Here is a 62,890-nt window from a genome sequence, read left to right as displayed (position 1 = left end):
ATTTTTGTTGATATTCTTTTAGAGTATGTATAATTATATTAAAATGTATAAGACTTTTAGTCTGTAAGAATATGCATGAATTTGTATTTAAGTTCGGATGTATAAGAATATATTAGAATGTTGTTATTTTCAACCTTGGATTCAAAATGTTGTTATTCTTTAATAATATTCTAATAGAATAAAATTGTGAAAGAAAATCATTCTAACAAAAAATATTCCGACAAAATAAAGTCGGTTATGTTTACAAATTACGTTAGAATTAAAATTGAAATAATTAACAAAATTCATATGTTTTAAAATTAGGATAATTAATTATCCCTAAAAATTCGAAAATTTCCTTTTATAAATGTAGTTAATTGTCCAAAATACCCTTTTGCTAAAATTTGTATAAGTATATGATACATGTTATCCCATTGTAATATCATACACTTTCAAATCATGTCTATTGATTAATTTCATCCATTGGTCCAGATCTATGCATTCTGGTACACAATAGTTAGTAAAAACAAAATAACCTAAGCATATATATATATATATATATATATATATATATATATATATATATATATATATATATAGGCTTAGGTTACTTTGCAATAGAATCAAAGATCATGATCTGAGGGTCTATGATATTAAAATAAGGTAACATGTACTATATAATCACACAAATTTCAGCATAAGGGCATTTTAGTCAATAAAAACAATTTTAAAAAAGGTAAAATCGAGATTTATGGGATAATTAATTATTTTGATTTAAAAATCTAATTTTTTTTCAAATTAATTTAATTTCAAACGTAATTAATAAATATAAACCGATTTTATTCTATCATAATGTTGTTTTGTTAGAATGATATTCTTTAATTCTGTCAGAATGGTATACAACTGTGAACATAATATTATAAACACATATTATCAAGACCAATAATTTTTAATGAATACAAATTTTATATAAGACGAAGTTTAATAATTTAGAATAAGTAATTACATTCATTCTTAAAGAATTTAACTATGAACATAAACTATATTTATTCTTGAAATCTTTTGCAAATATATATATATATATATATATATATATATATATATATATATATATATATATATATACATATACATATATCGGTATTCTTGAAAGAATCTTCATTCACTTGTTTTGTTTCTAGATGTTTTGTGTATGTTTGACCTCTAAGCCACTTCAAAATATGTTAGCATTGTATGAGATTGATATTTTGTGAGATTGGTATTCTGTCAGAATTGTATTGCATGAGAATACTTTTATACAATGAACCTTTCCCATTAGGTCTTCAAGCCATTCTATCACAAATTAACTACTGTTTTATCATAATACAAAGTATTCTTACATAATAACCTATTCTTGCACAATGGTTTTGAATACTCTTAAAGAATTTGTATTATCAAAAATATATCCAACGAACAAAACATTTGAAATATAAATGTAGTAAAAGATCATGTTAACACAAAGATATATCTTGAATTAATAACTACAAAGATGTATTTTATATCAAATGTACCTTCAAAGCTCATGTAGTTTCATTTTGGGCATTTACAAAAGATTTGGGTACCACAAATAAGATGAACACCCAAATAGGAACTACAACAAAAAAATACTTGTAAGATGCATTTGCATTTGTATCACCATTTTATGTAAGAGATTTGGGTAAAAAAATACGCTAAGAACACATATTTGTTCTCAAAAGACCAAATTTTGTTAAAATGTATTCTTTGGCATTACATCAAACACTTAAACACTTGTAGGACATAATGAAAAATCTATAAACATACGTGAACCAAAAACCTCAAATTAGAAAACCAAAAACATATTGCAAACCAACAACCAAAAACCTCAATTCGAGGGCATGTATATTGGGATCTTTTTTGGCATATGTAATTAAATACAACAAAATCATCTAAAATTCATCAAATTTAGTATACCGTATGAAATTCAATTAGAAATGTTTGCCATACATACATATGACATATAAACAACAACTAAAAATTGAAGTGATAGAATAATTATATTCTTTTTGGGAAATCTAATCTTTAAATAAAATAATTGAGTATATATACTGTTTTTGGAGTAAGCTTTTGGTCTGCATTACAAACCATAATTGCAACTTGCTTGCATATTAGAAAATTACGAAATTAAAAAAAAATAATAATAAATAAATAAATAAATAAATAAAACAAATATACACAATTCATAACTCTTCTCGATTTCCTATACAAAACAAGAAGTTGCAATTTACTTTTTGATTATCCTAACAATCAGTTTCATCAACCAAGCCAATAATGAAACTCATACAAAATAGAAATGTGTTTTACCTATGCAATGTAATTCTGCCATCGATGAATTGGTATCAATCTGTGCACAAACCTAATTTCATATTACGAAGATGTGTAGTGTTATTAAGAGGCAACGAAATAAAAAAGGAAAAGAATGGAGCTTTGTAGAAAATAAATTAAGGCTTGTTCTCACGATGGTTGAATGTCGCTGCCTCCCAAATGCCTCAATACGAACTTTTGCAATCAATTACCGGATATTTTTCAAGATAATCACAAACAGTATCCAACCGACGTTTAAAATTTGGCTTGGGAAATATATCAAAATGGAAAATTGACTGGCTGAAGACCTTGGCGGCGATGCTCTTGAGTTTGATGGCGAGGAACCTCCTATCGATGACAAATGACGGTGACCGATGGTGGAGAGGCCCTCGACACCTTGATTCCAATTCAAATCGTGGACATCGTCAATAAGAAAATGTGAGGTGGCAGAAATAGAATACATATGATACGAGAGTCTAGGATTAAATAAATTTTTATGGTAATTTCCATGAATTAAGGGATTTTATTTTAATTAGCATGCTAAAATTACATAATTACCCTTATTAGAATTTTTAATTATTTAATTATTCCTAAATTCCTATTGGTGCATTCATGCACACAATAATTGCTAGAGACATTTGAAATATATATATATATATATATATATATATATATATATATATATATATATATATATATATATATATATATATATATATATATATATATATACACACACACATTTTTAATAGTTTATTAAACACTAAAAAAAAATCTCATGCATCATATATAATAATATATATAAAATCTCTTACATATAAATCACAATTGAAGTGCATAATGACGAATTGAAGATAACTCAAAATTTGATGGCATGTAGGTATTGTTCACGAGAAGATATGGATTAGGATAAAGTCATGAAGCTCTTACCTAAAACGTGACAAGCATAAAGAGCATTAACAAACATTTGGGAAGAAATTATAGAGAGTGAGAGAGGTGAATTTCGAGATTGTTACTTCTCATAAGAATGATAGATAAAGAGAAGCTACTTGATAAAGTTTTCTGATTAGTTTTCATTAATGATGCAATACATGAATTTATAATGCAAGCTACTAACAACTATTAACAAGAATCATGGGAACATGATAACAAAACATGGTGCACTAATTTCGAGAAAATGAGGAAACGTGATCTAGGGCGGTAGGGCCAAAATGCATGCATAATGGAAAAAAAATAATGGAATTATCGAACATGTGTTACCCCCGGTGCCCGACAATATATGTTTTCCTGCATTGAACATATGTTGCGACCTCTGCACCAAACATAACTTGAAGAAGGTTACAACCCTATATAGTTGTTTCAAAAACCAAACATATATTATCGGTGAACGACTTTTCACACCTAACATATATTTCATGAGGCGGAGTTACAAATGGTGAAGTACAACCATTGATGTAATTAGTTCCCTACATCATTTAATGAATATTAATGCTTCCCATGTTGTTTGCTCACATTTATTTTGTATAAACTTTATTGTTCTTTGAAAATTTAAGCTTATTTAAGATTAAGACATATAATCCTTTGAAGAATATCCGTAAACACAAAAAAACATAAGATGATATTAAGTATTAGTTGGTCTGATTATAAATAATAGAAAGAATATAAACTACTTTTTTTTTAAACGACTATTATTAAAAGGTCGACGATTAGCAAGTAACTAAATCGCAGCAGAAAAACAATACAAGGAAAAAAAGACGATAATAAAAGCAAAACAAATTACAATGATAAATGAGTAAAAGGTGAAAAAATTCATTTAGCCCAGTCGCCACAACCTTTTTTTTTTTTTTTTTTTTTTTGTATTTACACCATGAGTATGAATTACGAGGAAAAAAAGACGATAATAAAAGCAAAACATCTGTAACCTTTGTTGAAGATACTCGAATATTTTTAAAAATCCAATTGTTCCTGGCAACCCAAATGCTTCAAAGTGTGCAATATACGACCATATCACCAATCAGTGTCTGTATCTGACAGTTATGTCACCCATTACATGAGTTAAGAAATTTTGAGATATTTTAGCACCTTCTAGTCCCCAATCCAAGCCATTTGAAGATCCAAGAGTGTACATTTTGGGCAAACTCACAATGGAGGAACATGTGGTTTACTGATTCTAAGTCATTGTTGCAAAATGGACACATCTGATTAGTAACATTTAATCCCCTTGCTAATAAAGTATCCGCCACTGGAATCCTGCCCATTGAAGTCCGCCGGACAAAACACCTAACTTTTAACGGGATTATTTTTTACCAACAGATTCTAGGACCTGTGGAGAGGATCTACTTTGAATCGATGAGTTGTCTCATTTCTTTTACCTTGTAGTCTCCATCAACTGTTATACTGAATCAAAAACCATATGTGGAAGGTGTGCCACTGAAGTTCAAATCACATATATTCATGTATAACTGTAGCAACTCGTGTAATTCCACTGAATTGGATGGCTCGTGCTTCCAACACCAATAGAAGCCGTTTGATGACAGACGATCCCTCAATGAACAATTTTTAATAGATTCGATCTTGTAGAGATGAAGGTATTTTTCTTGAAATGTTTTTGTTCCACGGCAAATGTCTTTCCAAAATAGAATTTGAATATCAGATCCAGGAATAAGGCTGAATATCTGATGAATATCAATACCAATACCCCCATAGCTTTGACTGCTTTATGTATATTACACCAAACCTAGGTGGAGGTCTTCCTAACAATATAGTGACCCCATAGCTTTGACTGCTTTATGTATATTACACCAAACCTAGGTGGAGGTCTTCCTAACAATATAGTGAGCAGGTTTTAACACCAGATTGTGTAAACTGATAACAACTGTTTTCCATAGGCTTCCATTTTCATTCATTAGGCTCCACCACCATTTGATCAATAGTGCTAAATTTTGTGATTTTAGTGAAGAGACCCCTAGACCACCTTTTTAGATAGAAGCTATTAAATGAACTTTGTGTTTTAATTCCCCCTCCCCCCGCCATTGATACCCTAATAAGCAACATATAATTTAAAAGTATAATTAAACAACTTATTTCTAATATCAAAATCTTTGAGCCCGTGCTTACATAGGTCTATCCCCTAGATTTATCATAACATTTTTTTACATGTTTATTCTTAGAGTTTTTCACTAAAACAATTATTTTAATGTAACGTCCGTAGATCCGGGCTAGTCAATTTAGAGGCAATAGGGGTCGAAAAATGACTTTTCGACAAAAGATTATTAATAATAAATAATCTCAACCAAGTTTTAGTATATGTTACAAGGTTTCAGTACATATAAATAGCATCGAAATCCAAGTTATAATGAAGAAGTTATGACCCGTCGAAGTTTCGCGACGGAACCGACACGATACCGGGAGGCATAAATAGTGAATTTACGATAGAGCGAGATTTAGCCTTAGCGATTTAAATGAAAGTCGTAGTATATGTTAAACCGATAGTGTGAATAAAAAGAACATCCAAATCTGACTTCATATGAGGAAGTTATGATTTTTCTAAGATTTAGCATAACAGTGCACAGCCCGAAATCTGAATTTTAGATCGGTCGATTTTTAGTCAAAATAATCTAAACAATAAATGAGATATCGTTAATAGGAGTTAAACGATAAAAAGACAGTCAAAAACGAAGCTCGTATGTGAAAGTTATGGACGAAGCTTAGTCCCTACTTTTCGAGCGCAGCGAATTCGATACAATTTTGTAAATCCGAGATAGAATGAGAATTAGCCAACGAGGTCTAAATGAGAGTTGAAGATCTCATTAATAGGAACTCAACGGTAAAAAGACAGGCAAAAACGGAGCTCGTATGCGAAAGTTATGGACGAAGCTTAGTCTCTACTTTTCTAGCGCGACGAATTCGATACAGTTTTGTAAATCCGAGATAGAATGAGAATTAGCCAACGAGGTCTAAATTAAAGTTGAAGATCTCATTAATAGGAACTCAACAGTAAAAAGACAAACAAAAATGAAGCTCGTATGCAAAAGTTACGGACGAAGCTTGGAGACTACTTTACTATACAATTCATATAAATAAGAGATGAACTCTTCATAATTTCCTCACACCTTCAAACCTTTCTTTCTCTCTCTAACCTCCCTAAACCCCTCCCAAGTCTAGGGAACCTCCCTATCACGAGAAGAAAGCCCCGGAGCACCTGACAGCTCCGAGAAGAAAAGCTTTCGGCTCAGAAACGTTGCTCCAGCGAAGCCCGATTTTTAATAAAAATCCACTGTAAGTGAGTTACGCCTATACTATATTTAATATAGCTTTTATTTAATTATAGTAAAATTATTAGGACCTTAAAATAATTATTTGGGCTATTATTATGAGTTATATTGAGTGTTATTTAACGCTTATATAATAGTATAATTAGACTATTAATTAGTCGCGATTAACGTTAAAACTAAACTCTAGTGGTATTAATACTAGGTTTTGGTCACGGAAAAATTGTTTTAAGAAGTAACGAAGTGTTGTCCGAGTGCCGAGTCACCACCTTACCAGGTGAGTGCATAGTTACTCTCAACTTACACATAGATATGAAGTATTTTATATAAATTACGTGCTATGTGTGCATATTACCTGAATACTTGCTATCTATGCTTGATGAACATTTTTATACATGTTTTCAATGATTTAAAATGTATATGTATTTTATATCTACGAAAATGTTGGGGTAAAACATGGGTAGATGTATTAGTTGCTGTGTGATAAAATGAAATAATGAGAGGCCTCGTTATAGATGTTATTGATGATCCAATCATCTAGCGGAGTATAGATGACAACCACAGACTATTCTAGACAGTGCAGTGGAACACTAGCAGGCTCGCAACCTGTAGGTGTTTATTTGAACTGTGTGTGCTCACCAGATGTACTCCATCCCCCACATGGTTGCCTTAAGGCCATTTATTGCTGAGGAATCCCCTTAGCAGTAGTGTCCATCCCGATGGTAGTCCTTAGACTAGGTCTCTTGTGTTAGATGTTTTAGGACGTAAAGTGATGATAACGGGAACAGGTAATCGGGTTTGTTTGGTTTGATAAAGCTAATAACTTATTTATTGTGGGTTGAAAACCCTATGTGCTCACCAGACTCTCAAGCCTGACCCACTCAGTTTCTTGTATTACAGGTAGTGGCGCATGAGCATAGATGTGATGTCTTGGGATGAGAGATTAATGGATTTTAGGCCTGTAAATACGGAATAATGTAGTAAGGCCTATGTTGTATTTTTTATGCTTACGATCTGTATCGAACATGACATCCCGAATCTTTTTAAATGAAATACATTTCCACGGAAATGCTTTTGATAAATCTTTATCATATTTTGTTTTAGGACAAATTCCGCAACACTTTTATTTAAAATATTACTCTGCTTTTTAAACAAAGCATAAACAAAATCGGTCTTTTCTGATCGTAAAAATGGGGATGTCACATTTAATGTTTTATATCACCAACAAACCAAATTTTAAAAAAAATAAAAATAAAGCAAATGTCTATCAAACATGCGAATCTCCATCGTGAATTGGTGGCAAGAAATATCCTTTATTCGAAAAATATGACTCATGAGTTATGTATATGCTACATGTGTTACATGTGTTTAACAATTTCTTTATAATTCTTCTCTTTCTCTATTTAAAAAGTTTTCATTTCAAGTGTTGTTTCTTGTAAAATTATATGTTACGCCATCCAAGATGGCCAATTAATAGAAATGGTTTGCAAGCTTTATCAATACTATTATAGGCGATCATTGTTGTGAAGACGCAAAATGTTATTGTTTAGTTCTTAGTCATTTCCCTGATGGCAACCCAAATCATTCACACTTCTATTATGATGGGTCATTTCAACCCAAGATGTCCAATTCTATTTTTCAAAGCCACGAACGATGTTGAAGAAGACCAATATATATATATATATATATATATATATATATATATATATATATATATATATATATATATATATATATATATATATATATATCTTTACTATATTATTAAACATATTGCCTGTTTCTTGAAAATTAAGAGGTACAATACCTATTACTTGATGTACAATAATACTAAGCTCATAATCACATATGATATACGTATACACGATATTACCTTCTATGTTACCCTAATCTTCTCTACGCATAACACTAGACACAACAGCCGCCATCAGAAAGAAATCGAACCCTCTTGTTTGTGTCTCCTTCCTAATCACTTCAGAATCTATTAGGAAGGAGAAACGTAAGTTTTTTATATTTAGTCGAATAAACTTTTTCCTTCTTTTTTTTGATGATCGAGATCTAAATTCTAGATTTGGTTTTGACATTTAACAATTTGACAGACTTACAGAGCGTTGAACACTATAAGTTGGGGAGTAATGATGCAAATGGGAGCCATGGCTGCGAGATATCTGAAAGTCTTCAAGTCGGCTAACCCATCCGGGTTCTACATCCACGTCACCTGCCAGGCTTCCGCCTATGTCGTCGGAGTAGCCGAATGGGCCACCGGAGTGAAACTTGTCAGCGACTCCATCGGAATCGAATACAACACTCACTGCAACATCGGAATCGCACTTTTTTCCCTAGGAACCATTTAGGTATGCAAAAATCGATCACATTTTTCATAATTTATTTTCAATCTTGTGTAGAATTGAAACTGATGTTAACAATTTTTCAGGCATTTGCTCTGCTTTTGAGGCCAAAACCAGAGAACAAATACAGATTTTACTGGAACATCTACCACCACGCCACCGTTATTGGTCTTCACTACAACCTATTAGCGGGTCACCGTCCACCATTTCGTTCGATTCTTAGCAAAGTACAACGATCAGATGGGATCAACAAAAAGTTTGCTTCTCCTCAAATTACAACATCAAACAATCTCCTCTGCAATGTGTATCTTTTTATTCCCTATTCATGCCGTAATTTATGTCCTAAAACCCTAATTTTTTCTAAATCGTTAGTCAGACAAGGGTTATTCTACTTCCAAATGTTAATTTTGTGTAAATCGCCCTTTTGGGTGTTGATGAGTTGTTGCTTGAGTTTATTGCTAAGTTTTGCAGGTTGGTACTTTTTAATCACCGGTTGCTATCAATACTGAATCTGTTAAGTGCTGAGTTGATGTGTAAAGTAAGTAAAGTTTAGTGTTTGCTATCTTATTTTCATCATACTTGTTTGTTTATTTCCTTGCAGATGGATGGCTTTGTGTTGCCACCTACCGAGTCAACTGAAATCTTGAAAAGATAATGAACTTTTCTGATAGTTAAAATTTTTAGTTTTATATTAACCATCCTCCAGTAAATATTTAATCATATGATTAACAACTATGGATTACTTTTTGTTATTTTTAGTATAAAAAAGAATTGACGGGGCAACACCTAATGCGGAAAATTTGCTTGATGAAGTGGAAGCTAATGAAGAACAGTCGCAAGATGAAGAACCAGTTTCTAAGAAAAGAAAAACATCCATTAAACTTCAAAACTCGAAGTAAACCTTATATCTTGTGTACCTTTTTTCACATTTGTGAGCAGGTTTATATTCTATTTTCGTTCTTCAACTGCTAATCCATCAACATTATATTTTCTTATTAGGAATATTATCATTCTCTCGATTGGATTCATGTTATATTTTCATTTTGCAGTCAAGATTGTAGTTGGTGGCTTAGTACACAAGATTTCCATTAATACCCCTACTAAAGATTTTATTTGTGTGCCAACTAAGCTTGAGAAAAGAACACGTTCGTGGTAATCGTCGCACAAACAACATTATGCTTGACAGCATTATGCTTGATCTTGCCAAGTCAATTGGAAAAGGAAAGATACCCATGTAGGTCAGGTTACTAAAATTCTAAAATAGGGTAAAACAAAAGCGGTATTTTTGACTTTTTGTCAAAATATATAGTTTTTATAAAACATTTTACAGGTGCTTAAAGATGTTGGTCAGTTGATTAATCTTACACTTACCCATGCTAAAAATCATCAACCTTTATCCGGATCCACAACATTTAACCGAATTGAGCTTCCAACAAATAAAGATCCATTAAATGGTATCCATTTTATTTTATTCATTATCTTATTTGATAATTTATCTTACTAAATTATAAATACTTTTTAGCATTGTACGTTGGTTCACATGGGCATTACACTTCAGAACTGATTCAATTAAGGCGTAAATTTGGTCGGTGGAAACTATTGGCCGCTCAACGCTTTGCAAAAAAAATTTAATTGCCTCTAGAAACTAATTTATGAAAAAATCTATTTGCATCCGTCGCTTGGCGCGGGTAAACGGCTAGTATATATATATATATATATATATATATATATATATATATATATATATATATATATATATATATATATATATATATATATATATATATATATATATATATATATATATATAGAAAGAGAGAGAGAGAGAGAAACGACTTGGGTAATTAATGAATGTAAATATGTTTTTGTGTTAGATATAAAAAAAGTGTATTATTGATTTCAAGAAATAAATAAAAGTTATGGAAAAATGGATTTTTGATGTCAATATAAACAACTTTAAACTTATCAATAGACTTGTCTTGTAAATAATATTAAAATTAGACAAGGGTTTAACATTGTATTTGTTATAATTTCCAGAACTATGGAATATAAATATAATATCATTATACTAATAAAAAAATAGTTTTAATTTTATTTTGTCATGTGTTACTCTAATACACATTCTAATTAATAATATGTCATGTGTTGATTCTCAAATTTAAATTTGCGCTTAATAAATCAATAAAAAACGTGGCTTAAGAAATCAGGATATAATCTCATAAAATTAATATTTCATTTTCAAATTGTTATAAATAAACAACTATAAAAAACCTAATAAAGTTAGATATTTGAAGGTGGTGTTTGTTTTTTGTCTGCAAATCTTATTGGCATCTTCTGTCTACGCCATTCAGATATTAGCCTTCGCAGACTGATTGTTTTTTAGAAAACTGTATACCTAAAAATGTATGTGCATCCTTTTCTTTGCACAATTATGAATCAGAGTCTTCTAACATCTTCAAACATCTTCTAGCCTAAAAAACATATATATATATATATATATATATATATATATATATATATATATATATATATTTTAAATTTATATTTATTCCAACTTTATTAATGATAAAGAATTTGAAAAAAAAAAGTTACAATACTTCAATAAAAATGTTCGACGATACAAACATGACGTTTTTGATAAATTTATAAATAAAGATTTATTATAGCAATGATCGTTGCAGCTGTTTACATAAATATGAAAAAATCATAATATATTTTTATATTTTTTGTGCCAAATTTTATAAAACATTATTAATATAATATTGTCAATTTCTTGAGACAACATTTATGATGTGCTTTAATTTTGATTTAATTTAAAAAAAAAAAATCAAAAGTTTATTTCCACCCGTTTATATATTAAATTCATTGATTCCTAATTACAATGTTTACTTTAACTTTGTGATCAAAATTATCAGTTTTTATCAAATATATACGTTAATTCGTATCATTTTTATTTTTTATTTTTATACAATAATACATAAAATTGATATAGATTTGTTAGTTATTTATAACAAAGTCATAAAAATATTAAAAATCACTTTTAAGTTAAAAAAAAAATCAGTTTATTTAGATTTTAGTTTATTTTAGTAGTCTGCAGATATTAAAAAAAAAAAAATTTGTTTTTCAAACTGTAGACGTATGATCCATTTTTTCTACTGTAGGGTCTACAGATGTTGTCCGCAGACTGCAAATATTTTGCTTCAGAAAAAACAAACAACACATAAATAATTAAATAATTAAGAGGTACAAATTAAGTAAAAAAAATATTTATTTGCATGATTAATGATTGTTATCCTTATGGTCTGTATATTATTTTATTAATTACAACAAATTGTATAGTACATTCGATATCACCAAATTATTTTATTGTTTACTGTTAATTATTACATCATCTATTACAATTTACAAAATCAAAATGGGGTGAGAGGTGCCTAGAAAATAGCAGTGAGTCGCTTACAATTCTCCAATATGTGGCCGTTATCATCCGATGTAAAATATTAAAATATTAATTTTTTTGCCACTATTTAGCTTCTTTAAAAATATACAAAAAAGATACAGTTAATGATAGAAATTATCCAAACTTTACCCAATAATTTATTAACTTTAAATAGTATTTGAAATAGCTTCCAAAGGTTCTGAATCTTCGTTACATCATTTTGAATCATGATAATACAAATATTTAAATATAAAAGAGCTTTAGTCCAACAGTATCATAATGTTGTCTTTTTTCCATAAGATTGAAAGTTCAAGTTTTATTAGAAACATATATGAATTTAATAGTAATTTAAAAATATATTTGATTTACCATTCCAAGTTTGATGTCAAATGGATGGATTGGTTATCTAATTATTATTACATTTAGATTATTATAGTTAAATAAAAAACAATACTTTTCCAGTATTGATGTAAATGTAAATGAAATTACTTGATTTCATTTATTTCATTCATCACTTATACCGAAGTTGTTATTTTTCAACAATTTAAAGAATTTTGGATACATGATTTTTAATTTAGGTTAAATAAGAAAATTGTTAGATATAATTTTTACCTTTAATACCCTACTCTGATTGTCATAGGGTGGAACCAACGGTACATAGATTAAATTCAGAAACAAATCAATTTATTATTTAATGCCTTTTTAAGTGATGATGACAGCTCACACTCGTTAAACATCGAACAGCTTCGTCATCCCCACCTCATATTCCACAAACGCCTCTCCCCCGTCTTTCCTCCGGTCACCCTGGCCCACTATTTACCACAACCTGTTCGACCTTTATTCAAACCTAACTCCGAACCAAAACCCAAACCTATTTTACTTAATTTTACATTAACCCCGATCCTGGTTTTCGCTTTCCGAACCTCCCCCGTCAGGTTTCGTCGTTCTTGGGATTTTAATGTTCTTGACATTTTCTTTCTTCTCTCCTCACGTCACGTGGATGTTCTGTTGTTTTAGTTCATATTAATTAGAAGCGAAAATTTCAGTTTGCGATTTCTTTGATTTGAGGTTAAATTTAGGAACTGGATCTTGATCATTCGGCGTGTTCTCAATTTCGGTTGAGTACAGTCAAGGAGTCCCGATTTAAGTGAATTTCGAGTTCAATTGCTTTCAGAAGTCAAAGTCGGTCTTAGCCGGTGAAAGGGAATTGAGTTGAATACAGAGGTTGTCATCTCAACTCTGAAGCTTTTAGTATTGTTTATATTGAACTTTTGATTTAGTATTGTGTTTGTATTATAATTTTACTACCAGCAATTCATTTATGTTGAATTCCGCTAATTCTGATTGGTAATTATGAATCAAGATTTTGAATCGCGCGTGCGGATCTTTTTGTTCTGAATTTTTGTTGATTACAAGTACCGATTAAAATTAAATTTCGCTTCAATTGCGTTCCGAACTCAGGCGTGTCCGATAAGGTTTGGAGAAAATTGATTGAAAATAGAAGCTGCTATCGCTTATCTGAAGTCTTAACTACGGTCAGTTCGTTTTTAGTTTCGAATTTTACTACCAGAAATTCGTTTTGAATTCGACTAATATTTATTTTTGTTCTTACTTATGAATCAAGGTTTTGAGTTAAATTGGATTCGTTTTCGCTCGATCGAAATGCTGGATTTAATCTGATGGCCTTCTGGTATGACGCATTTAGTGAATTTATTGTTATGACTATTCGATTTTGTTATTCAATATTCCTTAATTGACTTTTTAACCTTTGGTTTTCTTTTTCTAACGTGTAGAAGAGATTGCAGAGAAGAATTATTATTGACCTTAGTTTCAATCGGTGGTTCTGAACAAGATGGCGCAAAGTAGTTGGGAAGCTGATAAAATGTAAGCACCGTTCATCTTTTTTGTTCCGGCTGTTTTTCATGTACAGAGTATTGTCACACACGCTGGAAGTTTTAACTGTGAATTGATCTATGTTGATAAAATTTCAAACTGATTTGCTTGATGAGGCCATTTTTTTTCTTCTTTTCGCAAGAACATTATCTGTTCATGTAATTGATCAAAAGGTTGCACTAAATTTGAAACGGATGGATATTAGTTTTTGTTCATTTGTAAAGTTGTGGTCATTCTATGGATGATTTTATTCTAATTTTGGAATTGCCCTTTTTTGCTAGGTTGGATGTTTACATCCATGACTATTTGTTGAAACGGAAGTTGCATGCATCTGCAAAAGCTTTCATGAATGAAGGGAAGGTTGCTACAGATCCTGTAGGTATGTTGTCATGGGTTCCCATATTGTTGATAAATTGATGACAGGAGCTCCAAATTTGATTCCCTGTTTGTTAATATTGGAATATGAGTCAGTTGGAGAGTTAGTTTTATGTACGTGATTAAAGGGATTCATAAATCATAATCAATCCATAGATGATCCATGCAGTTAACATAGTATATTAATTTGATTAAGGGCAAATTGTGAAGATTAACAACATAATTTACTCTTGTTATTTCCGATTGATTTGCAGCTATTGATGCTCCGGGTGGATTTCTCTTTGAATGGTGGTCTGTCTTCTGGGACATTTTTATTGCAAGGACTAATGAAAAACATTCTGAGGCAGCTGTAGCTTACATTGAGGTCCTTTTCTATATATTTATTTATTTTTACAGTTGTTGATGTTTCCTTTTTTTGTAATGCTTTCCCCTTTGTTTTATGTTTTTCATTCCTTTTTTTTTTTTTGTTTTTATAAACAAATACCAGACACAGCAAATGAAAGCAAAGGAACACCAGCAACAACTTCAAATGCAACAAATGCATTTTTTACAACAACGAAATGCTCAAATGCAAAGGAGGGACCCTAATCATCCTCCCCTTGGTGCTCATGTTAATGCCATGAACAATGATGGAATGATGGGTAAGCCATCACCCAGTACACTCGGTGGTATGAAAATCTATGAGGAATCCATGAAGCCTTCTCATTCTATGGATTCAGAAACCTCTCCAGCTCTTCTTGATGCTAGCAGAATGGCCCTTCTCAAATCAGCCACTAATCATCAAGGGTATGCATATCAGTTAGTTCTCTACTCTGTTATTTCCCCTTTTGTTTTCTTCCCTTGTATTATCATCTTACCATGTTCTTTTGGTCTTTGTTCATCCAGACAACTGATGCAAGGAAACTCTGCAAATATGTCTGCAAGTTTGCAGCAAATTCAAGGAAGATCTCAGATGAATACGGTATATTCCTATAAAATTATCTTTTTACATTTCTTTCTTTTGTTCGTGCTTGGACTCATGAATTTTTTATAAAATCTTAGGAAATTAAACAAGAAGTCAACATGGGTAATACACAGAAATCGTTGCCCACAGATCCTTCATCGATTTATGGGCAAGCCATTTTGCAGTCAAAGTCTGGTATGGGCAATACAGGTAATCTTCTAACAATGTGGATGCTCAAAATCATATATTTCAAAATTAGATTTTGCTTTATTTATTTTTTTAAAATCTTTTTAGGGTTTAATCAAGGTGTAACTGGTCTTCCATTGAAGGGTTGGCCTCTAACTGTAAGTTTCCTATAGAAGTTTCTTTCAGTAATATATAAAATTTCATAGTTGACATTTGGTGTTGACTGTTGACATATAAATACAATGCAGGGAATTGACCAACTACGCCCTGGTATAGGTCTTCAAGTCCATAAACCCAATTTACAGAACCCAAATCAGTTTTATTTGGCATCACAACAACAACAACAACAGCAACAGCAGCAGCAACAACAACAACAACAACAACAACAGGTATTAGCACATGCTCAGGCACAAGGCAACCTGGGTGCATCACCAAATTATGGATTTTCTGGATTATCACGAGGCAATATAATCATGAAAGATGGTCAACCCACAAGAAACGAAGGATCTATAGGCTCCCCTGGACAAATGAATTCACCCAAGGTTGTTAAACTCATATTCATTTGCAATTTAAAGATTTAAAAAAATAAAATTAATATATATTTTAACAGATGAAGATGCCTCAAATGCAACAATCGTCTTCACAACAACAGGATCAGTTACAGCAACACCAGCTGCAACAACAACAGGTAGTGTTTTAACTGTTTATGGATGGATGATTATCATGAGGGTTAGGTAATTATTAAAGTCTTGGGTTCATTTAATTTATTCTTATTACTTTGTTTTTTTTTTTTTTTTTTTTTTTTTTGTGTTTGTTTAAATTTTGGAGCAGAACAATAGAAAAAGAAAGCAACATTCTTCGTCTGGACCAGCTAACAGTTCAGGTACAGGGAATACAGCGGGCCCTTCACCAAGCTCTCCAGCATCAACTCATACACCTGGTGATGGGGCTAGCAGTCTTCAGCATGTGAACAATGTGCAAAAAGGCATGATGATGTATGGTGGAGATGGCACAGGTGGGCTTGCTTCATCAACAACTCAGCTGGTAAGTCTGTTTCTTACATATATATATATATATATATATATATATATATATATATATATATATATATTATAGCATCCGACTTTCATTTCTTCCCATTAGAGTATTGTCTTATATAGCAGTGAAAAGTGCTCAACCTTTTTATACATAGTGCAGGATGATCTGGATCAGTTTGGGGATGTTGGTGCTCTGGATGATAACGTGGAATCATTTCTACAACATGATGCAGGAGATTATAACACCCTAAAGCAGACAGTTACAGAGCACAAGAGTGGGTCCTCCTCCTCCAATTCCAAAGGTACTCTCAACTCTCAACTCTCAACTCAATCAATGATGATATAAGAGTTTGTGTAAAAGTTAAAAAGAGTCTTGTCATAATTAAACTCTGTTTCCATCCCCACACACAGGTTTTTCATTTGGGGAAGTTGGATGTATACGGACAAGAAATAAGGTGACATGCTGTCACTTCTCTTCAGATGGGAAGTTGCTAGCTAGTGCTGGACATGACAAAAAGGTGAGACCACTACTGCACTGTTATGATTATGATTATTTTTTATTATCATCGTTACAAAGCAATACAGATACCTTTTGTAGTGCTTCATGGTTTTTGTTTTGGAGAATGTGTCATAATCCATTAAGTGGAAGTATGTAATAATTTTATTTTATTTTTTCAGGCGGTTTTGTGGAACATGGATACCTTAAAAACTGAGAGCACCCCTGAAGAACATCAGTACTTAATTACTGATATTCGGTTTAGACCAAATTCAACTCAGTTTGCAACTGCTTCTTTTGATAAGTCTGTACGACTATGGGATGCAGCCAATGTAAGATTTCTTTTCAATTCATCTATATCGCACACACACAAACACAACCACACACATTGATGAGGAGGGCATTCACATCTTTTTCACAGACAAGATAAAATTTGCATTTTTTGTTGAGCGAAAGTAGAACCTTTTGTGTTTACAGTTTAAATAAATAAATATATTTAATGATGTTGCAGCCAAGCTATTGTTTAAATGCATATACGGGGCATTCTGGGCATGTTATGTCCCTAGATTTTCATCCGAAGAAGAATGATCTTTTCTGCTTCTGTGATAGTATGAATGAAATCCGATATTGGAATACTAGCCCATTCCAATGTACTCGTGTCTCTAAGGTTGGTTGTTGTTGTTTTTTTTTTTTTTTTTATTTGTATATTCCCAGATTTTTGTTTTTTGTATCTAACTAATGCATTGTTATTATTTGATTGGCAGCAAAGAGGCGTTGAACAAGTGCGATTCCAGCCAGTAACTGGACTTTTACTGGCAGCGGCATCTGATAAAATAATCTCCATCTTTAATGTGGAAGCCGATAGACAAACACATTCTTTTCAGGTATGCTGTGAAAGCATGTTTCAGTTACAAATGCATATTGAGTGAGTTGATTTGGTTGTATTAAACTACTTAGGGACATTCGGGAGTATTGAACTACTTGTGCTGGGATTTGAACGGGGAGTATCTGGCTTCTGTTAGTGAGGAATGTGTCAAAGTCTGGTCGTTAGCTTCTGGGGAGTGCATTCATGAGCTCACCTCGAATGAAAACCAATTCCATTCTTGTGTTTTCCATCCCAGTTATTCTACTCTTTTGGTTATTGGCGGAAGTCGTGTAAGTTGCTGTTTTTTCTTATATTACTTCACAGGTAGATTCTTATGTCTTGCATTTATCTTATCCCCTTTTTATGATTTTTTTTTTTAATAAATATTGTACAGTCGTTGGAGCTGTGGAACATGGCGGAGAACAAGCGGATGATAGTTCCAGCTCATGACAACATAATATCTGCGTTGGCACAGTCACCTGTTACTGGAATGGTTGCCTCTGGGAGTCATGACAACTCTCTTAAGCTGTGGAAATAAGTCAAAATAATAATAATAATAATAATAATAATAATACATCACCAACCAACCTCTATAACTATACATGCCCCTTAAATCGAGGTGCTAAATTTGGTCTCAATGTGCTTTTCAGCCTTCCTTCCTTATATAAGAGTTTTAGTGTTAAATGATTGATTTGTGGATATTCCCCCGTTAGGAGTAAGGTCAAGTGGAGTATCAGTATGTATGTATAATAATTTTATCGTTCCGGTTTCTGGGTCTTTTTACTAGTCAAGTTTGATGTTATTTTCTTCTGTTACTCAATTTTTTATTTTTTATTTTGGATTTTGTTTGTCGCATATATGGATCCAAAGCTTTCCGATGTGAGAATCTCAATTCTCAATCTCCTGAAACAACACTAGCAAGAACCACGTGTACAATCTATTGATATGTACACCTTTCATAAGCTTGCGTTGCATTGCATTTAAAAAAAAAAAAAAAATCAACCCACAAGCTTATATCAAACGTACATTATCTAAATGATTTAAAAGAGACTCGTTGATTGCTATTATCACAGTATTTATTCTAAGGGGGTGTTTGGATAGGAAAAAAAAAGTGTTTATTGCTTATTGTTTATTCCCACCACAATAAGCTAAGTTTAAGTGTTTGGATAAAATATTTAAAAATCAACTTATTGTGTTAAAAGTAAACTAAATAAACTAATTTTAATAAGCATCTCAGTCCTTGTTTATTGTTTACTGGTTATTTGTTTATTTCCACCACAAATAACCTAATAAGCTAATCTAAACACCCCCTAAATATCCAATTGGATACTTAATTATCCTGCAACATTACATGTCAAAATAGTAAAGTTAGGGGTATCTAGTGAATACATAGAAAATTAGACTTTTGAATGGAATTGGATAACTGCAAGAATCCAATCCTAAAGTTGAACTCCCATAAATGTTATATATAAAGGATATATAAGGGCTAAGAAGAATTAGTGATATCAATACAAAACAAGTTTTAATGCGTTGCACATACACATGCTTCTAAATCCCAACTCGAGTTCTCTACTCTCAAAACAAAGTCTTTTCCATTCTAGGGTCCCAATGTTCCAATGACAAACAAAATAGTAGCATCATACTCAAAACCCACTTAGAGTCCCGAACACTAAGTTCAACATTTTGGAGTTATGTGTCCATCCATATGCACAAGTATGATGCTTAAACAAGTTTTCAACCAACATTTGCATTTTTAAATGAAGACATTTCCAAAATGCACAAACATACCAAAAAGGTCACATAGAAAGCAAAGGTACTTGTTATATAAGTTTATACCATAATATTTAATAAATATCGTGATAGGAACATGTACTCAACATTCACTCACCTCAAGTGTTTGTTATGCTTCATTACTCCTTCCGAAGACAAAAGACTTCTTAATTACCACCTAAATAATACCATTAATGGATTACAAACTACCGAAATATCTGTACAAAGTTGGTTGACTAAATTTATGATTTAAGTACTAATTTCAAGGTTATATGAAAAATGTGAAAGGAGCTAGAGGTCAAGCGGATAAGCCAAACTTGAGTTATGATTAACGTTTTTATGAAACAAACATTGCTTAAACCCGACCGAGCTCATTTACACTAGCCTTGGGTCTGCCCGGGTTCAGCCCATTATGCACAAATGGTGATTTTTACTCATTTGCCTATTGTACTTTAGTCCTTATGCATCTAAACATTTCGTAACTTTTATAAATGACTCTAATGGATGTAATAAGACTAAGAAACTTATTTGATACTAAATTACATCTCATTTACATAATGACTTAGTCACTAAACTTATATATACTCGGGTCCTTATTACATCCCATTGTACTTTAGTCATTTTCCGGTTCAATTTCGGGGTTTGTGGTTTGATTTTGGTTTATTTTGTTTTTTTGTTTTGATTTTAAGTATTTTAGTTAACAAATGTTTAATTAACATCAAAATTATATATTAAGATTTACTAAAATGATACACTAAAAATTAATAAAATAGAGGAAAGAAGAAGGTAATGTGTGATTAACAAATGTAAAACTAACACAAAAATGATATGTATATAAACTTTGGTTTTTGTTTTTTAGACTAGTCTCGGATGAGTCAAAAAACCATTATCTATCTTTTCTTTGTTCTTGGATCTAACCACCATTAAGTGGCTTTCAATAATATGATTCAAGTTTCTTATAAAACCATGGTTCACATAACGCATAATCTTCAAAACAAAAGCTCGACCTGTACATAGAGACAATTCTTCTAAATACATTGTTGCTCCTAATGATACACCTAGAAATCGAAAGATTCGATCATAAAATTTACAAAGGAAACATGAAAGAGAATTACCACACGACACTTCCTAAACCCTAATAATTACAAAAAACGATACTGATGCCAAAGTTGAAAACAGAAAGTTGGAGCTCGATGTTAACAAGAACACAAAGAAAGATACACAAGATTAACCGGACTACGTGATATGCCTAGCCCTAACCCTAGCGCTGATGAGAATAACTCCAGATCAGGAAAAGAGAATTCTACATGATATTGATGCATTGCCAACGATTAACACAAATGAATATAGAAGAACCGTGAGCATGAATATGAAGTGCCCACGGTTCCACCAACAGCTTCACCTCAACCTAAAACTCAAAAGAATAATTGTTTATTCGGGTGGTGTTGTTAACCTTTCGCATGTGCTTTAACATCTACCTGATCTCTCGATGCGACCCATGATGCCAAGCAAAAAGTCAGACAAACAATCAATGTCCTCTTGTCTCTTCATTTCACATAATTTTAGCCTTTGAATTTATGAAATTGGAAAAATGTCATTTGGATGTCCTCATAAAATCCATTATAACCATCCTAAACACAAATACACCATTGTACTTTTATTGGTGATAAATTGTTAAAATCTGGAATATTGGTGTGTTGAATGAAGATTTAGTATATTAGCAATAAAAGGTTAGAATATTATTGATGGCTTCTTTGGGTGAATTAATTATAACTACCAATGGGAAATCAATCCGTTGATGGTTAGACCATAAGATATACTCCGCAAAGTGTTTATCGCCACATAGTTTCACTACATCCTTACTCACCTTAGAAAAAACAACATTCCACATCACCGCTTATATATATAAATAAAATCTCACACAGAGAGATATAAAAAAAAAAAAAAAAAAGCTTTTGAAGCTCCATGAAACTACACACTTCACACCATCACTACAAGGTTCTTACTCTTGTTTGGGACGATGTTCAATATTATCAAATAAGTCTCACTTATCATACATATTGTATAGACTTATGGTCTTGGACGGATCCATAGTAGATCCCGAGATATCCTGGGATGCCCCACAATTTTTTTTGATATTGTAATTTTTTTAGAAAAATTTTGTTGTGTATATAATATTAATATGTTTAGCGAGATAATAATACAAATTGTAGTTGGTTTATATGGTTAAAGCATTAAGAGGTGTTTTTGGAGGTTGCAAGCTCAAATCTTCTTTCAAACATTTATTTATTTATTTTTATTTTCGCAGCTTATTTTATATATATTTATACGGATTATACCTATTATTTTATAATGTTATGAAAATTAAACATAAGTAATAAATCATCCAAGTGAGAAAGTATTGAACTTTTAACTTTGAGGTCCTTATTTTGAATCTTAGCCTTCACACGGGCATACGTTTTTTTGTTTATCGGTTTTTCAACTTATTTTCTTAAATTCTAAAATTGTCTCACATCGACGATAACATGAAACATAGTTCCTATACATATGTTATATAAACAATACAAGCTTCTTAATTCTCAAAAATTTCGAATGAGTTTAGGCTTAAACTCGAAACCGAGTTTGGAAAACCAAACACTTCGATTTAGAATACCCCTTTACTTTGATCATTGTTCCGCTATCATCTTTTCAAATGTTTGACTACTTGTAAAATGAACCCAACCATATGGACCATTTTTGTAATTTACTCTATCCTTTATTATGTTATTACATTTTTAAATATTAAATAGTAGGGTCATGAGTTTTACAAGTGAATCAGATCAGGTTTTTAATTACAAGTTAAATAATGTAACTATAGGTCAAAAGCTCAGACAACAACGAACTCAGGCATGAAATTCTGGTCTGATGGACCCATATTATTTGGTACACATACTCGATTCTAAGGTTACAATTTTGCACATATGCTACCATACACTATATGTTCCACAAAACAAGAGGGAATTAGAAAAATCATTTCATGTTGTTGATTGACCTTCATTATTCCTTTTACTTGTTACTCAGATTACGATTTTAGTTGCAGATGCTTTTCCGTCTTTCTTCTCGGCAATTCCAGCTGCATGCACAACAAACAAACAGTAAGACCAAAACACACACAACATCCCATATGGAATTAGATGCCTTCGCTTATGAATATATATGTCGATGTTTTTTAATCTGGATATGGAGAATTTGCAAATTTTTAAACAATCTATTTTCTCCTTTTTCCATTAACATGGTTCACTTTTATAGTCAAAGTTTGCAATTTTGCAAGGTGGGTGGAAGGACATTTATGTCTTTTGCAAGCTTTTTAGGGATATTTTTGATGATGGGGATGAAAGCATTTATGTCTTCTCTACACGAGGAGAGATAGAAAACGAGTCCATGTTGTTTTGTCCCATTAACATCAATCAGTCTCGATCCAATGAATGTCTAAAGCTGTCCTTCCTACATATACATTTCTTACAAACAAAATGTGTTTGCTTTCATAGCAAACTGAAAGGTTTGGAATCTGAAAATCAAATAAATTAAGCCAAGTGTGGAAGATTTCTGAAATGTGGATAACTAGGCTTCGAATTAAGATCGAACAAGAATGCATTTAGGATGTGGATCAAAAGCACAAATCAAAACAATATACTAACATAACGATCATTGGCAACAAGAAAACTAGACAAATGAGAGACGAACAATTCAATGAACTGACCAGATTGGGAGAGTGTGGGGACTTCGCCATAAATCGACTTGAGTTTTGAGAGTGGAACAATCGGTTTTTTATCAGCCTCAGCCTCGGTATAGAGCTTTTGCTTCCAATCCCAAATGGTTTGTCGCATTGATTTGTTGGATTTCACAAGCGAATCCCTTTGAGATTCTAGGGCTTCGATCTGTCTTTGTTGGTTCAATGATCTAACTGCCAATCCTCCGAACGCACCCACAAGGAATATGTTGATTACAGTGTTGTTGCTCGCTGCTCTGTTCGCAAATTCCAAAGCCTTCGTAGCCAATTCCATCTCTCTACAACACAAACATCCACAGAAAAATGAACTCTACAATCTGGAGATATCCCATGTATTTATACTCTTTCTTTTAACTTAAAAATATATACTATATTATATTAAAAATTATAATACATTAATGCTTTCAATTACATCACATCTACTTGCATTTACATAACATTCACAGATTCAAGTAACAAAGAGCAAAGTCAAAAGAAGCAATCACAAATTCGGTAGCAAAGTCAAGAAGCAATCACAAATTCAGTAAAGAAGTCGTCGATCAGCAAGAAGAGGAGGGAGAGGGAAGACTCAAGAACCTTAAAATGAATAAGATGCTTACCTACTTAACTCTTGATCGATCAGCAAGAACAGGAGGGAGAGGGAAGTCGCATACTCGCACGCAGTAAAAAAAAACGTTGAAACTTGAAAGTCGGTAGTTCCGAGTTTCGATTAGGTTAGATCGGGAAAGAATGTCCATATATCGGGCTAATAATAGTGGGCTGGCCCAAAAGAAAAATGTAAAAGTCAGACCCAGATGTCTCGCGTGCTCTGAGCCTCCGACTTTTTTTTCATCTGAAGAATATTCAGAATAAAATTAGCAGAAGAAAACTTGAAATCACAAACCGAAAGAATCAATCAGCCATGGAAGAATGCAATGAATCGGAGCAGGTTTCTGATCATTTTATATGTGCCGTTTGCTTGTAATACTCCCAAACTTCGTTATAACTTTGCTGTTATTCAATTTCGCACAATTAAATTGGATTTTTCTACTTAATTTTAGGGTTTTGAATTAAATTTGTTGTTTCTCTAGTGGCTCAATTACGATTCGTATTTATATTCATATATGAAGTAGGAATCGAGTAAGATTCGTCGTTAATTTTTATAGTTCTATTGGTTTTCTACTAGAATTTCGACTTTTTGTTATTTTGTTATAAGATGTAGTCCTTCTAAATTCGAGATTATAAACAGCATGGATTGGAAGCTTGGTATAACACTGTTTCTGCGCTAACAATTTCGATTATTATAATCTATAAGTTTCATATTGTAGTGATGTGTGCTAATATGAATTTGAAGGTCGGTATATCATTTTCTGGGCTTATAATTTGATGATTATAAGCTACTATGTTCTATATACACGTTATTTCTGTTGATTTTTGGTAAGCTTTTGTTTCTTCACTAATGTTGCTTTTTTGTTTCAGAGACATTCTGTACAAACCCATTGTTTTAGGTAGGAAATGCTTGAGAAAACTGGATTATGCTACCGGTGTTAATTTGGTTTCATGTTACTAAATTACTACTTGCATTGTTCTTGATATTTTTGTAGTTTGTGGCCATGTCACCTGTTTCTGGTGTTGCCACCACTCCATGGATATGAGAGGTCAATCTCATTGTCCATTATGTAGGCACCCATATCGTCATTTTCCAGCCATCTGTCAGATGCTAGACACCTTTCTCAACAAGATGTATCCAATCTCTTATGATAGAAGGAAAACGCAAACACTTGGTAATTTCTACATTACTCTACAACTGATTTATGCATTTATATTAGATGACACTTATGAAGTGTTGACCTAATTTTCTATGTGTCCATGGTATAGAGGATGAACGACAAGGCTCAGTAGGCTTTGCTACAGATATAGACTCTGTTGTTACTGGTGAAGAATTAGATAATTTGTTGATAAATCCTTCTACTGAAGAAAAGAAATCTGTTGATGGAAGTTCTGCTGGAAACTGTCAGCAAGTAACAGTTGCTGATATGCTTTGTTCTGCATGCAAGCAGCTGCTATTTCGACCTGTTGCTCTTAATTGTGGTCATGGTATGCTTAGTTTTTCTTTTTTCTATTAGATATTATGTAGTTTCCTTTTGGTGTTTTCTCATTCAAAATGTGAAAATTATTATTTACTTTTTTTTTTTTTTTTTTTCCTTCCGAAATTGATGTTTAGTTTACTGTGAGGCCTGCATCAGTGTCCCAGAGGATAAAGTAATTAAATGTCAAGTTTGTGAATGTAATCATCCGAGTGGATTTCCAAAAGTCTCCAAACAGCTTGATTATTTCCTAGAGGAACATTTTTCTTCAGAGTATGCACATAGAAAAAGCAGTATGCAGCAAACTCAAAATGGAAATTCATTGACAAGTGAGTTTTGATGATGTTATCATATAGCTACACATGTCTGATATGTTGCCATTATATTTACTTTCTGTATGTCTTTGAACTTTCAAAAATAGGTTCATCAGCAGCAGCCGATGCTGAAGCTTCCAAGTTTCCATATCCAACAGAAGAGAATTTCCTTCAATGGTGGACTGCTCATGGCTCAAAATTTCATCCTGGGTTTGGTTGTGACAGGTGTGGGGTAAGTTCCATTTTCTTTTTTTCTGCTTTTCTATATTGTTTAACATTAACATGTGTGTATTGAAATTTTCATTTGTTGACACAGATGTGTCCAATAATTGGGGAAAGATATCGATGTAAAGACTGCAAGGAAAAAAGTGGTTATGATTTATGTGGAGATTGCCACAAAACAGGCTCAAAGCTTCCAGGCAGGTTCAACCAGAAACATACCCCTGAACACCAGCTTGAGTTAGTTAAACCAGCCATCAACCGTGATGTCATCTACAGATTGTTAAGTGGACAGCTGGCAGTTGTTTCTGCTGCTTCCCGCAATCGCTCTAACCCACCTCTTAATCAAGCCTTAGAATCTGCATCTTCTTCTCTTGATGATAATAATAATAATAATAATAATAATAATAATAATAATAATAATGTTAATGATGATGATGATGATAATGGGTCAAGAGAAGGTCAGAGTCGCAATGAAACACCTTTATGAAAAGTGAGTATGCTCAATGGCAACATACGTTACTCTTGTTACCCATATGGGCAATGTACTTTATATTTTTTTTACTCATAATAGCAGTGTACTTACATTTGTTTCTTACATATTGTTGTTAACACTTGACAATAAAGAACTCTAAGTAGATTGCTATTATGGGTAAGGAAGTGTAAATGTTGCTATTTTTCCACCCATAGTTGCAATGTTACTTTAATTTTTACAAATAATAGCAACGTGCTTATATTTCATAAACTATATCGATGATGTACTTTATTTGTTGCCTATTGTTATTAAGTATTTTAACAATAGAGAATATATATAAGTATGTTGTTGTTATGGGTAAGGAGTTGTAAGTAGGTTGCTATATATGCATAAAGAAATGTATATATGTTGCTATTATGGGGTACATATTCTTATTATTGGTAAAAAATTGTAAGTACATTGTTATAATCAGTAAAAAGTGAAGTACATTGTCCATATTGGTAACAGTAGTGAAGTACGCTGCTATTTCTTGCAGTTTGTTGTATACTTGAACTTCGGCCATCTGATCGCAACTACACTAGCCGTTTTGCCAAACCATTAACCACATTCTTTGGTGTTTAAATGAAAATTGTTACCTTGGTTTTTGTAATTATTCGGATTTCGTATCGCTTGTGCATTACTATAAACATTCTGAAAATTAGGTAGTGTTTTGTATGATGGAATTTGAACTTGTTTATTTATTTATTAATTTTTTTGTGTGATAAAATACTAAAGGAATATCAACGGATTGGATTCCGTAGCAAGAGGACAACTTTTTTCTCATACCAACATGGATGGTTAACCTAACCAAAATTGTAATTCGGAAGGTTAATCAAAACTATCGGTTGGTTAATTTCTTGAAACTAAATTTAAATCAAAACTATCGGTTGGTTAATTTCTTGAAACTAAATTTAAACCGGAAAACTGGTTAACAGGTTTTTTATTCCAGTTAACCGATTGACCATTTATTAAATTAAAACTTTTTAAACAAAAAAAAAAAAAAAAAAAAAATCATATCTAAGGGATTGTTTGATATAGACCGTGCAATTTTGTCGTGTTCGGGTTGGCTGGTGAAAATACACCAACTTGAACACGATCCATTTAACTATACAGGTTCACAGGTTGGGGGTTTGTGAGTCAAATTTGGGTTCTTGGGTTAGATTCTAAAAATAAAATAGATAATTAAACATTAAATGAATTCTAGATGCAAATGAAAATTAATAACATTCATTGTAACATGTTAAAACTAAAACATTAATACGAACATAGATAAATTAAGTGTTAATGTAATAACCACATTAATCTGATATTCCTATGAATAGTACTTAATACATTTAAAAAATATATAACTTTTTTTATTAAAATTCTAAATGGGTTGGCAACCTATATATGACATGTTTATTAAACATGTTGGGTGTTGAAAAACTCAACCCAAACCCATTTATATCATGTTGCAGGTCGTGTCAAGATTTGTCATGCTTAGTTTGATAGTTTATGAGCGTGTTTGGCACACAGTTTTTGGGAGCTTTTAGCATTTAAGAAAAAAAACTTGAAATAAAAAAAAAAATCATTTAGCAGCAACAAAAGCTTGTAGCTTTTGGGTTAAACAAAAAACTTTAAATTCAAAAGCTATTTCAACTAATGTTTGACAAAAGATTTTTTTTATATTTTAACAAGTTGACTAAAATAATCCTTTAAATAAATAAATCATATCAATATTATTAGTAATTAAACTATATTATTAAATATAAATATATTAAAACAATTATGAATTCTTTATTAGAAACAATACGAAAACATATTTTATCTTATAAAAATCAAACACATGTATTTTAAAATTTATATTTATTAGCAATAAATTAAAAATAATAATTTTACATTGGAAGGTGTTATGGTAATATAGATTGAAAGGTGGTTTAACAACGGTTTCTCTATTTATTTTTTTTTCACGTTTTTAAACCACTTTTAAATTCAAATTTTTATAATAAAAATATCAAAGACATGTTTTTTTAATATGAAACAATTTCTCATGTATCATCAATTATCATCATGTAGTTCAAAGTTGAATGGATTCTTGTCCAAAATATAAGGTTGAGGTGGCACATTCTTTGTTTTCGTGTTTTCGCAAATTATTTGTATTTACGTATTTAACCACTTAAATTCAAGTTTTCATAATAAAAAAATAAAAAAAAAACATGCTTTTTAATATGAAACAATTTTTCATTTATCAACGATTATCATCATATAGTTTAAAGTTTGGATGAATTCTTGTCCAAAATATAAAGTTGAGTTGGCACATTCCTTGTTTTCGTGTTTTCGTAAATTAATTGTATTTTCGTACGAGCCCTCATATATATATATATATATATATATATATATATATATATATATATATATATATATATATATATATATATATATATATATATATATATATATATATTCATGAGAACCCGAGAACTAAATGTAAAACGTTGGATTGAATATTGAATGACTCGGATTGATCATGGTATTTTTGTAAATATGAGTGAATATAATACGATATTTTAGGTTTTTATCATTATACCACAAGGGTAAATCTGGAATAGCAAGTAATTAAAGGAAAAAAAAAAACATATTAATATAAAATTCCTAAAGAAGTCTCTCTCTCTCTCTCATATTCTTCACAAACTTCATCCTCTCTCCATTCACCGTCTCTCTCCTCCAACGACCACCCCTACCTCGTCAACGGCCATCACTTAGATCGCCTTACCACTCTCTTCATTGCCGTCTTCCACTACAATGACCTAATATCATCGCTCTGCCGTATATCTGGAACAGAAGTTGTTGTCTTCAATCGCCGCCTCTCGCCCTTCCTTGTTGATTAAAGATCTGATCGAGAAGTCGATTCCTTATCGATAGTAGATCCGATCAAATATCCAATTGGGGAAAATGATAATATGCCGATCGAATTTGATTAGAGAAGATGATTCTCTATCGATCGAGTATTTGATTAGAGAAACTTCCACTACAAAATCAGCCTTTAATTAGAGAAGTTGATCCTATGCAGATCAAGTATTTGATAGTACAAGTATCTATTGTCAAATCGACCTAACTGGATCTACACCACGGTATAGCCTCCAATAAATTGAAATGAAAACTCCAACCATCAAGTGCATACAACAACAATCATGTAATATAAAAAACATTAAGAAGTCACGAATATCATATGCACTTTGTGTTTTTAAAATTTTTTTATTCTTTATCCTAATGTTTTTAAAATTTTGATGTTGCTTGACTTGGATTGAAAATAAACAATGACAGCTCTGCGTTTTTCAATTTTGAAGAGTATATGGTTTTGATCACTCTGAGTTACTTTATTATTGATTAAAAATCATTTACATTTGACCACAATAAAGTTACAAGTTTAGATTAGCCACAATTTCAGTCAAGCCAATCCGACAAACAGGTGGAAGTAAGTAAAGTAAGTTCGTGTATAATTTTCATTTGCGTCACTCTTAAACAACTATTGTCATAATTTTTGTAGTTAATTGCAACTATCTGAGGCATTGTTATTTATTAATTTAATTGATAGTTGGAAAAATCTAGAATGGTATGATATCCATGTACTTCGTATAACATACAAGTATATATATATATATATATATATATATATATATATATATATATATATATATATATATATATATATATATATATATATATAGGGTAAAGTGAATATACCTAACAACCTTATATAAGCTTAGGTACCTAACCTCATCAAACTACGTTATTTTGCATTAAATTTTCGTTGCAATCATCCAAGGTTCTTAAACTTCCTCCGTAAACTTGATTTACATCAAAAAAAATTGGAAATTCATCATTATATTTCTCCTACATCCTTTCATTTGTAGTGGTAGGATATCAAGCCCATTAGGTGGTATTCGATAGAAAGACGTGATGTAAAAGAAAGATATTTGTGAAAGTCCAAATATTTTGGAAGTAATCAAGTTATGGGGTTGAAGTTTAAGAACCTTAGGCAATTACAATGTAAATATGATACAAACTAATGTAGTATTATGGAGTTAGGTACCTAAGCTTATATAAAGTTGTTAGGTATATTCACTTTACCCATATATATATATATATATATATATATATATATATATATATATATATATATATATATATATATATATATATATATATATATATATATATATATATATGCACAAGTAGGTTAATACGAAAATATAAATATTTTACGAAAACGCGAAAACAGATTTTATCTTATAAAAAATCAAACACATGCACTATAAAAATAAATTTATTAACAATAAGTTAAATATAGTAAGTTTACATTGGATGGTGTTATAATAATATAGATTTAAAAAACGGTTTTAATAATTACATTTTTTAACGTTCTTAACCATTTTTAAATTCATGTTTTCATAATAAAATTGTCAAAAATCATACTTTGCTAATATGAAACAATTTCTCATTTATTATCGATTAACATCATATATTTCAAAGTTTAGATAAGTTATTGTCCAAAATATAATGTTAATGTGGTATAAACTCATAAGTTTTTCTTATTTTCGCGTTTTCGCAAATTATTTGCATTTTCGCATATATATATATATATATATATATATATATATATATATATATATATATATATATATATATATATATATATATATATATATATATATATATATTGCGTTTATTTAAAATACAATATAATAAAATTTTGTAAGATTTTATCGTAATCAAAGTGGGTCCTCCAGAGGGAACCAAATGACAAATAGAAGTTTTTCAACAAGTACTTGTGGGGTATTGATTACATAAAATAATCTTTTTAATTATTATTTTCTTGAACAAAGATTGTATTTGTATTAAAAAGACGATCAACTATATCGACAATGGTAAATGAAATAATTATAGATCTATTTGGTTTTTTAGATATATGTCTGAACTTGGTAGTATAACATGAATATTATATAACAACTAAATATGCATTCATTGGTTTCTAGGAGTTTGTTAAAATAATATGAATTTTTTTCGAAATAGCCTAGAATAAATATTTGATTCAAGTTTGTTATTTAAGAATTATGGATCACTTAGTTTTTTTCTTCATCCACTTAAAAAAGTTTTACTTTGTCGATAACCTTTTGAAAATTATCCTTATCAACATCTTCTTTTTAATATCGATCCAGTAATTTATTTCAATCTTTAAATTGATTTTTGTAAAAATAATTAAAATAACCATTTTTCCTAATTACCTATCCAAAAATAACAAAAAAAAAAAAAAACATTAGCCAAAATAGGCCACGAAAGAGAAGTTCGACCAACGTTGACTACTTTCAACATGCATTGACTACGGTTAACAGGAAAAATCTATGGTTTTAGGGAATTAACTACTGTTTCCTGGTCCGTCTACTTTTTCAGGGTCCATTGGCCTATAATATATAATGTATTGATTTTTAGATTAGGTCTTTTTTTTTCTCTACTGTTTTCTCTCAATTGAGTACCCGAATAACAATGAGACACATTTATTTTTTATTGAAATCTTACTATATTCTTGAATAGGAATAGTTTTTGTACATAGGGATAACTTTTAAAAAAAAAAAAACAAAAAAAAATAGTAAAACCGTAGGCCTCATACGAAACATACGGTGTACAAATCCACAATGCACAGGTTGTGTAGTGTGGATTTGTGCACCGTAGGTTTTGTATGAACCTAAAGATGTTTTTTTGTTTTTTTTAATTGTTGTGACCTGTAAACAATTGTATATATATGTTATGATTCCGTGATTTTTTCTTAATAAACTAAAAAAGAAATTATTAAAACAATAGGTTTTTTGGAAACCTACGGTGTACAATCAATTAATGCATAATTTGTTCATTAAATGGTTGTACACTGTAGGTTTCCTTAAACCTATGGTTTTTATTTTTATTTTTATTTTTCGTTTTTTTAAAAAAAAAATGGTTGTAACCTATAAACAATTGTATATATGTTATTAGGTTTAAACATTAGTAAACTCTGGAAAAAAAAAAGTAGTTATATTTATCAAAAAAAGTAGTCAACAAATTCAAAAAAAATTCTATATTTTAGGAAAAAATAATTTTATCAAAATAATTGTTAAAAAAGTATTCTATATTTTACAAAAAATATTTTTTGACAAAATAATTATCAAAACCTACTCTATATTTTACAAACAATGTTTATTTTTTTTTTTTATCAAAATAATTGTCAAAAAACTATTCTCCATTTACTTAATAAAAATTATAAAGCCGTAGACTTTTTACTCAGAATCGTAGGTTATGGTTTGGGAAATCGTACTTCGTCGAGAGGAAACCGTAGCTTATAAAATATCTACAATTTTATATGTTCTAAATAGTTTTTTTTTTTTATACTTAATCTGAAAAAAATAGACTATTTAACGAAACAATATGCCACTCTAATTACCTACGGTTTTATGGGCTGATTTTGAGCAATCACTAATTTTTGACTGAAAATAATTAAATAATTAGTTAATTAGGTTACATTTATTAATTTTTTCTTATTTTTTCCTAGATTTGATATTACACATTTTATTTGGAAACCTACTCCTTGATTTTGGGTTTCCCACCCTTCGATTGGTTTTATTTTTTCATTTTATTTTTATTCTTATGTTTTATTTTAATTTTGGTGTTATTTTTTCTTTTTATTTATATTCGTTTGTTTTATTCTATGTTTTGTATTATTTATATATTATTAAAATAATATATATATATATATATATATATATATATATATATATATATATATATATATATATATATATATATATATATATATAATTTCGAAACAAAAACTAAATAAAAAATTATATATATGTGATATCAACACCATACAAAAATAATATCAACACCATACAAAAATAATATTATCAGAATCAGTTATATATTTTTGTTTGATTAAGTAAATGTCATATCATATGCTAATAAAAGAAATTTAAGTATTTTCTTAGTGACACAATCTAAAGAGGCATTCCTATTCCAGATAAAATAATGGTCATCGATCGTCATTTCAAATAGCAATTCTCGCTATACATTATTTTTGAACAATTTTATGTTATGCGTCGCGAGAACTGCTATTCAAAATAGTTGTTTATGACCAAATATTATTTGTGATTGCGATGACAACAAAAAATAAAAATATAATATATGACATGACATTTAATAAATCAAAGAGTGAATATTAAATCCGTTTGATGTTGATATCATATTTATATGATTTTTTTATTTGATATTTGCTTCAACAGTTTAATACTTTTGTTAATTATATATATATATATATATATATATATATATATATATATATATATATATATATATATATATATATATATATATATATATATATAATAAGTAACATCAGAATTAAAATATATAAAAATAAGTAAAAAATAGTAAAGTTAAAAGAAAACAAAAAAAAACGATGTAATTGGCCTGTTGGGAAAGCAAATGGGTTTACAAAAATATATAAAGGTTAAAACTAAAAACTAAAAACTCATATAAAATTAAGTTAATTAGTAACATAGGTGTAAGATTTATGTATTATATAATTAATTAAAAAAATAATTATAAATGTTTAAATATTTAAGAACTTTGGATTTTTTTTATCTTTTAAGTATAAATAAATAAACTAAATAAACTAATGATCTTTAATTTAGTAATTTTGAAATAAGAAGATAAGTCCATTAATGAAATTGATATTTATTTACTATTATATTTATTGTAATTGTTACATTAAAATATTATATAAAATTTATTAAAATAGAAAAACTCATAAAATGATATGTGGTAAAGAAATTAATTCAAAATAATCACAAAATGATATTTTACAAATTGAATGAGAATGTGATATGTGAAAAAAAAAAAAAAAAAAAAAACTTTTATTTATTACAATAGATAAATCATAATTGAAGGGTTTTCATAACCGATGGTTTTCAAAGGTCATCAAAAGAAAACAATTTTTTTTAAGTTGATGGATAAAAAGGTTAAGTAGAAATATCAGCTTCCTATGAATATAAAAGTTGATTGTAATATACAAAAAACAAATAACCAATTATGATAAACATGCTTCCATGTTAAGTTCTCTTTCGGCTTTGTAAAATATTTCTCAAATTCACTTACTAAAAATAGATTAGGAAATTTACTTACTTAAAATTAATTAGGTCATCGAGAATGGTCGCTTAAGGGCATTGGTATAGATGATTCGGCAAAGATGTCACACGTGAACAATATTTCCGGACCCTCTATAGGTGTGGTGTAGTGTGGTTAGCGTTACACTCCATCACGGAAGAAAGAGAACATCAAACGTATTGTTACCGTTTGACCTTTTAACCTTTTTTATATTCAATTTTACGCCGCAAATATCATATATTCTTTGCAAAACTTTCAACACATTCTACACGAATATAATTAAAAGTTGAACAATTTTTCATACATATCTTCATCCAATGATAATGACGATGTCGATAATGATATTTTTTTCACTTATTTCTAGAAACGAACATTTGCCATTTGGGGTCAACAAGTTCAAAGCTTTCAATCAAAAATATTGGAATCTCCTTCTATTACTTTTTTTTTCTCCACTCATTTTATTGTAAAAGGAAAGAATATTTTCATATTTAGTTTTAAGTCTTATTTCCTTTTTTGGAGATGATAGAATATTTTCATATTTCTTTTTGGTATTTTCACAATGATATCTACACCTTCTTTCTTGGTTTTTGGTTAAATTTATTAGGTTATATATGCAGAGGAAATTAGTGAAAGTCGTCTATATGATTTGGTCAAAATTGCAAATTTGGTTCCTAATTTATATTTTGCACTCGAATCATCTATGTGGTTTGATTTTGTTGCGTTTTTCATCCCTCACAGACATAAACAAAACTAAATTACCCTTTTATTTTCTTTTTAGTTTTTAATTACATTATTAACTAATTAGAAAATTTAATTAAATAATTTATGAGACAAGTGGGACCCACACCCACTGTCATTAGTACAAACACTACCACCACCTGCCACCAGAAACCACCACTACCACCAATAGACACCACAAATGAAATCCCCCACCACACAAACATGAGAATCTGAAATAATCCACCACAACACCCATAAGCAAATCTAGAAAGGGAAGAAATAAGAAAAAAAAAGATCAGGATATAGAGAAGAGACTGTTCGTTTGTCTCATCCTCCAACGATAATTGATTGTGTTCGATGGTTGCAATGATGTTTGTTTCGGGCGAGAGACACGAAGTAGAGAGAAGTAACCGAAAAGAGAGATGGTGAAAAAGAGACTAATAGGAAAGGTGCTTACGGTGAAGACAACCCTAAGAGAGATGGAAAATAAGAGAGATATGGATCAAGTTCTTGTTTCAGGACGACAATCATGCAGGAAAGAAAGATTGGGCAGATCTAAATCTTGAGGTTGAATCACCACCACTTCGCCAGTTCTGGATATTGAGGTTGCATCACCATGGTGGTCCAGTGGGTTTTCTGGAAAGGAAATAGATTTTCCGGTGGTCGACTGAGACAGAGATCGATCAAATCTTAAGCTTGAATCACCAACACCACTCTTCATCCAATTCTGGAACTTGAGGTTGAATCATCACGACCGTCTGATGGATATTCTATGTAGAAAACAAGTTTTCCGGTACGAAAGGGTGGTGTCCAACTGTGTGGTAAGGAAGTGATAAGGGTGGGGTGAGGGTCACAGAGGAAGAGTTAAGAAATGTGGCGGGCCACTTATTTGTTATTTTATTTGTTAAATGTAAAATATTTATATAAATAATTGAAAACAATATATATAATAAATAAATAGATGAGGGTAATATAGTATTTTTATGTCCGTGAGGGACAAAAAAACGCAACAAAATCAAATCACATGGATGATCCGAGTGCAAAATAAAAGTTAAGGATCAAACGTATAATTTTGACCACACCATAGGGACAATTTTAGTAATTACTCATATATATATATATATATATATATATATATATATATATATATATATATATATATATATATATATATATATATATATAATCAATATTCAATGGAAGAGTTGATTTTCGAAGGTTAAATTTTCTCTTTTGTGTTTCTACGAATTTTATATATTTTTGGTTAAAATATATTTGACTTGTAATATGTGACATTCTTTATTTTTCAAAAAAAAAAACTTTTTCTTTACACTTTAAAATCATAGTATTTTTGTTTGTGGAAAATCTCAATATAATAAAACATTTTATTGAAACTGTTTTGTTTTATTAAAATAATTTTGAGAAAAGATGTTTCAAAATACAAAAAACTCTAAGGATGTCATAATAAATACATAACATTGCTACAATATAAACACCTAATGGTCCTAAACACTATTGCATGTTGTCTCTTAATCACTCGACAATCCTAAACAATTTCCAACAGCTTTAACCTGGTTACCTTATATGCATATAATATGAGTGGGTCGGGTCGGGAAACTTGGTGAGATACAGACTTTTCAATCCCACAATAATATTATGATGATAATTTATAATTATCAAACCTACAAAATCAACTATTACTAAACAATATAGATGTATCCCATAGCTTTGATATCAACAAACATTACACCCATACAAACCCATCCTAACTGATTCTCACAAATCCTAGTCCACGATTATCATGAAGAACCAACTCGCCTCATGAATCGTTTAGAGCAATGGTTTGACTACGCAACTAGGGACTTTCTTGGATGGTATAAGTTATAAAGGCACTTGAGCTATCAAAGTATTTGATGAATATGGTATCACATTTCATCTACGTTTGTGGGTTATAAGCCCATACTAGCAACGTAATTCACAAGACCGTCTAGAATGATCAAGTGTTGTTATCTTACTCTAGGAGATAACCATACATATCGTTACAGTTGCCTGATCTGGACCCACTATTTCTGGTCATACAAAGGAATACTTTATTGTACTCCACTACGTATTTCATACCATCAACCCCTAATAGTGTCATAGAACAAACTTCTACTCTCCGTTCCTATCGCACACACCTTAATATGATGCTACCCAAAATGCAAACTTAACTGAACTTAGCATCCTATACAAACCTTATTTTATTACCATGTAAGACTATAATGCTTATAATGGATTTTCATGCCATTTTCCTATTTATATCATACTATCGCAATATAGTATGTGTCTATTCTTTTATCCAACTTAACTGGATCTAAATATTCTTTATATGTAAATATGTAATAGTTTTAAACTTAGACAAGATTATAATCCTTGTAATCAACTTCCAGTATTAACTCTGTTTAGACAACACCATCCTAATTTATGGTATATTTTTAACGAGTGTTAGACATTTAATATACATTAATAATTTTAAGTAATAATACTTATTTTTAAGATAAACAATTTAACACAAAATTAATCATATCTGGTTCACACAATATATGTTATCAAATATACATTTAACAAATATTCCAGATAATAAGCAACTAATTCGCCAATAAACTTTTAACGGATAATAAATATTTTGTATTAAAATCATGTTTATGAAAGTAACTATGCACTTACTTGATATACGTGGAAGACTCATGGGAAAGTCGGATCTTTGATTGACACATCAAAATCCCTTTTAAAACGAGCTAACACAAATATTACTAAGCCTTATTATTCATTCGTATTTATAAATTTTTTATCAGATTTATCAATAACCTCAAAAGAACATTGACGTATAACTGATAAGAAACAAGTTTGAATAACAATGAATAACCAAACTAAGAAAAAGACTAAACAGAAAACAAAAGAACACAAAGAATCACAAAGATGCTTTCATTAAGAAAGAATGTTCTCACAAAGAGAACGAAGGTCACAAAGACGGTCACAAAGTATTACATTAGGGTTTCACCCTTATGTTGAATATATACGATTATAATAACTGAAATCCCGCAATTAAGGGATGTATACCTATCTAAGTAAAGGTCTGATCCTAATCACCAAGAGTACACAATCAAGAACAAACACATCAATATAACTCACTACAAATCGAGAATAAGAAAGCCTTTAATTGTTAAAATTTTGAGGATAGATTCCAAGCTTCATGTTTAGCAAGAGAAAGAAAGGAACAGTAACCAGTCTTGAAAGTCCAAAACACTTTGTAGATTCGTAGTTCAATATAAAGAAGAAAGAACAATGAAGAACACATAAGTATCAAAAAGTTTTCTTTCACTAACAAAAGGATTGTTTTCACCAAGAAAAAGTGTTGTCACAACGATGGTCATCAAGATGTTAACATTAGGGTCTCACCTAATGTTGAATATACTCTAATCTATACAACTATATCCTTTAATTGAAGGGATTGTATCTAATATACATATAAAAAAAATTGGTATAAAAGATATATATCAAATTAGATCTTCTCTGAATTCAAATATCAGGACCAACACATCAGATGATGATCAGAGCATTAGCTTCAAAGAGTCATGTTGATTACGGCATCAACATCAGCGTCTGGAGATCAACTTCAACTTCAACATTAGAGTCAGCTTCAGCTTCAGCAGATAGTACCATCAACGAGTGTCATCAGCGTGTCACCTCATTAGTGTGTCATCAGTGTATAACCATCAACATCTCGACTCACTGATCAGTCTTCAATAGAAGGTGTCTTCATGCCTTTGGTGCTGATAGAGTCTTCAGGATCTTTCATCCATCTGGGGATGTTCTTCAGTCTTTGACATATGAAGTTCCATCAACGTATATTCAGATTAACTAAGTAACTATAATGTATATATTTTCCATCAACTAGTCTATACAAATGAGTGACCCAATAATCTCCCCAATTTGATGATATAAAAACCAAACTAATAGATAAATACAATTGAAGTAATATGTTGGTTTCTGCTCCCCTTTAGATTTAGCTCCTCCTCAGATATATAACCTTCTTCTTTCAAGAGTTTACGTTATTTAAGGAATGATCAAGTAACAATGAAGTAGAACTAGACATTTCTCCCCATTTTTGGCAGCATCAAAAGGCATTACCTTCTCTTTTTAGAAGACATCAAGCAACCTGAAATAAAATAAAACATAAAATAAAGTTAGAGGATAGGATATGATAGGTATATCACACTATTATGTGGTTGCAATAGTAGATCATTTACACATAATTGCGAAGTCTCATCAACGTGTGGTTTTATACGCTGAGTCATTGACTTCTTTAATAGAAGAATAAAGGGTAAGAATGGAATGATGTGTGTAATACATTCCAGTATGAAATGTACCCATCATCATAGATTTTTCAAGTTCTCATCAGTGTCTGGCGTTTGAAACTGAATCATAAAACTTTTAAGAAGAATGACAGGGAAATAATGGGTTGGTGCATGTGATAAACTAAGGTACATAGTCTAATCATCGACATAGAGTTTTAAACTTTTATCAGAGTGTGGTATTGCATAGTGAATCATCAAGTTCTTATAAAGAAGACTTATGGAGAGGAGTAGTTAAAATCTTGGAGTATATCTAGTGTTAATTCGTAATGGTACCATGTCATACCTCAGTCTAGGAGGTCAAGGACATAAGAAAAAGATTCGCTATGAAAGGGGATAACATCCATCCCTTATAAGAATTTTCATTTGTGACGAGGCAACATATCTATTTGAAGAATAGATCTTGCTATTAGATTCAACACAAGATATGGATGACTCACTTAGCCTTAACAGATAGAAACATGACCTCTTGGGTTAAAGATTACTGAAGTGAAATCTCATCAAGTTGTTAACTGCTAGAAGACATGACACTTAAGGCATATCTGGCAACATTTGTTCCAGGGATAGTGATTTGTCTATAGTTACATACTTGGCTTATGAAATTCCACTATCAAACCATGAATGGTGCAACGATATTATCACAAGAGACCAAACCAGATGAATCATAAGTCTCAACTTCAAAAACCATTTGTACTTGCTTGTTAATTTTTAGCTCACTTGCCTTTGTCAAACTTGAATGCTCCCCCTACGCTTGTGATTAAATTGTTTGAGACACTTTGTAAGCATAGTGTACGATCGTAAATCATGACATTTCTCGTTAGCTTCATTAATATGGTGCAATGAAATTTCAAATCTTGAACCAAATGTGTATTGACACATTAGGTAGACCGTCATCAATACCCATTTGAAACTATTTGAAAACACCACATGATCAAACATTCATGTCATCTCTTACTTAACTTCGAATCAGTGCCTAAAATCAAAGAACTTTGAACGCGTAATAAATGCATAACTATTAGGAGCTTTAAGGGTAAATAAGTTCTAATGTTCATATATAATTTGAACATCATACACAACATTAAATTTGTCCCCCCAGAGATGAGATATGTATGGTAATGTCTTATGAATCATGGTGACAGTGATACACATCATTGACACGAGGAATTGGATTTGTATCACTAATTAGTATAAATTAAGAGACAATGACTATCATGCTAGATAGTGTCAAGTTTTAGTCTTAAGCATTTAAGTTCATCATCAATCCCTTAGTACATCATCAACGAATGATTTCACCAGTTGGTATATGTCAGCTCATCTTAGGATTCACCATGAGAATTGGAGTTGCACGTATGTCCTTGAAATGAATAGCAAGATAATACTTTTTCTTTGTTGCTCCCCCTTCGCTGATGGTTCGTATATGTGCATCCCCCCCCTCTTAAATTTCTATCAATCTGATATAAAATATACACTTAAAACTTTTCCAAAAATACATGTACAACACTTGTTTTTGTATTTTAGATTTAAAGAATAACCAGAAAAACGAAATAAGTATACAAGATAAAACCTAAACGAACTTAAAAGAAATAAATTTAAAAACTTGAAAAATTAACTAATAATTAACAAGAAAAGAGTTTAAACAAAACAAAAACTAACTACAACTTGGAAAAACGATTTATTTATTTATTTATTAATAATAGGAAACTAAGAAAAACTTTTGAAAATATTTTCATTATTATTATTATTATTATTATTATTATTATTATTATTACTACTACTACTACTACTATTATTATTATTATTATTATTATTATTATTATTATTATTATTATTATTATTATTATTTTAGTTTAACTAAAGATAAAAAAAACTATTAACCAAGCCTCAAATCCTTTGACCTATTGGTTTGATTTAGAGAGCATGCACACATGACCATCCATACATGATACATGGTCTCTTTTCGAATTTCTTTTGACCAATATATCCAAGTTATACTTGCTTTCTTGTTCAATTAAGACCATAGGACAACAAAATGGACCTATATTTCAATCTATGACGTATTGAAAACACTAATGTAGACATGTGTCATTTGTACCTCAGTAGACAACAACTTTCAAGCTTCTAGTTGGACATGTAGCTACCATTTGACTGTCATACCCTTATTTTTATGCTTTTGCACACGTATTGTTCCTTTAGCGAAAAAATCCTCCTCATGGTATTGGCATATTATGCATGACAAAAACTATTTCTCTAATAAAAACTTTTAAAAAATGCTCTTCATCATGCCATGTTTTACCCACTGTATATTGTGTCTCCTTGCCTTCATGTTTGCAGCCTATTTTATTCCTTATTTCCTTTTCTTTGATCGAGACCTGAAGCTTCCCATAAAATAGTAGACAAAGCACCTGGATTTCTTTTCATTTAAAATTGAAGCATTGACCCTTTCTTTTGATGTCCCTTAAAATTGATAACACATGAGAGCCATAGATGACATCCATGTATTTCCATTTTATGCTAGGGAGAGACCAAAATATCCCCTTGCTTGTACCATCAATTTACAACAACACATGAATGATATAGAAGGATAGATGATGAAGATACGTTAACTTTTCATAAAAATATAGAAATGCCCCTGTTGTGTTTTACTTGTCTTCATCATTTTTGCTTCATTCAAAAGTAAGAGAAGCCCATCTTCCATCATCATCTCTCTTCCTGTCTTCTTGAACTGTAAATTAGGATGAAACCTTTGTTTTAGCCCATTTTAACGATTGACTTGTACGGAATAAGAACATCTTGAGATTTAACGATCATAAAAATATAAATGAAGAACATAAGATGAGTAATCCCGTAATTTAAAAGAAAGAGAGAAATAAAATATTACATGAAAAACATGGATTGGGAGAGATAACTCTCCCTTGGTGGTAGAGATCCCACCACACACTCTCTCACTAGGAACTATCTTTGTGCACTCTTACATACTAATACACGACCATCTCTCTCTCTCTCTCTCTCTCTCTCTCTATTTATAGGGAGAGAGAAACCAAACAATACAATAAAGGGAATAAAATAACCTAACTATCACTCATAGTTTGTAGAGCATTTCCATGCTCCAACATTCTCTCCCTAAATGCTCACAAATGAAGAGGGATACAAATAAGTGACAAAAGGATAAAATACACATTAACCAACTAGCAAGTGTGGTAATAAGAATGAAACATAATGAGAACCAAATGCTAAAATGTCTCTAAAACTCTGAAGTATATGTGATCTCTAAAGATGGTCATGAATCTCTAATCAATAAAGGTCTTTGGATTCAAGGTCACCACTCTTGAGGTAGAAAAATAAGATCCAGATCTTCAATCTAGTCATAACCCCAATGATCAACTAGAAGATCTAATCAGAAAAAACACTTTTGCTTCAAGAAGTCTGAAAAACATCTCTAGTTCTCGAATCATAATACACCAAAAATTCTTCAAAAGAATAACATGCTAAAAATGTGAAGCATCCAAAAGTGAAGTCATAATAATAACTAATGTGAGTCTGAAGACATGGTCTACCAAAGCCAAAAATTTGATCAAAAGATCAAAAATAAGTGTCACGTCACATCACCAAAATAGTCTTCGTCTTCAAAATATCGCAAATCCAAACTCGAGAAATCATAAGATCTCATCTGGATGTAAACACAAATGAAACATCATGTGGTAGAGTCTGAAAAATAAATAATATGGATCCAGGAAACATTTAGTATTGCCAAAAAATTGATCTATGAAAACCAAAATTTTGTGCCACATCACATCACTAAATAAATCATTGTCTTCAAAAGTCTTCAAAAATCCAAACTCAAACAATCATAAAATCATATCCGGATGATAACATAATATTATCTCCCTATTTTTGGTAACCAATGACCGGATATCATAAATAAATAAATCATCTGGATGGAGAGTTTCGGATACCAAGAGCTTTGCATGCTCTCCCTAGATGTATGAAGGGTCTCAATAAAAAACGAGAATGAGAGTAAAATAAATACTCCCTGGTCCTCTGTAGTCGGATGATTCTTTCCCTGTAAACTGATCGAACAAATACTAAAGTAACACATAATAACTCTGCGTGAAAAAGTCTCTTCTGTGCCGATAAATACCAACGTACCCAAACTAAGATCTCGAAACTCCTAAAGTGCTCTTCAATAAATAAAGTACACATGCTCAAGATACAAGGTTCTTCAACCGAAGATCAAGAGCGACAAGTCATAAAAATCCCGTAGAACGATGGTTGCAAAACAATTTTGTTGACTAATCTTCCAGTTTGTTGTTTCCTATTTAAAGGGATAATATGGCTCGGGTTTGTTCATCCTCAGCCCCTTAAGCCTTGAAAGAAACCCTAATCATCTATCCCTCCCATTTTGAGCTAGTTTGGTTTTTTTGAAACTATAGAAGGAAGAAGGTTGAGGTAGGAAGCAAGGACCAAGAAAGCACACCCTCATTCTTTAGTTTGGCACTCTTTTGGACCTTTGTAAGTGTCCAAGGCTCGATTTTTATCATTCCATGTTCTTAGATCTTGAGTTTTGTTCCTCTAGCTTCTATTCATGAATGATGGAATGGTTAGACCTCATAAAGTCGACAACTTTATGAATCTCCAGGTCAAGAGGAGTTAGTAGTGTTTTGGATCTGGGTTATAATCAGGTTTATATTTCATGCATAGAGATTAGTTCATGAATCCCCATTTTGACCTAATTCGGGTTCAAGACATGCATTGGAAATCTATGTCTGTAAAGCACCAACCTTTGGGATGGTTTTGATGTTTGAATCGCTTCTGGAAAGGATAGACCTCGGACTTTAAGGATTTAGTGCTTATTGGTTAAGCTCTTGCATTATTAAGCATTATGGATTGGGTTTTAAACCTTTTTAGGTATTCCCAATGGATAAAGTTGGAAACTTTATCCTTTTGGACCACATTATGGACTAGATCTGAGCTTTTAAGCTCTTGGAATCGATGAAAACAACTTAATGTATTAAGTTGTTGAAACTCGGGTAAACATGACGTGTTTGCAAGTCAACATGGCGTGTTGGCTAGGGTTTTCCCAACTATTTGGATAATGGAGAAACACAGTCTGGCCAAGGGGAAATACGACGTGTTTGGTCAACATGGACTATTGACTTTGACTTTGACCATATTTTGATCAGGGTTGACCATTTTGGGCCATGTTTGGACCTTTTTGGATTATTAGGTTTGGGCTTAAGTCCCGGTCCAAATTAGGTAAGGAGTAAATTAATCGTTTACCCAAGTAATGGTCTAATGGTTTGAATGGGAATCCAATTATTATTTGAATTTTATTTGATATTGATAGCTCAGGGATCTGTCAGCCAATAGCCAGGGATTATCTCTGTGATATTCGGCAGTGCGAGGTGAGTCTCCTCACTGTGTTTAGTAGGTGGAAGGTACCAATTCCGGCCCATGGTTTATTATGTTAGGATTCTAGTTGTATGTGTTACTCTTGCATGTGTATGTATTGTTATGTATGTTGAGTGGGGCTTGATGTTGGGCAAAACCCGATGACTATATTGTATGATGTTATCTTTGTGATTATCGCATTTTCTATTTAAGTGTATATGTTTTTATGCTGGGCGGGCCCATTATACGAGTGTGGGACGGGCCCGTATCTCAGTGGGTGGGGTTCGTTATGTGCTTAGTTATGTATGGTATGTGGTATCTTGGGAAAATCACGAAGCTTTGTGCTTACGGTTTTCAGTTTATGTTTCAGGTACTTCGGTTTTCAAATGAGAGAGCTCAGGATGATTGTAGATCACACACCACATGTTTCCGCATTTTACGATTTACTCTAATATTAATGATGTATCGATACATTTGACAACCTCGGTTTTATGACTAAAATATGGTTTGATGTTTTGTTAATCTAAAAATGAAAAATTTTATGGTCTTATTTTTTGGGGATGTTACAAGTTGGTATCGGAGCCTTGGTTTGAGGGATTCGGACATACTCTCGGGTGTGTCTGAACTCAAACTGATGATTTGGTAAGGTTTTCAGAAAGAAAAGTATTTTTTAAAAAGAGTTTTCTAAGATAAGAAAGGGTGTGGTGTGTGCGATCATCTAAGCTCAAGTAAATTTCACCCAAAATACCTATACATGATATCTGATATGATTTAATTTATGAATTTATCAATCACATGCTAGTTAGGGCTAAGGATTTGCTCAGTGTTTGCATGGTGGAGTACTAGGAGAGATAACTTGTATGCTTATTGTATAAGCTTGTAGCCTTGCATGCTAGTTCTGATTAGTCAGTGATAGATTGGCCCGATATGTGATACCCCGTCGCCTAGGAAGCATGAAATGCTAGATTGGATATAATTTGTATGCGTAAGGCGTGGGAGCTCCTAGTATGAGTTTTATTAAGTGGGATTGGATACTCATGATTATTCTATGGATTGGAGTGGTACCGCGCGAATACTTATTGCTTTGTGGAACTTTTAGGTGATGGGAGTTACGCACTAAGTAAATATGTTAAGTCACATGTGATAAATAATCTCATAGTGACGGATTTGACCCAATTGCACAGATCTTTTCTGAGTCTAACTGTTGTAAGGATGAGTCTATTACTCGAAGGATTATCTAAACTTTGGTGTATGTGATTGTATTCATGAGATGGGTGACTGACATCATGGGGAGATCTTCAGCAGCTGCTGACAGGGTGAGGTCGGGAACCTAGTAAAGCCTAGGGAAGTGCTTTAATGGGTTGGTCGCGCTGTGTATCGAGTATTTGGGTATTTGTAGCATCCCAAGTTCATAAGCAAGAGTTCAGGGGTGTAAAGTGTTATTAGGAGGGTGGACTCGGCGAGTAAGTGCGGTTACTCGTCGAGTCAGAGCGGGATTTGGTCACAAGTTAAGTGACCAACTCGCCGAATCGGCAGCTGGACTCGACGAGTTGGTGCTGGGAAGAGAAAACCTTAAGATTTAGGGTTTGCACCCTATTTAAAGGATCTATTGTCCACCCCTCAACCCCTTACTACCCTTTTGAGATCTAGAAACCCTAAATTGTGAGTGAGAGTCCTTGGAAGCAATTTAGAGCCTAGATAAGTGATTTTGTGAAGAGATCTTGAAGATCTAGAAGCTTGGATCAAGGAGATTTGTGGAGATTCGGATTATCCTTCAGTGGGAGGTCATTTTGGAGGTAATGAATCATTATCTTGGCCTTCTCCTTTCTAGATCCATCTTTCATGGAGTTTTAGGGTTTGTTTGGGGATAATTTGATGAGATTTTGGTGCATGAGTTAGATCTAGAGTTGAAACTCCAGATCTGAGTTCTATTTGCAGAAAGTCCTTTGAATTTCTATGCAAAAGTCATCCCCCATGGGTTAAGTTCCTTTCTAGCTTGGTTTTTGAATTTTGGGACATGAAAGCACGTAAAGGTAGCAAATTTATGTTTCTAATGCTCTCTAGGGACCCAGGTCTACTATTTGGAGCAAAGGAGTAGCTCTGTAACTTTCGATTATGGGAATACCCGTATGAACTCGTCGAGTCTGGGAGATGACTCGGCGAGTCAGGTCGGGGTTTGGTTCAATTAAGTTTCAAGTGAACTCGGCGAGTCTGGGAGATGACTCGGCGAGTTGGTTTGGGGTTTCAGGCGTTGAGTCGCGTAGTGACTCGGTGAGTCTGGGAGATGACTCAGCGAGTCGAGTTGTTTAAGGTGGGTATCAATGTTAAGTGAACTCAGTGAGTCACTAGGTTGACTCGACGAGTAGGTTCAACCAGGAAGGTTGACTTTGACCAAGAGTTGACCAATTGACTTTTGAGGGTATATTGGTAATTTTGGTTATGATGGTTATGGTTTCCTTGGAGTAACAGGTGGTGGTGTTCGTGGCGGTGATCGGGAGTTTTGATTCTATCTGTCCAGCTCGGCAAGTGCAAGGTGAGTTATCCTCACTATATCAACAGGGTCTAAGGCACCAAGGCCGACCCTTTATCGGATAGGAATCCGGGTATTTTTTTTGATATGTTATGGAGTTGCTAGATTTGCATCCTGGTATTAGGATGGTATTATGTTAGTGACCTGGTTAAGGTCGGTATCCTGGTATATAGGGTAATGTTATGTTAGTGACCTGGTTAAGGTCGGTATCCTGGTATATAGGGTAATGTTATGTTAGTAACCGGTTAGGTTGGTATCCTGGTTAGCATGTTGTTATGCTGCATGATCTGATTGAACTGTTTGTTTGCCTAAGGATTGTTGTGTGATTAACTGTTTTATGTGTACGTGGTTGTTTGACTGGGGTTGGGTTGAGGCGGGTCCTGCTTTGTGCTGTAGACCAACATACCCAGGGCGAACCGGATAGACCATAGGCCCAACGAGCGGTCCGGATAGGCTGAAGGCCCTAAGAGGGCGGTCCAGACGTGCTGAGGCTCGGAGAGTGGACCAAACCGACTGAAGGCACGGTGTGGGCGGACCAGTCATACTGTAGACTCAAGGAGTGGACTAGGTGGACTAAAGGCCCAGTACGGGCGGACCAGTCATACTATAGACTCAGAGGGTGGACCAGGTGGATTGAAGGCCCGATGCGGGCGGACCAGTCACACTGTAGACTCGATATGCATGGTTGTTCTGTATTGAGATATGATATGAGTATGGTTATATGTGGTTGGTATTTTGGGGGTAACTTACTAAGCTTTCGGGCTTATAGTTTTAGTGTTTTGTTTCAGGTACTTCAGGAGACCGTGGCAAGGCGAAGGCGTGATTGTACCGCTCCTCATTTTTACAATGATGTTTCTGGGATACTCTGATAATAAGAAAACTTAAAACCTTTTTGTAATAATTAATGGATTTGGGTTGTTTTTGAAAAGTTTAAATTTATTGGAAATTTTATCGATGTTACAGTATTAGTTTGAGAAGGCGAGTTAGAGGATTTGTGATAATTCCTAAGGAAAATATGGATAGGTGTGGAAGGTAGTATTGGGCCCGTACTACTGAAAACACAGGATCCATACTCGAATCAAGGAGAGACCTGGAGAATCTAGGAAGCCTGTTGGATGAGAGTACATGATTATATTATAACTGTGTGTATGATTGGTTTTCAGATTGGTGATGAGCACGCATAGGGAAGGCTCGAGTCTTAGATTAGGCTCCATTAGTGAGCCGATTAATGGAAGGACTGCCACAGTTTTGAGTTCGCTTTAGATTGAGGGGATGGATGGTGTTTTTCGCACCAGTCCCTACCCCATAGGAAACAAGGCTCGGTTTGCTTTGGATCTCTTGCATCATGCGACAGGAAGTTGTTGGAGGTTGATTGTATAATATGTTGTGCTTTCCGAGTTGGAGTCTATGTCTTCGGAAGAGTTTGTGACCCGGTTTAGAGCAGAAGATACACCGACTATCGTAGTTCAACCATTAGACAAAGAGCTGGTGAACATTTTAGGGTGCAAAACCCTGAATGATGTGGTTGTTGGAGCCCATGAGTGAGATCGATTTGGAACACCTCGGGAAGAGGAGAATAGAGCAGATTCATACCATAGTAGGCCCAGTGAGGAGGCCTTGGATTCAGGATTTACTTTTGGCAGGCCAGCAGGGGTGGGATCAATGTATCACATGTAGGAAACCGCATGATGGGATTTGTCGTTCTAGGGGTATGGGCTGCTTCAAGTGTGGCAAGGTTGGTCACGTCAGTCGGGATTGTCCTTAGGGGGCAAGCACGTTATGTTTTCGTTGCAATAAAGGAGGCCATAAGAAGGTTGTCTGTCCGATGTGGAAGGGTGGAGCAGTGAGAGTGTCTGCTTTGGTTTCTTTGAGGATCTTAGATGATCATGATGATAGGGAAGGAGCCCCAATTAGGAGGAACCAATTATTGCAATATCAATCAGGGAGACCAAGGCTCCATCAGGTGTTATCGCGGGTATGTTATCTGTTGCTTTCTTCTTGGTCGTTAACATAATTTATATTGTTCTAGAGATTTGATTTGGTTTAGGAATGCATTATATGTGGTTTGGTGTTTTGTTATTGTCAGAGTTATATCATCACGAATTGTTATATGCCATTTTTGCATGCCATGAATGATTAGTTGTATGTATCTTGCTGAGAGGGTTTCAGTGTCTTTGGTTGTTGTTGAGAGGGTATATGGTTAGGATTAGCAAGGTAGTACTTCAGTAAAGATAAGGTTTAGTTGTTTTATCTTTTGATCTGATGAGATCGGTGGTCGTCTGTGGAACAAATTTTGGGTTCAAACACTACTGTTGCTAGGAGAGGAGCGGTAACAGAAATATGTTGGTGTCAATTGCACGAGTTATTTGGTTCACTAGTTAAGTACAAGGGTCATGGTTTTAGATAACATCATAAAGGACTAAAGGACTTGGTGCGTTACCATGGGAGGTGATTGGGATTATCATATTTGCTAAGATTTCAGGGAGTATTCTGTGGGGTTCCAAGGGCTTAGGTAAATCCTCGTGATCGAGTAGTAATGGAACGCTTATAATGGTAGGCTCAAATCATAGTTGGTTCATGTCGTATGAGGATGAGATTGGTTGGGAATCCATCAATTTTCATGGGATAGGAAAACTTCGACGAGTCCAAGTGGGGGAGTATTGATCAGAAATTTCGAGGAGTGGATCGAGTGAGGAAATAGGGTAAGTTTCATATCCTGGATAGGAGGAGGGACGACCCAAGTGGTTGTCTGTATTAAAGTCGTGTAAGTGGGAGTTCGGGGAACTTCCAACCGTTGTTCGACATCTTTTTTTGTTATGCATAATAAGCTTGTGGTTGAGTCCAGGTTGAGGGATTTAGAGTTCAAAGCATGACCCAAACATCAATTAGGATGTGGCTGGATGCGAGTTTGACTCAGGATGAGTGGGGTAATGAGTTTTTGGGCATGTTGAGACCATGGGTGATATCTATGGTTGGTTATAAATGTTTTAAGACTACGATGGGATCGTAGCATTCACCAGTTGTGGTAGCCTATTGAAGAGATGGTCGCGCGTTTAGAGGTGGATCAATTTGTGCCTCGGGCACGACGGATGGGATTGTCGAGGTACATTCCTCTATCTTAGGTTGAGGACCATAGGGGTCTGAGGAGGAGTCGATATGTGTCGCTCTAGTTTGGGTGGGACCCGTGGGCGAGGCCCGTGTTATTATGGCAATGCAGGTGGGACCTTGTAGAGATAGTTGGGTCGAGGTATTAGATCTTGAGTTGCAGGATTAAGTGTGTGGTCATTATGTAATGCAAAAGAGTTTATAGGCGGTGTAGCCTTATTATTTGGATTCTTGGGAACTTAGTGGGAGGAACATGTGTGAGACTGGTAGTTTATGTGATGGGTTGGGAACTTTATGTATCCAAAGTTGGTTTTCAGGTGGGGACTCGCATTGGGAATCGCGAGTGTTTATGTGCAAGATTTTATTTTTAGTAAGAATCGAATTATGGAATCCTTATGTTAGGGCTATCAGTTGAAGAGTTCAGGGATAAGGGATGGTTGCAATTTCGTTTTCAGATCTGGTTCTTGTGTTTTGGTTTGGTTCTATCTGTGTGGGGGTCAGGCATGTATGGGGTTTCAGAATTTTAGTTGCGGTATGTTGGTTCAACAGTTAATGTAAGTAGTGTCTTGTTCAAAACTAGAATGTTTATCTCTTAGTTTGTCCTGCATGGTTCATGTAACGCCCGTAGATTAGGGCTAGTTAATTTAGAGACGATAAGCATCAAAAATAACTTTTTGATGAAAGATTATTTAGAATGAGTAATCTTAACTAAGTTATAGTATATGTTACAAGGATTCCGTACATATAAAGAACGCCGAAATCCGAGTTATAACAAAGAAGTTATGACTCGTCGAAGTTTCGCGACAAAACCGGCCGACACAGCTCGATGTAAAAAGTGAATTTACGTAAGAGCGATATTTAGCCTTACCGATCTAAACAAAAGTCATAGAATACGTTAAACCATGAGTGTGCATGAAAAGAACGTCCAAATCTGACTTCGTATGAGGAAGTTATGATTTTTCTAAGTTTCGACTTAGCGGTATGCAGCCCGAATACTCGATTTGAGATCGAGCGGTTTTTAGCCGAAACAATCTAAACGATAATCGAAGATCTCATTAATAGTAGTGAAACGATAAAAAGATAGGCAAAAACGGACGTCGGATGAAGAAATTCTGAATTTATAACGGAGTTTTCCTGTCCCGGCCTACTAAAAATAAATAATAAAAATAAATTCAAAATTAGCCGACGGAGTCTAAATGAAATTTGTAGAGCGTAGTCTCACCTATGCGGGGATATAAAGAACGTCGAAAACGGAGCTCGTATGAGGGAGATATGAATTTTTGAAGTTTATTAAATAAATTCGATATTAAATTTAAATATAAAATTCCGATATTATCCAAAGGGGGGGTGGGGGGGGGGGGGGGGGGGGAGTCAGCGAGCTTATCCAGGTTATGCCCAGCGTAACCTTAATTACACCCAGTGTAATTTGGTGGTTCGACCCCTATAAAAGGGATGTGAAGGCAGCCGAGTTCTTTGCTCATTTCTTTCCTTTCTCTCGCGTTTTTGCATCGTTTTTCGTGCAAGAAACATCCCGAACCCCCAGTATCATTCCCGAGCCCCAAAGCAAGTCCCGAGGCTCCGAAGATCCTGAGAAGTGAAATTTCCGAGCCGAAACTCTGCCCGGAGGAGCCCGGTTTTTGTGAAGATCTTCCAGATCTACCGAAGAATACTACTTTTACAAGCCGTAGTGTTGTCCGATCATCTTCTGATCAAGTGAGTGTATAGTACCTTTCTTAAACTAGATATTAATACAAGTATTGTTTGAATATATTAAGTATGTGTTTGTTGTGAGTGTATAGCACCTTTCTTAAACACGATATTAATATAAGTATTGTTTGAATGTATTAGGTATATGTTTGATGTGAGTGTATAGTTACTTTCTTCTAATACATAAATATAAAGTATTAACTATGAAATACGTGATATGTGTTATATATTATTTGTCTATTTGAGATGGGCTTGGAATTGATGTTTTTATACGGGTGTTAAATGATTTAAACTGCGTTTGTATTTATATCTACAAAAATGTTGGGTAGAACATGGGTAGATGGAATAGTTGGTGATGATGTGATGTCGTGCCTATTTAGTAAGCCTTGGTGACGATGCGACTTCGTGCCTATTTGATAAACCTTGGTGACGATGTGACTTCGTGCCCGTTGTGTAAACCCTAGTGACTATGCGACGTAGTGCCTATTGTGTAAACCTTGGTGACTATAAGACGTAGTGCCTGTTGTATGAACCCTGGTGACTGTGTAACATAGTGCCTGTTGTATAAACCGTGGTAGCAAATGGACTTTGTGCCAATTCCTTAGGTAAATCCTTAGGAATGAATGAGTGAAGGAGAGTGGATTCTTAGGATAAACCCTTGAGAAAACAAATGAGATATGGGGATGGGTATTTGGGTTGATTATTTGATAATTGAATATAATAAATGTATTATTGTGGGTTGAAAACCCTATATGCTAACCATGCTCCCAATCCTGACCCACTCAGTTTTCTTTGCATTACAGGTAATGGCACAAGAGTATAAGTTGGAGGACCTGACGAGAGATTTTGGATTATAGTTCAGTAGTTATAAATAACTGTTGTAAGATCTATTTTATGTTGTTTATACTTTTGGTCTGTATCGGAACATGACATCCCGAGATTTTGTTATTTAATGAAAATATATTTCTTTAAGAAATGTTTGATAAATTTTATTTTATCAGATTTTATTTTGGGAACAAATTCCGCAACTCTTTTAATCCAAGGATTTCTCTAATTTTATAAAAACAAGGCATAAACAAATCGGTCTTTTCTGGCCGTGAAATTGGGGATGTCACAGTTCATTATATTCATGGAATTGTTATCATCAGTATGAGCTTTTACTCGAATAAATATTTGTCCTTTTGGTCAAGTGAAAGGTTGCCAGCAGTAGTGTATGGTCGATGATTCTGTTTACTAGTGAAAACCACAAGTTATCAGAAGTTGAGTAATCAGTTGGGAGATAAGTGGAATGGATTTAGCAATGGTTGGGTATGGGCGATCTGTCAGGGAGTCATACCATCTCCAGACTTCAGATTTTGGGTTTCAGGTAAGGTAGAAGTGGTTTTATGTAAGGGGTTAAGGATTCGTTCATCATCAGGTTTGGAGAGTTCTGCTAAGTTTGGGTTTGATATCCTTAGAAAGGTCATTGTATGCTCGGGGTTGTGGTTGCATTCTTCAGGCTGTATGGCGTGCCTGGGATGGTAAGGAATGATATCGAGGATAAAATCTAATGAAAATGAGAGAAAGTTGTAACACCCGAAATCTTGAGGAATGATTGTTGAGAATATTTCCCTTTTTAGGATTGGACACGGTGTGTTGGAGGATCCAACACGGCATGTCTAGATATGATGAAGTTCGGCCTTCTTTGAGGTCAACACGTCGTGTTACCTCTTAGAACACGGCGTGTTGATGACTGGAATGACAAACCTAATATTTTTTATCCATATTTAAAGGATTAAGACGGATAGGGTTTGTTCATCCTCAGCCCCTAAATCCGTGAAAGAAAACCTAATCATATCTCCCTCCCATATTGAGCTAGTTTGGTGTTTCTGAAGCTATAGAAGGAAGAAAGTGGAGGTAGGAATGTAATGTCCCAAAAATACGAGCCAAAAATTTCATTTTTAAATACACATACTTAGCAAAACATTAGAATAAAACATTCACTGATCATATCATTTCATAAAAGATGTGCGTGTCTGGAAACCAGTTTATAAAATCATAATAAAATCAGAGTACAAATCCCCAGGAAGATCTCATAGTGCGGAATACAGAGCGTGTGTGTGATGTGCTGCTACCGCGCCAGCTCCTTCCCCTTCCCCTTCGAAGAAGAGGTACCTGAAACCAAAACTGAAAACTGTAAGCACGAAGCTTAGTGAGTTCCCCCATCATACCACATATCATACAATCACGTATAATACATATTGCCAGGCATTTATGGGGTGCCCGACCTACCCGATACGGCCACTCTGGGGTGCCGACCTACCTGTGTCAAGCCATTCTAGGGTGCTGACTACCCATGTCAAGCCATTCTGGGGTGCTGACTACCCTTTAGTCCTAACGATCGAACCTTGGGTACCATTTCACCCCTAATGCTACTATCACATATATCATAGCATAACATATTATCAGACATATATGGGGTGCCTGAACCACCCTTCGGTCCTATCAACCGAACTCGGGGATTGGTCCCCTCCTACTACCTCTATCGCATATAACATAACAAGCCAGCATGCAAACATATAATCACATACTGTCAGTAGTGTCTGACTACCCTTCGGTCCTAACAACCGAACCTTACTACTATCACATACAACATATCATGCTAGCATATAACATATCGGGTAGTATCAAACCTAGATGATATCACAAATACAATCATCTATCATACGTCTCCTACTGGTGGGTCGGCATTGTGGCCTTAGACCCACCGCTACTGGAGGGTAACTCACCTCGAAATTAGCTGTTGAAGTCTGCTTGCTGAGCGTCTGACTGCTGGATCGCAAATCCTCCGGCTATAAACCATAAACATAGGTTAGACACCCATAAATACCCTTAGGTCAAAAGACTGACCCTCAAAGGCCAAAACCAAGCTCTTCAAGAGGTCATAGACTCAATAGGGACCTTAATCACTTCAACCACAGGAACTTTATGCTACTAATTCATCCAATAAGCCCAGATCAGAAGTCCTTTCGGATCATTAAGCACCACACATGGAGTTTGGTGTTTTAGGGCTTGAAAACCACCCATTTTGGACAAAAATGGTAACTAATGATCTAAAGATCAAGGTAGAGACTTTTCTACTTGAATGGAAGCTTCTCCCAGAGTAGAGTTCGGATCTACTCCTTTCCTTGCACTTCCTCAACCACCTCTTTCTTCTTCTAAGCTCCAACCTCCTTCACAAGGCCAAAAACACTCTTAAGAACAATATGGGGGCTAGGGTCTCACTCTAATGCTCTCTGGAAGTGTTAGGGACAAAGGAGGCCAAGATAGAGTGTTTAAATAGGGTGCAAACACCCGGATTAGGATTTTTGCCCAACCAGGGCCTACTCGCCGAGTCCGGGGACCGACTCGCCGAGTCCAGAGTCCAACTCCCGTACCTTGTCCCACTCCTACTCGGTGAGTTGGCCCATTAACTCGCCGAGTCCAAGGCAAAATACATTATTTTAAGAAAGTAAGCAGCAAGGAGTACGTACCGGGAACCAGGTGCTACAAGGAAGCAAGGACCAAACTAGAAAGCCCTCACTCATCAGTTTGGAACTATTCTGGACCTTTGTAAGTGTCCAAGAATTGATTTTTATCATTCCAAGTTTTTAGATCTTGAGTTTTGTTCCTCTTGCTTCTTATTCTTGAATGATGGAATGGTTAGACCTCATAAAGTTGGCAACTTTATGAATCTCCAGGTCAAGAGGAGTTAGTAGTGTTTTGGATCTGGGTTATAATCGAGTTTATACTTCATGCATAGAGGTTAGTTCATGAATCCCCATTTTGAACTAATTTAGGTTTAAGACATGCATTGGACATCTATGTCTGTAAAGCACCAACCTTTGGGATGGTTTTGATGTTTGAATCGCTTCTGGAAAGGATAGACCTCGGACTTTAAGGATTTAGTGTTTGTTGGTTAAGCTCTTGCATTATTAAGCTTTATGGATTGGGTTTTGAACCTTTTTGGGTATTCCCAATGGATAAAGTTGGAAACTTTATCCTTTTGGACCACATTATGGACTAGATCTGAGCTTTGGAGCTCTTGGAATCGTTGAAAACAACTTAATGTATTATGTTGTTGAAACTCGGGCAAACACAACGTCTTTGCAAGTCAACACGGCATGTTGGCTAGGGTTTTCCTGACTATTTGGATGATGGCAAAACATGGTGTGGCCAAAGGGAAACACGACGTGTTTAGTCAACATGGACTGTTGATGATATGGGCATATTTAGTTATAAAATTCATGCATTATCTTAATACTTTATGTTGTTTTTATCTCAAATAATGAACCAAAGGTGCTTAATTAGCTTAAATATTTCATTTTCAGCAACGATGACATGCTCGGGTGGAAAAGGAAGCGGAACTAGCGATTTGAGGCTTGGATCTTGGATTTTGAAGAAAGAAGGATGTTGCTGGACAACTTGACCCCTCGTCAATGTTTTGGCCATATCTCATGAATTGTAACTTGGATTGATGAGATTCAAAATTTTATGAAAACTAGACATAATTTTGGACGACTTTCGTGTTTTGAGAAAATGTTGCTTCCAAACGGACTCGACAAGTAGGCCGTAAACTCGACGAGTCAATTCGAACTTTCACGATTCTAGACGCACTGACTTGTCGTACACGGGTTTTAAGTAACGGACTCGCCGAGTAGGTCACTGGACTCGATGATTCACCTCTGTTTTGTGAAAATCTATATAAAGGGACTTTCAGATCGATACCTTAGGTTATAGATGAACCATTGGAGGCCAATTGTCGACTAAAGGTGCTGCTGGAGCGCGGGAAGCTAAGGAATCAAACCTACATTCAATTTTAAGGAGAATCAAGTCAAAATCAAGTTTACTCTTACCTAATCTCTTGTTTGAACTATGTTTTTACCAATTGATTTCGTTTTTGAGCTTGTTTCTGTTGTAATCATGAGCTAAAACTCATAACTTCTGTTTAGGTAAATGAATTTGTGAACGTGGATTGATTATTTGATTAGGATTAATTTTAATTGGTGATTATATTTTATTAAGCTTGTTAAAGAACCTTATGTGTTAACAATAACTATTCTTATGTTAATAAATCAGTAATTAAGTTGTTTGAACATCTCTTAGTTATTAATTTCATATGATTTATTGTGACCACATAGTTGTATGTCTAGGAATAGAGAATGTGAAACTAGAATTAACTAGAAGATAGGTAAGTTAATGTGTGAGCTTGTTTGATGAACATCAACAAGAGGTTAATTGAAGGGCCAATTTAATTAACCATTACAAGTCTTATTTAACCCGAATCAATAACTAGGAAATCCGTTAATTTAGACAACTGGCTACTTCTTGAGTTAATTTGTTTTCTAAGGATTAGTAATAACGAACGTGAACCTAATAACACTAATCGGTAGCCAATGCCAATTAATCCATTGCACTTGTCATAAAATCAACCATATGAACAAATTATTCGAACCTAAACAAAAGTCTCCTTAATTATTGAATTTAGTTGATTTTTATTTGCTTAGCGCTTAGTTTCTTAGTTTAAGTTTTAGTTAATTGTTTAAGTTTCTATTCTTGCAAAACTAGAGAAAACCCCCTTTCTATTATTTGTTTTATTTAGATAATATTAGCATTTATTTTAATTGTGTACCGTTCCATATGTTCGATACCCTACTTACCTGAACTAAACTGCTAATCGATAGGTACACCGCATTTCGTGTGTTTGTCTTTGTGTTTAAGTTAGTAGGATTAAAACTAGTTAGTTTTACACACATTTGTTGACTTTGACTTTAACCAGAGTTTGAGCAAGGTTGACAATTAGATAAATTGGGCCATGTTTGGGCCTTTTTGGATTATTTGGTTTGGGACTAAGTCCTCGTCTAAACTAGGTAAGGGGTATTTGCCCTAGTAATGGTATGATGGTTTGAACAAGAACCTAGTTATTAACCGAATGTTATTTGGTATTGATAGCTTGGGCATCTGTCAGCCAACAGCTAGGGATTATCTCTATTGGATTCGACAGTGCGAGGTGAGTCTCCTCACTGTGTTTAGTGAGTCGAAGGCACCAATACCGACCCATATGTTATTATATTAGGATGCTAGTTGTCTACGTGACTCTTGCATGTTTATGTATTGGTATGATGGTTTGAACAAGAACCTAGTTATTAACCGAATGTTATTTGGTATTGATTGCTTGGGCATCTGTCAGCCAACAGCTAGGGATTATCTCTATTGGATTCGACAGTGCGAGGTGAGTCTCCTCACTGTGTTTAGTGAGTCGAAGGCACCAATGCCGACCCATATGTTATTATATTAGGATGCTAGTTGTCTACGTGACTCTTGCATGTTTATGTATTGGTATGTAGGCTGAGTGGGGCTCGATGCCTGGAAAAACCCAACAAATGTATTATATATTGTTATCTTTGTAATTATCGCATGTGCGATGTATGTGTATGTGTTTGTATGGTGGGTGCGGACCAGTTATACGAGTGCAGGCAGGGCCCGTATCTCAGTGGGCGGGGCCCGTTATGCGAGTGCGGACGGGGCCCATATCTCAGTGGGTGGGGCCCGTTATGCGAGTATAGGCAGGGCCCGTATCTCAGTGGGCGGGGACTGTTATGTGATTAGTTATGTATGGTATGTGGTATCTTGGGAAACTCACTAATCTTTGTGTTTACGATTTTTAGGTTATGTTTTAGGTACTTCGGTTTTCAAATGAGAGAGCTTGAGATGATTGCAGAGTACACACCATATGTTTCTGCATTTTATGATTTACTCTAATATTAATAATGTATCGACACATTTGACAACCTTGGTTGTATGACTACAATATGGTTTGATGTTTTCTTAATCTAAAAATGAAAATTTGTATGATCTTATTTTTTTGGGATGTTACACCTAGATACCCGAGCGGTCCTGTTGATACTGTATGCCCAAGGAGAGCGGTCCATCTAGGGATGAGTGTGGGACGAAACTGGTACCGTTTCCGATTTCCGGATACCAAATTTGATCAAAAGTCAATCCCGAGTATCGTACTAAATTAACGTTACCAGGAATGGCACCGGTTTTTGGTACTAGTATTGATATCGATGGTACCGAATCCCGAATTTTATGATTTTGGAATACCGAGTATCGTCCCATATTTTTAAATTTGGTAACGGTAAGGGATCAGGATTGGGTACAAACTGCTTATCCCTAGGTCCAGCCTCATGTTGTAGGCTTAAGAGAACAGTCATGTTATATGTTGTGGGCTTAGCAGAGTGGTCCAGGTGTCCTGTAGGCCGTACGCGACGATCCAATCAGAGTGAAGGCATATGTGTGCATACATTGTATGTGTATTGTTGTGTAAGATATTTTGGGAACTCACTAAGTTTTGGCTTACATTTTTGGATTTAAATGTTTCAGGTGTTTTAGAAGATCAGGGGAAGATGAACGTTTGACTGTACAGTTCATCTAATGATTAATATGTCGAGAGAGACACTATGTTTTGATACACTAATTTTACAATATGGTTGTGAAACAATGTTTTGATGACTTATGTTTTATGGAAAAATGGTTTATTCCTTTTTAAAAATTCAAAATTTTAGTATGATTTTTGGGATGTTACATAAACCCTCAACTTTTTAGTTTTTCTCGAAAAAAAAAAAGCTCTCATTTGGAAAAAAATAACAAAGGGTTGGATCATAAAAAAAAATCATGGTTCTATATAATGTAAGTCACCAATATCAAGTTTGAAACTTTTACGAGCTGTGATGAATCACATCATTTGTAAGACATAACTTAATGTGACAACTTTGTATATAGTTAATGATTAAATATATATATATATATATATATATATATATATATATATATATATATTATTGTGATTTATTTTTATATACATTTACTAACTTAAGACAACATTTTGTTAAAATTTAGCGTCAATTATAATTCTTTGAGTCATGACTAGATTTTTAAAACTTTGGAAAAAATGAAAAAAAAAAAAAAAAAAGTCTTTTCAAGCAATAAAAAATAAAAAATATAAAAATTGAGGTTTAATCTAAACAAAAAACAGAAAATACAATGTATTTTATGAGATTAACCTGCTAAAAAAATCCCCTATAATTTCTTTTATAAAACGTGGTTATCAATATATAATATTCCACGTACTTTAGAAAGAGGTAATAAAATAATGCCAAAAAAAAAAAAAAAATTTTAGCGGGAAAAGGAACGGAATCCTTTGGAGTAGGCATTGGAATCAAGGAGATGCCCCTACCCCTGCCCCTACCAATAAAACCGTCCCGCCACTGTCGCTATCAAATAATAAATAAATTTATTTATAATTTATTTATTTTAAGTATAAGTAAATCACTTTTAACTTTTTCAATCATGTTCATCCTTCGTTTACGTAAAAAGATTGTGTGATAAAGGATGGATCAGTCAAATTTCACACGAATACAAAAAGAAACCTTAAAAGATTCAATGTTAAATATGTTTGTGGGAGACTAAATTATACATTACATATAATATACCAATCTTTTTTATTATAATAAAATGTTATACAACAATAAGATGTAATATTTTCATGTCAATATCATATTGGAGGTCATATTTTGATTTAAGGTCTATACGTTATTATTTTTTAATTGTTCCATCAGTGAAACAAAAAATTAGTAATTAATTAAAGCCGTTCAATTACTGCTAGTTAGTTTTTCATGTAAATAAAAGTTGATTATATAATGAAAAGTAACATGGATCAAAGAGAATTGCATTATATTACGTAGTTAAGCCACGATAAAGACAACACGGCAATTCCCTGAATTAGAGGTGAAATTTGTAATAAAATGTAAATTTCATTGCCATAATGGTATATTTATATATAAATTTAATTTAAATTTATAAGCAAAAAATAAATATAGTTACTATAAATAATATATATATATATATATATATATATATATATATATATATATATATATATATATATATATATATATATATATATATATTTCTATTTGTAAAGTTATTTAATCAAAATAAATAATTATGTACATTTAAATCAATTAACTTAAAATGTTTAATACTCAAATACGGCAAGTAAATTGGAGTTCACCAAATTACCATATTCCCTAATAAATAATTTTTTTTTGCTATATATCTTCTTCTCCTTCATTTGGACACATGATATTTTCTAGAATTTTTGTAATTTCTATTTTCCACTTGTTATGTTATTATATTTTTCATTTTATTAAATTAAAATTTCATATTTAATATGTACAGTAATATATATGTAAAGCATTTATTAGAGAGAGTTTATATATATAATGTATTTAATATACTAAATTCTTGTTAATTTTAATAATTCAAAATTTTTTATTTTTTTTTATAAATTCAAACTTGTCAAACTATTAAAATTTTCTATATATAATATAATTTTTTAAATAAACTCATATAATACATACATATTTATACAATTCTTTATTGAATAATATAATATATTAGGGGTATATTAATTAATACCAATAAGCTTTTGCCTTTTTATAAAGAAACGAGGCTATGAGGGTGAGTTGATGAGGTTCCCAAGGAAGAAAGTAAAATGAGGTTTTCACGGTTCAATCGATTTTAGTGAGGATGGGAAGTTCAACATTTTTAGTTGAAATAACGGGGTTCGGTTGTTTTCTATTAAATTGGCATTTGTTAATTCCAAGTAACAATTCTCTTTTTAATATTTAAATTGATATCAAAGTATTTTTATTTGGAGAATAATCAATTAAGGAGTATTACGTTTTTTAAATATAATTTTAATATAAAAAATGAAAATAATAATAGTGTATTAATATAATTGGCATGTATAAACCTTTCTTAAAATTATGTAACTCAAGTTACATTCAAGTATGACTTTAAAACTTTTTTTGGAATAAATTATGATTTGTCCTTTGATTTGATCATTTCCATACTTCATGATTCTTCTCCTTAGTCAAACAAATGTACCAAGGATTTCTTACATGATCAATTCAGAAATGGTTCCATAATCACTAAAATAATCATAAA

At 32.8% G+C, this 62,890-nt stretch overlaps 3 protein-coding genes and 1 long non-coding RNA gene across 12 annotated transcripts; 3 read left to right on the top strand and 1 right to left on the bottom strand.

Annotated features, from left to right (window-relative positions):
• The first annotated feature begins 9,801 nt into the window (after positions 1-9,801).
• On the top strand, positions 9,802-10,555 carry LOC145045250 (uncharacterized). The gene is made up of 3 exons (XR_013681786.1): positions 9,802-10,197; positions 10,290-10,413; positions 10,482-10,555. It is a non-coding gene; the product is annotated as an uncharacterized LOC145045250 (long non-coding RNA).
• A 2,651-nt stretch (positions 10,556-13,206) lies between these two features.
• LUH (LEUNIG-like protein) lies at positions 13,207-18,992 on the top strand. 7 transcript variants are annotated; one of them, XM_078996994.1, is made up of 20 exons: positions 13,215-13,619; positions 13,857-13,930; positions 14,020-14,085; positions 14,189-14,279; positions 14,570-14,667; positions 14,918-15,027; positions 15,151-15,449; positions 15,549-15,624; positions 15,705-15,816; positions 15,901-15,950; positions 16,041-16,334; positions 16,403-16,480; positions 16,621-16,836; positions 16,990-17,131; positions 17,241-17,347; positions 17,508-17,657; positions 17,837-17,992; positions 18,090-18,209; positions 18,283-18,480; positions 18,585-18,992. In XM_078996994.1, exons 4-20 carry the CDS (start codon positions 14,248-14,250, stop codon positions 18,726-18,728), a joined length of 2,382 nt encoding a protein of 793 aa, XP_078853120.1. In that variant the 5' UTR covers positions 13,215-13,619; positions 13,857-13,930; positions 14,020-14,085; positions 14,189-14,247; the 3' UTR covers positions 18,729-18,992. The 7 variants fall into 7 exon arrangements, with proteins under 7 accessions (XP_078853118.1, XP_078853119.1, XP_078853114.1 ...); XM_078996995.1 differs by having other exon boundaries at positions 13,219-13,619; positions 16,624-16,836; XM_078996992.1 differs by having other exon boundaries at positions 13,207-13,619; positions 15,705-15,950; positions 16,409-16,480.
• A 3,850-nt stretch (positions 18,993-22,842) lies between these two features.
• On the bottom strand, positions 22,843-24,003 carry LOC145048485 (uncharacterized). The gene is made up of 2 exons (XM_078996987.1): positions 23,700-24,003; positions 22,843-23,072 (listed from the first exon to the last, which is right to left on the bottom strand). Exons 1-2 carry the CDS (start codon positions 24,001-24,003, stop codon positions 23,017-23,019), a joined length of 360 nt encoding a protein of 119 aa, XP_078853113.1. The 3' UTR covers positions 22,843-23,016.
• A 451-nt stretch (positions 24,004-24,454) lies between these two features.
• LOC145048483 (E3 ubiquitin-protein ligase PRT1-like) lies at positions 24,455-27,569 on the top strand. 3 transcript variants are annotated; one of them, XM_078996985.1, is made up of 8 exons: positions 24,455-24,689; positions 25,188-25,216; positions 25,313-25,492; positions 25,587-25,805; positions 25,933-26,124; positions 26,217-26,341; positions 26,426-26,821; positions 27,339-27,569. In XM_078996985.1, the coding sequence occupies exons 1-7, from the start codon at positions 24,631-24,633 to the stop codon at positions 26,816-26,818; spliced, it is 1,197 nt and encodes a 398-aa protein (XP_078853111.1). In that variant the 5' UTR covers positions 24,455-24,630; the 3' UTR covers positions 26,819-26,821; positions 27,339-27,569. The 3 variants fall into 3 exon arrangements, with proteins under 3 accessions (XP_078853111.1, XP_078853112.1, XP_078853110.1); XM_078996986.1 differs by having other exon boundaries at positions 24,455-24,657; positions 26,426-27,569; XM_078996984.1 differs by having other exon boundaries at positions 26,426-27,569.
• Positions 27,570-62,890: the final 35,321 nt, after the last annotated feature.

Source organism: Lactuca saligna, chromosome 5, assembly GCF_052625555.1.
Source record: "Lactuca saligna cultivar CGN05327 chromosome 5, ASM5262555v1, whole genome shotgun sequence".
NCBI classification, from domain to species: Eukaryota; Viridiplantae; Streptophyta; class Magnoliopsida; order Asterales; family Asteraceae; genus Lactuca; species Lactuca saligna.
Note: the sequence above shows the minus strand (reverse complement) of the source record. Positions and strands in the feature narration are given on the sequence as shown.

Coding starts and splice junctions, on each gene's coding strand:
- LUH (XM_078996988.1), top strand. CDS start 14,248: ATGGCGCAAAGTAGTTGGGAAGCTGATAAAAT. Junction 16,335..16,402: donor GACAAATGAATTCACCCAAG/GTTGTTAAACTC, acceptor ATATTTTAACAG/ATGAAGATGCCTCAAATGCA. Junction 16,481..16,620: donor ACCAGCTGCAACAACAACAG/GTAGTGTTTTAA, acceptor TAAATTTTGGAG/CAGAACAATAGAAAAAGAAA.
- LOC145048485 (XM_078996987.1), bottom strand. CDS start 24,003: ATGGAATTGGCTACGAAGGCTTTGGAATTTGCGAACAGAGCAGCGAGC. Junction 23,073..23,699: donor CCCCACACTCTCCCAATCTG/GTCAGTTCATTG, acceptor TTGTGCATGCAG/CTGGAATTGCCGAGAAGAAA.
- LOC145048483 (XM_078996985.1), top strand. CDS start 24,631: ATGGAAGAATGCAATGAATCGGAGCAGGTTTCTGATCATTTTATATGT. Junction 24,690..25,187: donor TTTATATGTGCCGTTTGCTT/GTAATACTCCCA, acceptor TTTTTGTTTCAG/AGACATTCTGTACAAACCCA. Junction 26,125..26,216: donor AAATGGAAATTCATTGACAA/GTGAGTTTTGAT, acceptor TTTCAAAAATAG/GTTCATCAGCAGCAGCCGAT.